The sequence below is a fragment of the Gordionus sp. m RMFG-2023 genome, chromosome 1 (genome assembly GCF_954871325.1).
Source record: "Gordionus sp. m RMFG-2023 chromosome 1, tfGorSpeb1-WG-v2, whole genome shotgun sequence".
Classification (NCBI taxonomy): domain Eukaryota; kingdom Metazoa; phylum Nematomorpha; class Gordioida; order Chordodea; family Parachordodidae; genus Gordionus; species Gordionus sp. m RMFG-2023.
The window spans coordinates 14,114,764-14,182,102 of NC_088775.1; the positions used below are offsets into that span (position 1 = coordinate 14,114,764).

A 67,339-nucleotide genomic window follows, 5' to 3' on the forward strand; every position below is an offset into this window, starting at 1 on the left:
TTTATTAGTAGAATTTTAAAATAAACTGTAATATATTATATAATTGTCAAATACGTCTGTAAAAGTGACATTTTACTTAATATTTTATAAATAATTATATATTATAGAGGATTATAAACTATATGTCTACTTTCTTTTTATAAACTAGTAGAAAGCCCGTCAAAAATGATGAAGAATGAGATTTTTATTCATTTTTTACGATAGATGTCATGCCAGGTTCAAGCTCACAATGTTAGGAAGCATCCAAGATCTTTTAATAAAAGATTATATTTATTTAATTAGAGTTATATAATAATTTAAACCTTAAAAGTCAATTAAGCTTCAACGGTTAATGCTAAATTAATATTTAGTGAGTGATATTGATATATTTTTATCACAGAATTTGATTGCAAGCTATCATAGGGAAAATTTAATTTATATGTATTAATCTAATAAAATAATTATAGTAGTATTCTTCTGATAAAAATTTAGATAGTCTTATTAATTTTTAAATAATAAAATTAAATCTATATATTACTCAATAGAATTATAAAGGAAATCGTTCAAGGGGCAATTAAAAAAATTTATTTAGTTCAAGGGGATATCAAGGAGCAATTAAAAAACATTTTTTTTGCTTCAACGGGCTATTCAAATTTTTCAGAAGGCTCGAGCCCCTGCGCCCCCCTTCCCTAGTGACGCTACTATTTGACGCTAATTATCTGGAGTTGAATTAATTTTGTCATCTTTTATCAGAGTAGATTTGGTAAATCTCAAAATATATACAAATTTATGGATATTATAAAGTGTCAGTCAGAAATAAACCTATTTGGCTGATAGAGAATATAAGCCCCAGGGCTCTCTAACAGGTGGTAAAGTGAGGCAATCTATTTTAATTTATTTGAAATAATGATGATTATTATTTCATCTGAACTTAATATTTTCACCATTAATTTTTATATTTCTTATATTTATTTTAGACTTATTTTGATTCATTATTCAATTAGAAATGTATTTATAATGTTATAATATTTGAATATGAACCATTTCAAAAAAGAAAGTAAAAAGATAATGTAATTTCAGATATATAATTTATTTTCAAATATTAAATATAATATTTCAGACATCATAATTTAAATAGGAATGACATATAAATTGAATGGTTGTTAGCATTAGAAAGAGTAATCTAAAAATTAAACCGAGCATGTATAAAATCAAATTGTGTTAAAATGGCATAGGTGAATAAAATTTTTTTAATTGATTCATCATTAATTCAATTTAGATGCAAACCCCTTCCCCCTCCCAATCCCCCATCCCGCAATTCAAAAAAATTGAATACACACCACTTATGTAGACAATGACCATCATGAAACTTGAACTTAGTGGGAGTTGACGAATCAGTCAAGTCCTAAGATAGATATTTTTTACTTCAAAGGGGTTAGAAATAACTTTATTAGAATAAAAAAAAGAGTTGATATTTTTATTGATTCAATCAATTAAATTCGTTAGGAATTCGAGAGGAAATGAAATAATGGAAACATATTAGGGATGTGCTTCTTTTAAATTGTATATTAATTTTATTAAAATATTAATTTTTAGCCTCTGGTAATGGTGTTGATGATGGAAAGTCAAATAATCCGTCCAATTTGGTTAATTAGTTGTTTATTTTATCATATCGTTCACTTTGAGGTCTTTCTTTTTTTTTCCAAAATGTATTAATTTTATAAAAATATTAATTAACTTTATCTATATATTACGTTTTATGCAAGGCTGAAAAAGTTTATTGAAGAAATGTGTAATATACTTAAAATTTTTTAAAAATATATAAATTGTTTGTCGCATCATTAAGACTCAGTGACGGGTTAGCTTCCCGAAAGGTTTTGGAAATCTATAAGGCCAGAGATAAACAAAAATTATTTCATTTCTTTAATATTTTCTAAATTTTGTTATGTATATGTCATAAAATTATTACCTATCACCTGCAACAAGACAAGAAAAGTTAAATAAGTGGCTGGTCAAAATTTAAAAAATTTAGTGTATTCTAAAAACCATAGAAATAACTTTTCAAGATTCGACGATAAAATTTAAATGTCTAGACGAGGAAGAGGTAGTAATATTAAACGAATAGTTGCTATATATAGTAAACAAGCCCCAAAATATAGTCATAAAGGCAAAGCAAGATGTTTTACTGCTCCAGAAGAAATGCAACGTCAATTACAGCAAGCCAGAGTTGTAATAATTATCTAATTTATATATAATAATTGTTATATATATCTTACTCTGGGTATAGGTTTAATAAATTTTATTTACAATTTAAAAAAAAAATTATATTTGGAATTAAATGTTTATTACTTATCCTAATAGCCAGTAAATGGGGGGGGGGGTTCACCCCATCATAAAGCCTTTTCTTGTACCCCCCCCCCCGCCTCCCATCAATTTTTAATAAATGTTTACAATATATCACTACAAGAAAGAATTTGAAAGAAAAATGAGCAAAAGTTAATAACTTTAAATAATGACTAAATTTTATAAAATAATGTGAAGCCTCAAAATTAATTTTTATAAAAATCAAATATAAGGACCTAAAGATCTCTAATAAAGTTTAAGGGAAAAATAGTAACCCCCCCCCCCTCCCATAAAAATCCTGTATGCCTTCTAAAGATAAATTTTTTTAGAATAAGTATTATATATATATTTAGCAAAGAGATGTAAGTCCATCAGCAGAAGAAGAAGTTGAAAAAATAAAATTATCTGATGCTAGTTCAAGTGAGGATGAAAATATTAAGGTTCTAAATTTTTACAATTATATTCATAAAAGTAAATTACCATAGGGTAAGGCTAAAGGGGTTCAAGGTCTTATAGAAATAGAAAATTTAAACAGAGTACCCATTAGAGCTACTAAAAAACCAGAAGAATTGGATCTCACAGCAAAAGTTCAATTATCACGAAAAGAAAGGTAAAACTTTAATATTAACTTTTTATCCACAATTGTTTGTTATTTTTTTATGTATTGGTATTTTTTTCTCATGAAAACAACCAAACTTTATTCTCTATATCAATATAAAAACAAAACGGATTAGGGAAATTTTGAAAGATAATTTTATTTAAAAAAAGGTATATTTTGAATATAAATACATGTCAATTGATAATATATTGAAATTTATACGAACATAACAATATAAATGCATTAAATATATTATTAAAAATATTTTAAAACAATATTATTATATACAATGTTTAGAATTGCCTGTGAGATGAATATTTCATTCTTTCTCCAAAAGTGTCTCATGTCCACAAGTTTATGATGATTGATGTGACAACAGGAACTAATTTAATAGTTTAACTCTGAATATTTGTCTATTTATTTTATTTCGGCCACTGAAATAAATTTTTATGGGTGTTAGATTTAGTGAATATGCCTGCACAAGTATATTCCCAAGATAGCGACCTTTGGAAAGTGGACAGAGTAATGGTTGGTGTCCATTTTCTTCAACTTTGATGTTTTGAAGAGAACTGGTTAAAGGAGGAACGATTACAACCAGAATGAATACATTTGATATTCTTAATTGTTCAGAAGATAGGTGTAGACCATGATTTTGGCTGGAGATAGCTTCAAGCCATTCATAGCCACTGTCAAGGTTGATGTAGGTTTGATAATAGAAATATGAAATTTTCTTCAAACATGAAGAAGGGCAAAGGTAGATTGAAGATTTATTGGCATCCCAGAAATCGATGGCAAAATTTAGGCATTATTGGGAAGAATAAATAGGTTAGATATTAAGCAGTCTGTAAAGATGAATACTGCTATTTTTATATTGTTATATTTATATAAATTTAAATATATGATCAATTGACATATTGTTACTAATAAATGTAAAATATCTATAAAATTTAATTCCATACTAAATATCTACATAAAAATTTTGAATAAAATATTTAAATACAAATACATTTATGAATACTCTTTGGAAATAGAATTTCTATAAGTGAGTATGAATACTTTTTAGTAAGGAAGTATTTTAAATAAAATAATAATAAATGGCTCAGTCATTACTCACAATACTTATTATAAAAATAATATTATTTTATTGAAAATTATGTAGTCATTTTATTACATCTGCAGTACAAACATTATATATACAGCAGTATTATAATTAATAAATTGCAAACATCACATATTGCACAAGTATATTAATATATTTCATACATATTTATTATACCAGATTCCCTTACTAATGACTTGTTAAGTATATGAAGGCATACTAATAATTTAAAATAAAATGAAATACATTTATAATACTACTAAGAGATAATTATTATCAGATGGAGTATAAAATTGGAGGATGAAAGTGTTTTTTTTAGTTAGCACAGTTTGGATTGTGCATTAACTTTATTATTTATTTTTGAAGAACTTTCTGTCTAATCTGGATAAATGACAGAGATTTGGTGCCTTTTCTAGTTAAAATATATTATAATAAGCAGCATAATATCTTATTAAAAAGATACTCAAAATTCACATCTTGTCTATCTTTTCTGTATCTATATCATATTTTACAAAAATAAAGGTTTTTCGTTCACTTTCGACTTCAGAATGCCAAACATTTTTATAAAATGTGATGAAACAAATAAGATATTGTTTGTTTCTCTAACTCACATTACAAAATTAATATTTAATTAAATAAATTGTGGGTTTTACAGTTACATTTCAATTTATTACGAAGCAATTATTAAATGTATCTTATATTTATTTAAAATCATGGCCAATACAAGAATTTTTTTTACTTTTCACAAATAATTACTAAATACAGATGCGAAAAAGTATTTGTGCCTACCCCTGACCACAAAATTTATAAAAATAATTAATAAAATTTCTATTTTATATTAATAACATAAACCTAAAATTTATGCCCTTAGGGAAGTTATTGAAAAACAAAAAGCTGCTGAAAGATACGAACAACTCCACATACAAGGTAAAACTGAAGAAGCTAGAAAAGATTTGGAGAGATTAGCCATTATACGCCAGAAAAGAGAAGAAATAGCTTCAAAGAGATTGGCTGAAAAACAAGGTATTTACAGAGTATTAAGTTTATTTTCCAATATAATTATCACACGCTTGTAGAGATACCAATTTACAGTCCAAGCCTAGGTATTAACCCTGAAATAATTGAACTGGGTTACGTTAATATTTTTATCAGCCGTGCCCGGGTTGGGCCTATATTTAAAAAATTAAAATATGACCAGGTAAGGGTACCTGGGCTGGTCCTGCAGGTCTCTTATTTTATCTTCATAAAATTTACAAATTAACATTAGAAGTAAGCAAAATTTTTTATCATATAACATTCTATCTTATAAAAATATAGCTAAAAATAATTTTATTTGTTATTAATGTAATAATTAGTAAGGTGACAAGCTAAAATTGCCTTGTTGCACTGATCTCACTAATTTATCGTAAGTAGTCCTGTTGAGAACAACATAGTCTCAAAATCGTTAAATATGTTTTACTAAGACTAAATCTTTCATCCTTGCTCTTCAAATTAAGAAAATTTTGGGTACTTTTTTTACAGGGATCTTTAAAATTGGCCTATTTTCCCCATATTTATAACCACAATCTAAAATAACCTAAATATTTATTACAAAATTTGCTTAGAAAGGGTTTTTCGAGTATGATGATTATGAATCGGTAAGATATATTATGCATTCTAAAAAAATGATGTTGAAAATTTCGTAACGTTTTATTCTAATTTCGTAAAAATCGAGACTAATCAATTTTAGACACATATTTAAAAGATAATACCCATATACCCGCTAATGCCGCAATTCACGAATTTGATTTAATAGATATGTTGGATTTACGAATGCTAAGTATTACAGGGTTAAATTAAAAATTCCCGGTCTATGAGAAAAAAAATAATTATTTTTCAGCCTGACTGAGTTTTTATAAATCTACTAATGGATTTACCAATGATAAATTTTCCAGGGTTAAATTAAAAATTTCCGGTTTATTTTTCAACGAGTTTTTATAATTTAATTATTTTAAATAATTTTGGCTCGATTTAATATTTATAGTTTCATTTCAAAAGGAAATCGAAAATATGAGACATTTATGAATGTTGAATGAGCATCAGTGCCGTAGTCTTAAAATTGTCGGATTAAGCACAGAAATTAGGGCTGTACCAATATTAAATATAGGATCGGCGTCGATATTTAGCGTTTATAAAAAATTTAAGTTTTGGCCGATATTTTTTAAAAGTCCGACCCGATATTTTTTATTGTTTTTGGTCATTTTATGATTGTATATATAATTTTTGTTTATTTTATAAATAATTTTATAATAATAAATAAATGAAAGGAACAAAAATACACTTTATTTGTTGTAATGTTTAAAAAAAATATAGTTAAAAATACACTGTTTTTGTTATATTATCCGCAACAAGAAAAGTATTTTAAAATATCTAACGAGTCACATTCAGCTAGTGTTGTTCAACGGCTATATTTAGCCAAGTTTTAAAAACCGTTAACTCTTAGCTAAAGTAAATTACTCAAGCTTAGTAATTTTTCCCGCAGGTAGCAGAAAGGTTTGAACTTTTATTGGCGAAATTTCGAGACTTAGGTTATAATATTTTGGCTAAAATCTTGATTTAGCATTTTTAAAAAAATCAAATGGCCAGCTGTTTAACAACATTACATTCACCCATAAACATTACAAATATTTTAAATATTAACGTGTGGATAATTTAAAAAAATATGGGTTTTTTTAAATAGAAAATATATATATTTTTTTTTATGACATTGGTTCATAAATAGTTGGTAAAAAAAATCAATATAAATAAGGCTATGCCTATTATAAATGTCGGATAGGATCGAGACCGATTTATAGCGTTTTTACATTTTTAAATACTGATCCGATCCGATATTTTGATCGGTTTGGTTATATTATGATTGTACATATAATTAAAATATTTTTATTTTATAATAATAAATTCGCAAAAGTAACCAGTTTAATTTATTAATGTTTAAATTTTTTTTATAAGATAGAATTTTGATTTTTTTTTGTTATATCTGCAACAAGAAAAAAGATTTTGAAATGTAACGAATTACATTAAGCTAGTTTTGTTGAATGGTTTGATTTAGCAGAATAAGGAACAAATCTAAATTTTATAATTTTTCAAGTTTGTTTTCTTTTAAATATATCTTAATTTTATTATTATTACCAATTTTTTAAAAAATAATTTTTGTACCAATATCTATTTTATTATATTTTTAAACAAACTTAATCAACTATAAGCTTTTACTTATTTTTTATAACGCTAATATTTTTTCAAAATTTTTGGGAAACTTTTAAAACTTAAATGAACCTACTTTGTAAAAATTTTAAAAACTCTAAGCGAACCGTAATATTTTTTCCCCTTATTTATACTCTTTATAAAAAAAGCTTAATTAATGTTTAAAATAATGGTTTACCGCCCAAAAAAGTTACAAATAGTTCACCATGCCCTTCATATATTATCGAAAATTTTCTCGAAAGAAAACTTTAAATTTTTACCACATTGACATGGTTTGCCCTACACAACTGCCTAGCATTCGCATAAACTACACATTCCTGCATATGCGTAGAAAAGCGAATAAAGCAATCATATTTTAAGTTTACGAATTTGATGTAGAAAATGTTAAAATAAGTTTTTAAAAATTCATTCTTTTTTTATGAATTGGAATTCACACAATATTCGATAAATAAAAATATGGAAATAAAAAATCGTTTAATTTAACAAATATTTCCATGGTTTTTAGGGCGGGAGGGGAAGGGGGGTAGAGTTTACATTTTACAATTATGTTATTTCTTTTGGGATTTTCAATCTTTGGACATTTTACCTGTGCAATTTAATTTTGTTTTTATTCTCATGGTCAGAGCTGATAAACCCATTTTATTTTTGGACATTTTACCTAGACAATTATCTTTTTATTTTTCTGGTCTTTAGCAGATAAATACATTTTATTTAAGAATATTGAGCAAATTGAAAAAAAATAATTCAGAGCTAGATTTTTTTTTACACACTTTTACAAATGCTTTTAAGCCTCACTTCCCTCTTTGTTCTAAATCATACCATTTTACCATGCCAATTTTTATTAAAAAATTTGATTGAGCTTGGTAGTGTTGTTAAACGACTCAATTTGAGCCCATTTTTAAAATTGGTTAACTCAATGTTTTATCCAGATAAGTATTACTTAAGCCTCGAAATTTCCCTAATAGATGTTCAAATCTTTATGCCATCTATGAGCAAAATCTTAAGACTTGAAATAATGGCTAAAATATTGAGTTAGCCATTTTTAAAAATAGGCTTAAAATAAGCTGTTTAACAACACTAGAGCTTGGTAATAAATAATTCTTAAAGGATGAGCAATTAATGATTTTTTAAAAATTTTATCTAACTGCGTTTAGATTATTTTTGCAAATAAAATTTTTGGGTTGGGCTAAGCTAGTCCAATGTAAATTAAATTTTCAAGGCTTTACAAGCAGGCTCTGAAAGTAATATATTAAATGCTTTTTTTATATATAAATAGGATTTTTTTAGTATCAGAGATATTAATTTTTTGAAAATAAATATTTTTTTTAAATTAGTGCTTGATAGTAGCCTTATTTTTTTTAGAGATTTTCACTGTTTTATTGGCATTTTACGTGATACGTGATAAAGCGCATTCGCCCTCTCAACGTTGTAGGAACAACAGAGCTACGCTAGGTTTTTCTCATTTCCATCTAATTGGATTAAGGTGGGGAAGAAAATATGAGAAACCTTTTACACGTTTGTGGGCAAGCCGTACGTACTTGTACGCACAATAGTCCAAGGATTATCGTTTAAACGTCTATGGGCTGATTGAGAAAGGTACAGGGCCAAATAAGACAGCCCACACCCATACCTATATCTAATTATGATTGGATAGGGGAAGGCTGGTTTAAGTTAATGTTTAAAGATTCGCATTTAATAAAAAAATATGTTATTTAAATAAAAGAAAACTTGTACTCTTGAGGTGGCTGAGGGAGAGGAAGGGTATATTTGTGGGTAAGGGTGAAGTAACGGATAGGGGATATCATCTCAGGTACCCAGATTTTACCTTAAGAAGCTTTTGATAGATTTTTTATTTTTGTTTAGTCTGGTGAACTGTTTCCAGTTTAAGTTCAGGCCAGCAACGTCTTTCAATACCCGGTGGAGCCTTAATGTTTTGTATCTGCTGTATGATTTACCTTTACAGGTAAAAAGCCAAGTTAAAGCATCATGAACCAAATTGCAGTTGGGGTGTCTCAGAATGTGCGCTAAGAAATTAATTCGTTTTTTCTTTAGTATGATATGGAAAGGAATATGTTTTGATTGTTTCCATAACCTTTCGTTCGATATTAGTCTGGGGTAGAAAATGCCGTTAATTATTCTTAAACACTTGTTGATAAACGTTTGACATTTCCTATTATCAGCTTTGCTTATTTCCCATGTTACACAGCCATATAATAGAATGGTAATCACAGTGGAATTAAAGATACGTAGTCGTGTGAAGGCAGGTATCTCCCTTGTCTTCCATAACTTAAAGTACTTGTAAAAAGCTACCTTAGCTTTTTGTATTCTTATCCTGAGTTCTTCTTTACAGCCCCCTCTATTATCTAGGGTAATTCCTAGATATTTTATTTGGGTAACCACCTTAATCACCTCAGACCCAACATCGATACTTTCTATGGGAGACGTGTGTCTTGCTAACATAATCATGGTTTTCTTGAAGTTTATTTCTAGCCCGACTTTCGAGCTCATCAATTTCAACAAATGAATAAGATTGGAGGTTTCCTCTAAATCCTTGGTGATGATTACCACATCATCGGCGTATGATATAATCCTGTTCTCTAGATTGTACTTATTCGGATATAAGTTTAGTTCCAGCAGGTTTGCAGCGTCTAAAGTATCTTTTAAAATCTTATTCATAACTAGGTTGAAGAGGATTGGCGAGAGAACACAGCCTTGTTTCACTCCTTTTTTTTATCCTAAACGGTGGAGAGATTTTATTGTTTATTCTGCATGAGGTAAGCAAATTGTTATAATGGTGCCGTAATATCTTGATTATGTTTGTGTCAACCCCAACTTCTGATAAAATCTTCCAAAGCGCATCATGATTAACATTATCAAACGCCTGTTTAAAATCGATAAAAGTGAAAAAGAAAGGTAGTCTATATCTATCACATTTTTGAATGATGATTTTAAGAGCAATAAAAGACTCCATAATGTTTTTGCCTGGGCGATAGGCGCAGATATACTTGGCGAAGAGGTTTTGCGATGTTTGTAAAATGCGAAACTTGTGGAGGATCATAAATATTTTAGAAGCAGTAGAGGTGAGTGCTATTGCCCTGTTATCTCCAAATTTAGTTGGATTTGAAATTTTAGGAAAGTTGCAGAGGGTGGATAGATTCCAGTCCTTCGGTGTCACCCCTGTGGACCAAATTTTATTAAAGATGATTTGCAGGAAACGTGGTACTGCCTCTGATGTTGCTTTAAGATGCTCACCAGTAATATTGTCTGGGCCAGGAGCTTTGTGATTCCTAAGTTTTTTAAGTGCAGAAGAAATTTCGGTTAGTGAGAACTGAGAGGTATATTGAGGTGTGGCTTGGAAATCAGATAGTACGCTTGTCGGTTTCCTGGATTCGAAGATCCTCATGTAGTGGTCCGTCCAGAGCGCCAATTGATCATCCTGGTCGATTATAACTTTGTTATTTTCCAATCGAATGGAAGGGAGTTTTTTGAAAATTTTGCATTTGCAAAAATATTTGAGTTTGCTGTAGGCATCAAAAAGCCTGTTTCCTCTCATATCTGCATCAATCTCGTGTGCTTTCCTGACCGTAAAAATTTTTCTGTCACTTCTAAGCAATCTCTATATAGATTTCCACAATTCTTTATCAAAGTGGCCTTTTAAACGGAGCTTTTCAATTTTTATCATAGTAGTGGTGGATATCCATTCATTCCTTCCGAGAGAGTTGTTTCTTGCTAATACCTTGCTTGCCTCATGAATGTCACATTTTAAGATCATCCAGCATTCTTCCACTGTTTTAGCCTTGGATATGCTTTCAAAAATTGTAGCCTTCTCACATAGTCTGCGCTCAAAAAGTTCTCTGATCTCTGGAATTTGTAAGTAATTAATATTTCGCCATCGGAGTGTAGCAGGCTGGTTGAGAATGTTATTTGATCTGATTGAGGTACCCCATAAATTCTTCACCAAAATCTTTACTTTGATCATTTTTTATCGGATAAGTTAACACTCGTCATGGCTATTACATCTTTGAACCAGCCGTGGACATTTGAGATAAAGAAGTCTATCTGCGAAATGTAATTTCCCCTTTTAAAGGTGAGTGTATTTATCTCCCTACGAGAGAAGAAAGTATTTTCGATTTTAAGATTGTTACTGCTACATAAATCAAGCAATCAAGCAATTTCCGACTGTCATCCCCATTGGGCTATGCGAGGGCTGCATTTCCAATAATGTTGTTCCTTTTATAGATCTTTTCCAAACCAATCCTGGTATTTAGATCACCTAACAAGATTATGTTATATCTTCTGGGTAAGGTATTGATTATGTTTTCCAGATCGTCAAGGAAGAATAACCTGTCTCTCCTATTTGGAGGTGCATAGATGTTTACCAGTATTGTTTGCCTATAGTTTGTGTTGATGTATAGTAGCCCGCATCTCTCTGAGATAGGTGTAAACTTATTTATATAATTGTGAATTTTCTTGTTTACCAGAAACCCGACGCCTGACCAGCTGTTTGAAGTGGTTCCAGAGCAGTATAGAATATAGTGATTAAATGTTGCCGTAACGTTACCTGTGGCATATGGCGATTTTATTCCATTGATATTTAGGGAAGAAATAAGTAGTGATCCCTTGAGTTTATGCATGAGCTTTGCTGTTTCAATCCGACTATGTTGGGTAGGCAACGAAATGGGGGAAATAAAATTTTAGCAGAAAATTTTTAAAATTTAAAAGATAATTACAGAAAGTTTCTTAACGTTAAAGAATTATGACGTGGCAAATTACAGAAAGTCTCTTGACGTTAAAATTATTATACTTAGGGAGGGAGGAAAGAGGGAGGAAATTCTAAAAGAAGGGAAATAGAATAGAAGTAAACTTTAGAAGGGGATTTGTAAGGATAATTATAATAATAAAAGATACTTCGGGTAAATCGGCCAGTAAAAGAATTACAGAAAGGAAATGTAAAACATCAAGGTTGAAAAATAATTATAGGAAAATTTAATAAACTTACTAATGTAAATAAACTTCAGTAAAAATCAAATTATGAAAGGAAAAGAAAAAATTTTTATTTATAATTCTGAGAAAATATTAAATAAAAAGAAAAAATTGTTATTCTAACATTGTAATTCAAAGAAAAGTATTTACAAATTCGTCATTCCTACATTTTCACAAGTTTTCCAGACTTGTTATTCCTACATTTTCTCTAGTTCTCCAGACGATTTTATAAATCTGAAAACACTATAAATCTAAAAAACACTATAAATCAAAAAATAAATAAGTAAAAACAATAATAAGGGGGAAAAATTCAGGGTGGGATAACCTAATCACTTTACAATAGCCAAAATTATAAATTATACTAAGCTCTAAATAAATAAATACAAATATTAATGACAAGTTGTATAAGACATTTCCAAAAAGCAAGAAAGAGAAAAATATTAATGTTAAGAAAAGATAGATCGATGGCGCCCAATATTAGAAAAACTTATTTTAAGAGAAACAAACGAATTAATATAACAGTGGAGCCTAGAAAGTTAAAAATATGAAATATTAAAAATAAATTTAGCCAAGATAAAATATTAAAAGAAAAACATAAATAAAATTAATAAATAGACAGAATACGTAATAGTAAAAAATATATACGATATTCAGGGTCCAAACAAATATATATATATATATAGTCTAATATACGTAATATAAAATAATATATACATAATATAATGTTAACGTTGTGTTTGGGATTTATATTTATATAAGATCTAATGGACAGTTAGAAACCAACCTAAAATATGCAAACTAAATAATATATACATAATATGAACTATGAATATATATACGTATATATATAAATAATAAAGTATAATGTAATATCAGTGGCGTAGCTACGGGGGTGGTTTTCCCCTCCCAGAGCAAAATTTTATTTCTAGATTATACGTTAAAAGACTTAAAGTGATTTTATATCAAATAAATATTTATATTTTTCTGGTTTTGATGTTTGTGGAAGGATATAATATTACTATTGAAATTATTCTGGATAGTATTATTATAAAGTCATTGAGAATAATCTACTAAATTATAATAACATATTATTGATGCATTTAAAAAATATAAGTTATGGTTATAATTTGTAAGATAAACCCGGCCGAAGGCCGGTCAAAAGGGCTGAAGGCCAGTTAAAGGGGGTCTGGGGGGTGAAGCCCCCAGGTTTTATATGTATGGACCCCCTCTAAGAAAGATTTCTAGCTACGCCACTGTGTAATATGTATTTCGTAAATCTAATAAATCTAAATTAAATATAAGATAATGGTACAATGTGCTAACATTAATATGTTTGTGTTATGTCAAGCTCAATTCGAGAAAATAAAGAGAAACGGTATCAATTAAAAGAAAAACCAGTAAAAAGCTAATACTTAATATAATAGATAAATATAAAATATATCAGTTATACTAAGTAAAAACCAACTAAAGGCTATTTAAAGCAATAAGATTAACAAATATATTTGTAATATGACAATTTAAAACTACTATAAAAATAACATGTATAAAATTTTAAATTTTTGAAAGTTTTTTGTTTTTCAAGAACTATAAAAAATATGTATAAAATATACTTGTGTAGTTTAGAACTACTTTAACTAATAAGGGTATAGATAATTTTTTGACCGCAGACTATGTGAGAAGGCTACAATTTTTGAAAGCATATCCCAGGCTAAAACAGTGGAAGAATGCTGGATGATCTCTAAATGTGACATTCATGAGGCAAGCAAGGTATTAGCAAGAAACAATTCTCTCGGAAGGAATGAATGGATATCCACCACTACTATGATAAAAATTGAAAAGCTCCGTTTAAAAGGCCACTTTGATAAAGAATTGTGGAAATCTATACAGAGATTGCTTAGAAGTGACAGAAGAATTTTTACGGTCAGGAAAGCACACGAGATTGATGCAGATATGAGAGGAAACAGGATTTTTGATGCCTACAGCAAACTCAAATATTTTTGCAAATGCAAAATTTTCAAAAAACTCCCTTCCATTCGATTGGAAAATAACAAAGTTATAATCGACCAGGATGATCAATTGGCGCTCTGGACGGACCACTACATGAGGATCTTCGAATCCAGGAAACCGACAAGCGTACTATCTGATTTCCAAGCCACACCTCAATATACCTCTCAGTTCTCACTAACCGAAATTTCTTCTGCACTTAAAAAACTTAGGAATCACAAAGCTCCTGGCCCAGACAATATTACTGGTGAGCATCTTAAAGCAACATCAGAGGCAGTACCACGTTTCCTGCAAATCATCTTTAATAAAATTTGGTCCACAGGGGTGACACCGAAGGACTGGAATCTATCCACCCTCTGCAACTTTCCTAAAATTTCAAATCCAACTAAATTTGGAGATAACAGGGCAATAGCACTCACCTCTACTGCTTCTAAAATATTTATGATCCTCCTCAAGTTTCGCATTTTACAAACATCGCAAAACATCTGCGCCTATCGCCCAGGCAAAAACATTATGGAGCCTTTTCTTGCTCTTAAAATCATCATTCAAAAATGTGATTGATATAAACTACCTTTCTTTTTCACTTTTATCGATTTTAAACAGGCGTTTGATAATGTTAATCATGATGCGATTTGGAAGATTTTATCAGAAGTTGGGGTTGACACAAACATAATCAAGATATTACGGCACCATTATAACAATTTGCTTACCTCATGCAGAATAAACAATAAAATCTCTCCACCGTTTAGGATAAAAAAAGGAGTGAAACAAGGCTGTGTTCTCTCGCCAATCCTCTTCAACATAGTTATGAATAAGATTTTAAAAGATACTTTAGACGCTGCAAACCTGCTGGAACTAAACTTATACCCGAATAAGTACAATCTAGAGAACAGGATTATATCATACGCCGATGATGTGGTAATCATCACCAATGATTTAGAGGAAACCTCCAATCTTATTCATTTGTTGAAATTGGTGAGCTCGAAAGTCGGGCTAGAAATAAACTTCAAGTAGCAAGACACACGTCTCCCATAGAAAGTATCGATGTTGGGTCTTATGTGATTAAGGTGGTTACCCAGAGGGGGCTGTAAAGAAGAACTCAGGATAAGAATACAAAAAGCTAGGGTAGCTTTTTACAAGTACTTCAAGTTATGGAAAACAAGGGAGATACCTGCCTCACACGACTACGTATCTTTAATTCCATTGTGATTCCCATTCTATTATATGGCTGTGAAACATGGGAAATAAGCAAAGCTGATAATAGGAAATGTCAAACGTTTATCAACAGGTGTTTAAGGATAATTAACGGCATTTTCTACCCCAGACTAATATCGAACGAAAGGTTATGGAAACAATCAAAACATATTCCTTTCCATATCATACTAAAGAAAAAACGAATTAATTTCTTAGCGCACATTCTGAGACACCCCAACTGCAATTTGGTTCATGATGCTTTAGCTTGGCTTTTTACCTGTAAAGGTGAATCATACAGCAGATACAAAACATTATGGCTCCACCGGGTATTGAAAGACGTTGCTGGCCTGAACTTAAACTGGAAACAGTTCACCAGACTAAACAAAAATAAAAAATCTATCAAAAAGCTTCTTAAGGTAAAATCTGGGTACCTGAGATGATATCCCCTATCCGTTACTTCACCCTTACCCACAAATATACCCTTCCTCTCCCTCAGCCACCTCAAGAGTACAAGTTTTCTTTTATTTAAATAACATATTTTTTTATTAAATGTGAATCTTTAAACATTAACTTAAACCAGCCTTCCCCTATCCAATCATAGTTAGATAAAATTAGGACAGTAGGTATGGGTGTAGGCTGTCTTATTTGGCCCTGTCCCTTTCTCAATCAGCCCATAGACGTTTAAACGATAATCCTTGGACTATTGTGCGTACAAGTACGTGCGGCTTGCCCACAAACGTGTAAAGGGTTTCTCATATTTTCTTCCCCACCTTAATAAATCCAATTAGATGGAAATGAGAAAATCCAATTAGATGGAAATGAGAAAAATCTAGCGTAGCTCTGTTGTTCCTACAACGTTGAGAGGGTGAATGTGCTTTGGCATTTTTATTCTTTAGTATATTTATCAAATTATATTCTAAGGCATTTATTTTATTTTGGGAACATTTTAACCCCACCCCCCTTCCTTCTCTATATAAAATTAGAATAAATTATATATATATAATTTATGCCTGTTTTAAAAATAAAATTGAGTATACTGGAACTCTCCAATATTACTTAAGTAAACTATAAAAGTTAATAATAATAATATAATCTGTTATAAATTAATAACATTATATTTACAAAACTATAACTACCAAAATATAGTAGATAAATATTTACAAAACTATAACTACCAAAATATAGTAGATAAAAAATCTATAATTATTTTGTTTGCCAAAAAATTAACATTCATATATCATTAATTTGATTTTGGTATGTGCTAGAAGTCTGCAATAGGTGGGACAGTTAGTATGATTTTTGAATACTTTGCTATAAATTTTATATATAGGGCTGGCAGGTTAGAAATATTAAAATAATGGAGACAGGTGAATTTGTATATTTTGGAACAAATGAGCAGAAATTTATTAATTATATTTATTTTTAAGCATGTTTATTGGAATTGAACTATAATAGGAATTGAATATATGCTGGAATAATTTAATTATATGTACAGAGAGCAATCTCTTAATTATTTAAATTGTTGAATAATAATCAACATAATATTTTTCCAAATAATTTATTTTTGCATTTAAAATCACTTATTCATTTTATATACTTGCAGATTCTTCCAAATCTACAACAGTATCATCTACATTTAAGTAAAGTTTATAAACACAGAAATATTGTAATATCTTAAATGGATCAACTTAGTACATTTGCCAATTCCATATGATAAATTTTTTACATTTTATTATATATGATCTATAAATACTATTTTTATTACAATATAATTGACTCTGTAATTCACACATAATATATAAATAAATATATAAAAAAAATAAGAAAATAATTTATATAAAAAATAGTTTACAATGCATATAATTTCATTTGATCTTTAAGTTCATTTTCTGAGAATGTTCCAAATTTTTCAGATTGTGTTTCCATTAAACTCATAATTGCCTTTAATTGTTCCCTTTCAATTCTAAAATTTTTATTAAATTATTAATTGTTTGTCATAGCCAATATACCTTTTTTCTTCTTCAAGTTCTTTTGAGGATAATTTATTAATAGCCTCATATAATTTATTTTTGGGGGTTATTTTTGGTACATCATCAAGATGAAATATGCAATTGGGAGGAAGATCAATAATTGGCATCTGCTTACCCTTTTAAAGAAACATTGAATATAGTTATTGAATGTTTATAAATATTTTTAGATTCAAATAATGTACATTTGGAGAGATTGTGAGCTAAATGAATGTATTAATAATTGCCCATGATAATTTTAATATCAAATTAATTCTTAATCATATTACTTTCGATTTTGATGATCTGTATACTATAAAAGTTATTAATGAAGTTATAATGATACTGAATATTACAAAATAAATCGATATCATATGGAATTCAAATCTGAAAAGGATAGAAGTTTAAACGTAGAATAATAAAATCCATAAGATGATTAAATCATAAAGGAAATTTTTTAATTGGACGAAATATTAAATTTAACTAGAATAGATATATTGCTACACAACTTTTCGGCATTTATAATACAAAAAATATTTTTATGGATACCGAGTTGAAAGCGTTCATTCAAGAGTATATATTTTTTAAAACACGGAGCTCAATGTTAATTTTTTTAATACTATTAATTATATTTTCATACGACAAATTACTTCAACTAGTTTAACACCAATAAAAATATTTTTTAATTTATAGATACCGAAAAGTTGTGTAGCTATATAACTTCAAAAAAATGAATTGATATAAGGAGTATGATTGGATGTTTCAGACAGATATATAAACTCAATTAAATAGTGTTTAATGGCTAACTCAATATTTTAGCCAGAATATTGCCAGCCTAGAGATTTCGACACATTTGTTCCATCTATGAACAAAATCTTTAGTGCGTAATATTTTTCTATATGATATATTGAGTTTGCCGTTTTTAAAAATCGGCTCAAAACGAACCGTTTAACAACACTACAATTAAACAAATGATTTAAATTTTAATAAAGTTTATTTATTTTTATATATTTCCAAGCAAGACCACTCCTGTAATTACTGTGAAACAATAAATATTTGAAAAAAATTTGATGTGGTAACGACAATTTCCTTGAGTTGATTTAAATTTTAGTTATCAGATTTCAAAATATAGATAATTTGTTAAGTTTTGGCTTTAAGCTATAAAATTCAAATGTCAAATTCTGCCCTATTGTAAACATTAAATTTTAATTTGAAAATATGTTGTTAAATTTTAACTCAACAAAATGTCAAATTCTGTCCCCTGGATTATAAACCTCTTCGCCATCTCTAAACAGAATCTTAATTATAGATACTACCTAATTCCTAAACCAACCTAAATTGCTAAATACCGACCAAAATTTATTAAAATGTAATAAGACCCCAGGCTTGTTAACCGATCTTTTTAAAACGATCGAATCCCAATCACGATCTTTTCAAAAAAAGAGGATCGAAATCCAGGATCGACTTTTTTTTAAAAAAAAGATCGCGATCACGATCTTCTCTATTTAAATTTCTGAATGAAATTTCTGACCGATGCAAAATTAACTAATATAAAAATAAATTAAATATGGTAGAAATTTATTGTAATTGAATATATAACAATTATAATATATTTATAATTAAAATTAGCTTTTAATAATAAAATTTTTTCTAAATTAACATCATTTAAACATCCGCGTCTTTCATTTAGAACATGTTTAGCTTTACTAAACAAGCGCTCCACAGGAGCGCTTGATGGCAAAGGTGTATTATATTCAATAAATATTTTTTTTAAATTAATATAAGTATTAAAAATATTCATGGAATCATCATTTGAATAAAAATTTTTTAACGGAACAAGCATTTTGTACATTATTTTTCCCAAAAAAAGCATTAATGTCATCCATACATTTATTTGAGGTATCCGCATATGGTTGTTCCTGCATATTTTCCAAATGGGCAACTAATTTTCTTTTACCATCATATTTTGTGGCAGATTAATATAAGGCCAATTAAGTTTAAATTTAGGGTGAATCATGGCTGCCAAAATGTTACTGTCTTCATACAGTGAAGGAAATCTATATTATGAAATGATAATTAATTTATTATTAAATAAGTGTTCATTTTATTCATATAAATCAAATCAAGTATCTGCAAAACTTAACCCTTTTAAATTTTACAGTCAAGTCTGGCACATCATCTGTATGGTATTTATTTATATTTGGGTCTTATCATAAATATTGATTAGATGTAAACTTAATACTTTATATTAATCAAAATATTAGCTTGAATTTCAAATAATCTAATAAATTTTTAATGTTTTCAAAGGCCCATTAATATTTTACTAGATATCAGAGGTTTAGTAGAACTGGCTTGTTAAAAATATTTTACTAAATTTGCCAGATCTTTGCAATTTTTTAATATATTTTGCAGATATCTGATAATATCAAATAATTGCATAAAAAATATTACCTTTTATCAATACCTCTAAGAACACTATCTACAAGGGGCTGACAATACCGCAGGCAGCTAAATTTCGTTAATTTATCTATCAATATCGATAGAAAGGGAGTTAGATATCCCTGTTCCATATTATCCTCCAGTTCCAAGATTTTTAAAGACATCGCCAAAGGTTCCATAACCTATAAAATTTAAATTTATTTAGAGAATACCATTGTATTACTGTTGCATACTCTTTAACAAAAAGACATTCCTCTTGCCTAAACATTGCAAATCCAATTTAATCAGATACTTGTTCTACTTCTGAAAATTTTTCAGTAAAGCATCTTACCGATTAATTTCATGGATTGGTAATAAGAATTCTATCTTGTATTGTTGGGAGCTAGATATCTTCCCAATTTCTCCAATAAAATATCCGCCATTCTTGACGACATATTTTGTTTATTAACTAAAGCAAAACATTTTGCAAGAGTGGATCTAGATATTCGTTTATAATTGAGATCACTATCTGCCATCTCCGCATCTGTCGTTGCAATAAGGTTAAGATTATGGTAACAACAACGTTGATGTTTTGGTAGGCTGATAGTAGGAATAATTGGGTCATTAACGGATAATATGTCATCCAAATTTATCAATTCCATATCCTGATACTATCTTCTTCATTTTCTCCAAAAACTCTAGAAAAAATAAATTTATTAAATATTTTTTGCTAAATATAAATATTACTTAAATGCCTTGACTTCGTTCCATTGTCAGTCACAATCTTCACCACCTTAATATGAATTTTATAGAACTTGTGGATACCCATGATTTCGTTGGCCAAAACATCATATGTTTGCCTCCCAATTATCCTCCTCAGTGCCAAAGCGGCTGACCTTCTCTTGAGGGTTAATGGATCCAGCCAATGTGCAGTAAGTCCTAATAAAATAAACATTATAAAATTCATATAAATATAATACCTTCGATGACCACTCCAACAATCAGCAGTGGTGCATACATAAGAAACTTCAGACAAATCTCTTATAAGATTTGTCGTCATATAAGAGAAGGAAGTAGATATTCTGTTGCCCAGTGTTTGGCGACAAATAATTTTTGTCGCAGGAGAAAAAGTTTTAATCATTTTTTCAAATGAAGGATCATCAACCAGAGACAATGGTTGGAAGGTGTCAATAATAAAATCCATGATAACCTTGTCTGCTGTTTTTTGCGATATAGCTGGAATGTTTAGATTGTTAAAATTTAATTTAGATTGTCTGCGTTTGCAACCAGAACCACTTTGGTTTTGCAGTGATATATTTTTTTTGTGTAGAGAATTCGTTGAGGTGTATGGTAATCTCATTTTTAAATTCACTGTGCTTTTTCTTTATAAAAGAAAAAAATAGTATGTATCAAAGTTGGATGAAAATAACTTCTCCTGAATCAAATTTCATTTTTAAAATTTTATATGGAAATTTAAAGTTAAAAAAAACAATGTACAGGCTGAATGTAAAACCTATATAAACAAAAAAATGATAAAGGGTTCAACACAAATTTTGTTAAACATATCAAAGTATATTATTTAATTTATATATGGTTAAAAAAGGTTCATATAGGTTATTTTAAATTTTAAGTTTACAATATTGTCTTTGTCTATCATTATTAAAAGTTGCCCAAGATGATATGGGCTAAAGATTTTGATAAAATATTTTCCTATATATGAATATAATTAGCCTTTTTGGCATTTAAGAAATATGGATTAAGGGTTCAACAAATTTTGTTAAACATATTAAAGTATATTTTATTAGTGGTTAAAAGGGGGTAGGTTATCTTAAAAATTTAAGTTTACAATATTGTCTATCATTATTAAAAGTTGCCCAAGATGATATGGGTCAAAGATTTTGATAGAGTATTTTCCTATTATGAATATAATGAGGCTTTTTGGCATTTAAGAACTTATGGATTGAGTCAAATGATACAAAAAATACTTTCAATTCAAAATATATTATTTAAAAAAGCCCTAAAAATGTTGTCAAGAGGATTATATAATCAAGCTCAAACTGAAACTCTAATACTAATTGATTAGATTTAACATATTATAATAAAGAAATATTAGAATAGATATTTATTTTTCTTTTGGTGAAACATTGCTAAGTTCAATACAAATAACATTGAACTGATTATATTAAGGAAGTCAAAATACATTATAAAGGCATAATTATTAGTTATTACACTTCCATTTATTATAAATACTCTTCTTTTGAAAATTAAACTAATATAATAGTAATATTAAAAAATAAATTCCTAATTATTATATATAAATAACAAAACCAAGATTAACTCTTCATCAAATATTTTATTAATTATACTGTATCTAATAATTCACTTTTATTATAAAGAATCTGTATCTAGATTCTATTTCTGTAGGACCTGCTCAATTCAGGAATGTAATAAATTAAATTTAAACATGTTGACGTTAAGATTATCAAATAAAAAAAATTTAAAATAATTACTTGTAAATGTCTCTTTAAGTTCGAGGATGATATTTTGGAAGATGATATTATCTTCTTACAGAGACGGCATTTGGTGCTGATCATATTATAAGAGTTGCTTTCATCCATTTCACATAAAGTAAAATACTTACTTAATTTCAAAATGGCAAAAGATTCTCATTCTCACTTATATCTGCTGATCAATAGTAGAAGCAATAGTATCTTCTAAATTTATAATGGACATTTACATTTAGCTATTATAATAAATATTAATATATTATTATAAATTTATATTAAATAACTTGTAATAGCTCTAAATCTCGTAAAATTTAGGAAATGAATAAATATATCTATAAAATAAATGGTGGAATGGAAGTTGATAAAATATGAAGATAGATATTTTTTTAAAAAATAATATTTTAATTTAATTTTCAAAATTTTTATTTTATTTATTGCTTTTTAAGTAAAAAATTAATTTTTAAAAAGATCGGGATAGAATTTTAAACAAAATGATCTCGATCTCGATCCTCAATTTAAGTCAGAATCATAAATCTCGTAAAATTGACAAATTTGCGATCGAATCCAGGATCGTCGATCTTTTGATTCGATCTTTTAACAACGCTGTAAGACTCCTTTAACATATATTATAACAGAATGTCCGACCTCCTATATATCATCCTCCAAGGACGGAACCATAAAATTGTAAGAAAAAACATTATCTTTGCTAGGATTCGAAGCCAAAACCATCGAATTGGTAAACGACGCTCTTGCCGATTAGGCTACAGATACTTTTCGAAATTCACGATTTAAATATTATAAATAAATTTGGTAGTACCTATCCAAATGAAAATTTGATAGGTACTACCATAAAGTAATACCTATCATTAACCGAAACAGAATGCATTACAATCGACTTACAAATAAACAAAACCAAAACAGAAATATGTTCCTCAACCCGGAGATACCCTCTGATTTTTTTTAAAGTATTGAAAAAGATATCCAACTCTTGGGCTCCCCATTACTAAATAATAATATATCCGAAAAATTATCGATAAAACAATTTCTTAAATGCAAAACTTGAAAAGTTTATTAACCATATTCCATCACACCAACTTTTTTATTTATTGAAAATAGTTTTTATCTATCTAAAATCTCGCATCTTTTTCAATCATCGTCCTCATTTACCGCCTCAAAATTTTTCAATCAACATAATATTCGATTAAAAACTTTATAGAAAGAATCCTCACTCTCATTATCGGACTTTAATTGGCACCTTGCCCATTTACCTGCTACACTAGGGGGTATCAACATGATATCTTTAGAACTATTGTCCCTATCTACATATCTCAAATCACCTATCCCTCAATTGAGCGATCTAATTATTTATAACACCTAATTATGATCTTTTAATCACAGCAATTGAAAGTTGGAATCAACTTACCACAAATGGTTTTACATTTCCAACCGAAATATCTAACAAATTTATCATTGAACCCCTAATTAAGAACCTACAAAATAGCCTTAATCCTACTGTTATTAACGCATACAATTATTACAATCCAACGATAAATACGGAGGACGAATGGCTCGAAGCACTACCAAGCCAAACCTTAGATAATCTCTTAATTAACCAAGAACTGAGAGTTACTATAGGATTTAAACTTGGATGCTCACTCACACAACCACACACATGCCACCAATGTAACTTATCTATACATCCTAACGCCCAGCACAGCCTTAACTGCACCCGTAGTCAAGGTCGCCATCTCCGTCATAAAGCAATCAACAAAATCATCCATAAAACATTTAATAAGGCAAAAATTCCCAAAATACTCGAACCAACTAAATTTTTATTACAGGATTGCCTTAGACCCGACCAGGGTTGATCAAAATTTTCAAATTGCTGGAGAAATTTGGTATTATGCTGGAAAAATATGAAAATTGCGGTAGAAATATAAAAATTGCTAAAAAAAAAATTTTTGCGGGCCTTCGGCAGGGATTTTGAATTGACTTAATTATCCGCCTATTATTTTTATAATTACTTTATATAAATACAAAGTCGGTAACTATTTTCCTTTTATAGTCAAAACAATAGATTCTTTATTATAAAATTGTTTCCTATATATAGTCTTTTATAATTATGTCATTTAACTACTACTAATATGCAATTACATTGACCTCCATAAGATAATATAAAATGTAAGAAATATATAATTCAAATAGCGTAATCTTTTATATATATAAACATTCAAATATAACATATCTTCTTTCCCACCAAGTTAAAATCTTCTATCAATCTTTTTATTACCAAGTTCAAGTTCATCTATTAATCTTTTTGTTGGCTTTCGTTCCCTTGTTGGATAACGCGGTTGCCTTCCTTTTTGACTTGGTTCAATTGGTATTATTGATTTGGTTTCGTCTGGTTCTTTCCTTATTTGTAGTTGATCTGCGTGTTTTCGTACTATTTTATCTTTTTCTTCTACGTTATACGAGAATTTTGCTTGTTGATTTATTATTTTTCCTTCATGCCATCCTTTTTCAAGTGAATTTTTTATCCAAACTAATTCGTTTTCTCCAAAATCTCTATGTATGCCTTTGTTTAACTGATCGTGTTTTACTACAGAGGTTTCTAATTTTTCAGTAATTGATAGTTTCACCCAGTCTAATAAAGTATTTAGTCTTCTTCCCATAAATAGTTTGGCAGGTATTCGGCCCGTTGAGGAATGTTTAGAATTTCTATATGTAACTAATACTTCATTAAGGCATTTTTCCCCATCATTTGTTTGTTCTCTGTTAGCAAAATACCGATTTTTTATAGTTTGTATGCATCTTTCAACTAATCCGTTACTTCTCGGATGGTATGGTGTAGTTTTTATGTGTTGTTTATTTTTATTTTTGCACCATTTGTAAAATTCATTTGAAATGAAATGTGGACCATTGTCTGTGACAATTTGACGTGGAACACCATATCGTGTAAGCCATTTTTCTAATCTATTTATTAAATTTTTACTTGTGGTATCTTTTATTCTATCGATCTCTACCCATTTTGAATATGCATCGATTCCTACCAGCCAATAAAATCCGTCTAGTGGTCCGGCAAAATCTAAATGTACCCTTTCCCAGGGTTGTACTGGCAGATTCCATGGGTATACGGCAACTTCTTGTATATCTCTGCGATGTTTTTGACACCCAATACAGCGGTTGACTAATTTTTTGACATCTTTATCTAATTTTTCCCACCATATATAATGTTTCGTAATGGATTTCATCGATGTAATACCGGGATGACCTGTATGTAATATCTGTAAAACTCGTTTTTGTAGTGAATATGGAATTATTAAGCGACCATTCCAAAATAGGATACCGTCATCATTTTCTATTTCATCTATTCTTGTTCTAAAAGCTTGTAATTCTGGTGCTTGATTTTGTATATTTGTACCATTTAATAATATTTTTACTCTTCTTAAAATTGGATCTTTCGCAGTTTCATCTCTAAGTTCTTTTCTTGATAGAGTTAATGTGTCATAAGTAAGATTTCGTATATATTTCACTGTTTTATTTTCACTTGTTATTTTATTATCATTTTTCTCTATTGGGTTTCGCGATAAAGCATCTGCAATTATATTTCTTGCGCCATTCTTATACATTATTTCATAATCATATGCTGATAGTTTATAAGCCCAACGTAACAATCTTTGGTTTGTTAAGGCGTTTAAATCTCTGTTATCCCCATATATTTTTATTAAAGGTTTATGGTCCGTTCGTATTTTAAATTTTCGTCCATACAAATAGTTATGAAATTTTTCTACACCGTTTACTATGGCTTTGGCTTCTTTGTCGATTGTTGAATAATTCTTTTCAGCATCTTGTAAAGTTCTCGAGGTGTAAGCTATTGGGTATTCGTTACCATTATCATATTTTTGCAAGAGTACAGCTCCAAATCCTTGGTTTGATGCATCTGTTTCTAGTATTAACTCAAGATCCGGTTTATAAAATTGTATAGTATTGTGTTCTGTTACTATTCCTTTTACTTTTTCAAATAATGCATCATCTTTTTTAGTCCAATTCCATTTAACATTTTTACTAGATTATGTAATTCGGCTATGATTCCATGTAAGTTTGGTATGAACCGTGTACAATAGTTTAATATACCTAAAAATGATTTTATGTTATGTCTATCTTTAGACGTTGGATATTTTTGTATTGCTATTATTTTATTTTTATCCGGGTGTATTCCATTTTGATCTATTATGTATCCTAAATATGATACTTTTTCTTTCATAAAATTTATTTTGCTTGTTTTGACTTTTAATCCCGCATTTTGTAATTTTTTAAGGACTTGTTTTATATTCTCGATATGTTCATTATCATTTTTTCCTGTAATTATAACATCATCTAAATAAACTGCTGTATCTTTACAATCAGCAACTAAATCGTCCATATATCGTTGAAATATTATTGGTGCTGTAGCTATACTAAAAGGTAATCGTAAATAGCGGTAGTATCCATTTGGTGTTACCATTGTTAATAATTCTTGCGATTCATCGTCAATGCTCATTTGTAGGTATGCATCTTTGAGATCTAATGTTGTATATTTATTTCCATTCGCTATTTTTGCTAATAATTTTTCAAACGTTGGTAGAATGTGATAGTCTTTTAGAATAAATTTATTTAACGTTACTTTAAAATCTCCACATAATCGTAGTTCGCCTGAAGTTTTACGTACCACTACCATTGGAGTACTCCAGGTTACTCTTGTTGTTGATGGATCTATTTTCTTGATTATATTATTTTCTTCCAAACGTTTCAGTTCATTTTCAATTTCTACTTTTAAAGGCAACGGTACTCTTCTAGCTGGCAGTGCAATTGGTTTTGTATTTTCTTCCAATTGTGGTTTTACTGGTTCGACATTTTTTATTAATCCTAATTTATTATCAAACACCGTAGCAAATTATTTATATAGTTTGTTAATATTTACGCTACCATTATCATTGTATTTATATCTATTGTTGATCATATTGATTTTTACATTTTTTGGTAACGATAAGTCAAATTTGATAATCCATGGAAATTCAAATAGAGCTGCATCATTTGTTTGTGTGACTAATAATGGAAGCCATTTTATGTTATTATTTAATTGTACCTTACATCAGCTTCACCCATAATTTTTATTCTATTATTTCCATATGTAGTTGGTGCTTTAGCCCTTCTAAGTTTTGGCTTTCCGATTTTATTCCATATTATTTCATTAATAATGGTTACTGCCGAGCCAGTATCATATTCCATTTTAATTTTTTGGTTGTTTATTAATACCTCAATTGTTGGATGTTGTCCATATTTGTATATTTTTCTTATTGAGACATCCGAATCGTCTTCTTTATTATTGTAATGTTCCGTAAATCTTTTCTTTAGCTCTACAACATACGGCGAAGTGGTTTGGTTTCCTACATTTACTGCACAATTTTCCGTAGGCGGGACAATTTCTAATAGCATGAAACCGATTACAGAAATAGCATGGTTTTCTCCAATTACTATTATTATTTATGGTGGTTATTATACCCGGGCACTAGTTCTCTTTTTACATATGCTTTATTATAATTTTGATAGTGCCGTTTATCATTATTATTATACTTATACTGCCGATTATTTTTAAGGCTCTTTTATTTTATATACCATTTTAGCAGTATTATTTATTTCTAAGTCGGCTCGTTCCATCGCTAAAGCTAATTCTACCACTTTGTTTAAGCTTAACGGTTGGTCTTCGTCTTTAGTATCTGGATATCTTAATCGTAGTTCTTTATCCAGTTGTGACATCTTTAGTCCGGTGATTAATTGATCTCGAATTCTCAGTTCTACATTGTCTTCAAATTCGCATCTTCGGACTAGCTCCTTTATATTTTTTAAATAGCTCATTACGGATTCAGTAGCCCCGCGACTTAATCTAATGAAATCAATTCTTGATGCCAAAATAGTTTTTTCATCTTTATATAGTTGTTTTGCTATTTTATATATGTAATTCCATCCTACCTCCTCTATATTCCTAGGATAGAGTAATTTTTTGATATCAGTAGTTATAATGTTTATTCCTCCATATGCTATAAATAATTTTTTTAAAGTGGCGTCAGTTTGAGGAATATTTTTCACATTTAGTATATATTTGATATAATCAACGTAGTCCTCGATAGAACAATCCTCCTTTTTAAAGTCCTGGAGAATAATTTTATCCATAATTTCTAAATATATATAATTTTTTTTTTATAAACAGAAATTTTTTTTATAATTCTATATATTATTAAACTTGACCGAAAACCGCGCGACTTAGATTTTTTTTTTTTATTTAGTCGCCATTTTTTATAGTCAAAACAATAGATTCTTTATTATAAAATTGTTTCCTATATATAGTCTTCTATTATTATGTCATTTAACTACTACTAATATGCAATTACATTGACCTCCATAAGATAATATAAAATGTAAGAAATATATAATTTAAATAGCGTAACCTTTTAATATATATATATAAACATTCAAATATAACATTTCCCAAAATAAAATACGCCTTGATTTATTAGAATATATTAATTTATAAAACAAACCAACGATCTTTTTTAAATGTAAAAGAATGTAAACAAGATAAAATTTTATTAAAAAAAACGATTTTAATTTTACAATTAAAAATATATTTTATGTGAATGTCCCGCAAAACGACCGCAATTGGAAATCTACCATGTGTGTGTATAACATTATAGGAATAGGCGCTTAATTATCACGTATCACGTTTAAATACATAATAAGGTACTCCAAAAATAAGAAATAATACAGATGTAACTACAGTTGCGCCAATTTTAATCACTTATCTTGTAGTGCAACATTCACAGAGATACTTATCATCACAATGTTGGTAGAATCTTTTTCCCATAATATTTAACGACTCTAATATAAATGAAAACTATACTTGTAGAACAAAAATAAGCAAGGCTATCATTAATGTTTTAGAATCTAAATCTAGGAGGTCAAATCTTGACGATTTGAAAGATGGGCATACATATGCAATTCTAACAGATGCATCTAATAAGGGAAGAAATATTATAATATTTGCCTTGATCCTTAGCTATTTCAACAAAATTAAGGTCGATTCAATAAAACTATTAAATTTTTTCCCCTCAAATAGTGAAAAATCCGAAGACATAGCTAACCATATAATGGCAAATATAGCAGATTCGAGATTATCAATAAATTGCATGTTAGCTTTATGATCTGAAATACATCAGTGAATTTGGTAAAAACAGTGTATTTACAGAATTGAGTTAGCACAATGTTGGTTGGGAATGTTCCTAATACCCGCCATCTATAGAATTTTAAAATTTTATAAACCTTTAAAAAAATATTTCTTAAATAAAGATTATAAAAGCTGTCCTAACATTTTGAAAATTTTTCATTAATGAATGGCAGAGGTATATTTAGCAATGATTTTACATGTAGAAAATCTACTAAATGCTGTTAATGTGTAGTTGCAATCAGAAGAATTTTAACAAAAATTCACAAAATTATTCTGCAGATGTGTTCATCTTTACAGTTAAAAATTGACAATAAATTTTATGGCGCCATTGCTAAAACTTAATTATATTTTATTTGAGATTTAAATAATAGAACTAAATGTTTACCGTCGTTATGATATTTATATAATTCCTGGCATGACATATTATATATTTGTTTAATCATTAGCTCGGCCTCTAATGTTGTTAAAGCAATCCGATTTCTCTCATTTTTCCAGGCAGTCCTCATCAGGCTAAAAATGCGATAGGATGAGGCATTAGAATGAGGTAAGGAGAAGACATACTCGGATATTTTTTCAAAGGATGGGGATTTATCGTTATTACGAAAAAAATTCTACCTATTTCTCCTCTGCTTTTATACCATCAAACTTTAAGTATTTAGGCGAATCATAAAAAATAAAGAGAATTACAATCTCCTCAAACAAGGCATCAATCTCTTTCAGTATTTTTAATATATTTATTAAATTATGAAAACCATCAATTGATGGTTTCTATTCCAAGGTCATAATATTTATACATTTGTAAATAGAATTATTAAAATCAAATTTTGATTGTAAATATTCTAAAATTGTCTTAATAAAAATATCTGCTTCATTTAAAAATGTATTAATTAGAGTATTATTTGAACATTTAATATAATATTTTGAGCAATAGCGCCATAAAATTTATTATTAATTTTTAATTGTATAGATGAACAAAGCTGTAGCATGATTTTGTGAATCTTTTTTAATAAAGGATATTCTGATTGCAACTGAATATTAACTGCATATAATAGATTTCCTACATGTGTAACTAATCTTAAATATGCTTCTGCCATTTCAAATTTGAAAAAATTTTTCAAAATTTTAGGACAGCTTTTAAATCTCTATTTAAAAAGTATCTTTTTAATTGTTTGTAAAATTTTAAAATTCTATCGATAGCAGGTATTAATGATAACCACCTGGTACATATCGCAACAACTCACACCATTCAGACCACTCCACCAACTCTTTCAATTCATTAACTCTTTTAGTTGATGAATTAAATTCGTTAAAACATTTCATCACGATTATTTCGATCTACAGATAGTACATTCATTGCCTTCTTGCAAGAATTATGCAGTATATGGCATGTACAGCCAATTTGTATTAATTCATTATTGTGCTGCCTCAATTCAGTCACTTTGGTTTTTGCCAAAATTGACAGAGGCATTATCAGCGCAGAAAGCTGACATGATAACCCTGAATCAGCTATATTTACCATTATGTGGCTAGCTACATCGTTGGATTTTTCACTATCCGAGAAAAGAATTTTAACAGTTTTATTGAAATGTTGTTATTCTTGTTGAAATAGCGAAGGATCGAGGGAAATGTTTTAATATTTCCCTTATTAGATGCATCTGTTAGAATTGCATATGGATGCCCATCTTTCAAATCGTCTAGAATTGACCTCTAGGATTCAGGTACTAAAACACTTGTTGTAACTTGCTCATTTTTGTTCTGCCACAAGTAAGGTTTGTACTTATATTGGAGTCGTTAAATATCATGAGAAAAAGATTCGACCCTCATTGTGATGATATAGTTCTGTGAATGTTGAACTACATGATAGATGTATACGATTTCCGCAAATGTAATTGCATCTGTATTATTTATTATTTTTGAGAATATTTTTGTATTGTTTTCGATGTTGATATACACCCCTGTACTGACTTATATGAATGAAATGATGTCGATTTATTATTGGATAAAAATAAAACAGGATAGAAAGAAATTTACAAACTAGACATGTTTTTCGAATAAATATTTAATACTTATTTTAAAAATATAAAAATAATCAATTAATGTCTCTCAAAATCATAATTTTTATATTAAAAAGGTTAAAATACTTTCAAAAAAAATTGCGGGAGAAATTAAAAAATTGCGGTAGATTTTTGCGGGAGATTTCCCATTGTGGTAGTTTTGCGGGAGAGAGAGGTCTGCGTGTAAACTAAAAAATTGCGGGAGTCTCCCGCTGATGGGGGGAGACATGGCAACCAAGGACCCGACGATTTAACATGTACGCCCTGGTCCAACGGCAAATCCCTTATTTGGGACGCAACCTGCGTCTCCTCCTTTCCTTCCTCAATTAATTCTAATCCTCTAACTACTATGGAAAATAAAAAATTAATAAATATTCAAATCTCAATGATTTTATATTTCAGCCAATAATTTCAACTTACAGCAATTTTTCCCAGTCAATATACCTTTTTTAAAAATTTTATAGCGGAAAATATTTAGAATAACAAACGAAACTTTAACTATACTTGTATTTTGGAACACACACTAAATTAAGCACTTTTTAGAGCCTTTGATACTTATATATATATTTTTATTTAGTAATTTTATATATTTTTGTAAATAGTTAGTTAATATAATTTTTATATAATTGGATATAACACTCTAATTTCTTTTCTCTCGAGCAATGAGAAAATAAATATTTTTGCCCTATAAAAACTCTTGTAGTTAACCCCAAAATTGCGGAAATATATATATACTCAGTGGCGTCACTAAAGTTCGTGCAGGGGCTCGAGCCCCCTTAAAAATTTGAATAGCCCCCTGAAGCAATTTTTCTTAATGGCTCCGTAATATCCCCTTGAACTAAAAATAAATTTTTTTTGATTGCCACTTGAATGATTTCTTTTATAATTCTACGTAATATATAGATTTTATTATTTATAAATTAATAAGACTATCTAAATTTTTATTAAATGAGTACTATTTTAATTATTAGATTAGATTAGTACATATAAATTATATTTTCACAATGTCAGCTTGCAATCAAATTCTATATTAAAATAGAATATCAATATCACTCACTAAATATTAATTTAGCATTAACAGTTGAAGCTTAATTGACTTTTATTATAAATTATTATACCATTTATTAATTGAAAATTAACATATTTAATATTGTAATTAGCCGAGTTCTAAATCACTAATTAACTATATTATTCATTTTTAAATTTACTAACCATACCTCTTCTTAAAAATATTTTCAAGGTTCAAATAAATATAAGAGATTTCTCTATAAAAAGTAAACATAAAGTTTATAATCCTCTATTATATATAATTGGTTTTAAAATATTCGGCAAAATCAATTTTACAGACGCATTTGACAGTTATATAATATATTACAGTTAATACTTTAATAAATTTTACTAATAATGCTTATGATAATAAATATAAGTAACAATTTGTATTTAATTCTTTTACGCCATCTATTTAATTAAAAATATTATTATAAATTAAACATCTTATTATTCATTCCACAATGGATGTAATAAGTTAGATATCTTATCTTCTCTATTTTAACGTGTTTTTAGGAAAGCAATCTTAATTGCTTTCATAATATCACTCTGGTTCTTATTTTATTGATACAAAATGTTTAATTTCTAATACGGCATCCTTGCCCTAAATAACTTAAGGCTTCATATATTTGCATAATTTCTTCTAAAGATTTTTAATGTTTTTGTTTTATCAATTTATCTAACATTCTGATATGAGTTAACATTGTGAGTTTCATGGCTGTGACTGCCAATTAACCAGCATCTATTATTTGTGTGGCTATGTAAGTTAAGATTATTATACAGCTGCTGAGAGCATATGATTGTATATTTTAGATAAGTAATAATGGTCAACTGTGTGGTCGTTTATATATCATTAAAAATGAAAGATAATCTTATAGTTAATATCTCACAATAATTTTCTCGATTACCTATCTAGCTTCTATCATGTCATTTAAGAGGAAGCTCTAACCACCATATTCATATAGTTTTATGATTTGGATTGGTCGTTTATATTCTCTTCTTCAAGAATTATTCATTTGGTTAGGCCTATAAATTTTTCCTTATTAGTCCATTCTAAACATTATCTAAAATGGCAACAGAGAGTTATATTAGTTTCATGACCTTTTGTCAATGTAAGTTGCTAAGAATTATATTATATTATGTGGTTTTCAAAAATTATTATCAATTGAGGCATATGTATGAATTAATTAACCTTTTTTATCACTTGTAATTCTTTAGACGTAAAATTTTTTTATATCAACAATCGAAAATATTTTAAACTATAATAAATAGATTTTGCATTAAAAAATATTAGATTTAGAAATGTCTTCTATTATTTTAATTATTTATATACTAGTTTATTTTGTATGCATAATATAATAAATGACAAAATATGAAATTCAGAAGAATTGTTCAGAGATAGCAAATTTTAAAAAAGTATAATATATTAATATAAAACCCGGCCGAAGGCCCGCATATTAGGGTGTATGGGGGCGAAGCCCTCCTTAAAGTTTTTTTTAGTTGAGCCTCCTGAGATTGTAAAGGCTAGCGACGCCCATGTATATACTACATTTCCTTTCGATCATGAAGGCACCTTCTTCCCACTCTTTTAAGAGCTTACGTGAGTATGTACTTGACAGAATTTTACTGGATGCAAATTCCCCTTAAAAGCCTATATCTACCCCCTAACAATTATCTCCCTTAAATTTAAAAAAGTATAACTTAAATTATTAATACTCTACTACCAACTACCAAAATAATGTGAATGTTAAAGAGTTATTTAGAACATGGATTCAACTATTTACCCATCATTTACAATGAATGCTAAATTGTAATATATTGTTTGGCATGAATATGAGTTTGCTGAGAATGTCTAACCCTTTTAAATTACATTTAAAAGCATAACATAAGTTTTATTTGGAAAATAATGTATGAATGTATGCAATATATAAATTTAATCGATGTTTAGCAATATCATTGTATTATAATAGGTCTATAATAAAAGTAATAATTTTAACAGCAATATATTTTGTCCAATTTCATCAAAAATTTAATGGATAAGCCCCCAATATATTTATCCTGCTACTATCCTACCCCCCCCCCCCGAAAATAATCGGAAACAAACTGTTTCTACCCCCTCCCCCGCTCATGTAGACTCTCGCTTAATCTAATGCTTCTGCATGGCTTTTGGCATAATTTAGACATATTAAAAATATTATACTAGGCTTATCAAAAATATCCTCATATTTTTTAATTTTAAAATTAATTGAACCCACAATTTTCCAAGTAGTATAAAATAATAAAATATTTTTTAAATATTAGTCAATTATAATATTATTAAAATTGCTTACTTATTTTGCTTTTATTTTTTTTATTGTTAAAAAATGAATTTAAAGTAAAGGTCTTTTAAAAAACTATTAACGATTATGTTACCGCATGTATAATTTATAAAACAAAGAACTAAATATAAAAAAATGGTTATCAATTGTTAGCCATTGAAGATACACTCTTAATGATTACAAAATAGTGTATATGCCTATTTTTAAGCAATGAAAATAGTAAACTGCGCTTATATTACTGGAGAAAAGATAGCATAAATATAGAAACCAGATATTTGAATAATAGTAAGACATGTCTATTCTTCAAAATTAATTTATCTATGTTGTAGAGTCAATAAATAGTTAGATGCTTTTTGTATATTTGATAAATATAATTATATTTATTAAATTGTTTAATTAGAATAAAGTTTATTGTCTATTCTTTTAATGATATCGGCGATGGCCGGTATAAAAAAAGGATCAGATGGCGGCAACAAAGCAGATTTTGCACTGTCATGGAAATTGGTGTAGGCACTGAGTAGGATTTGTATTTCTAGCATTAACTACTCAAATCATAATTTCAATTATAAGATTTTAATAGGTTAATTATTATCTATAAATATTATTTGATATGAAGGACTTAATAAAGATCTATCAAAGTGAGCTTAGCTTTGGTTAGCTGGGTGTGCCTGTAGCAAGAACCCACAGGATTTTTCTTCAAATGTTTGGGAGGTCTAATTTCTAAATGGGATTAAACTTTTTCCTTGAGGCATTCGTTGAGAATATAGATTAACAATTTTTTTTAATAGGCATGTCTTGCCTAAGAAATACAATTACATAACAAAATAATTTTACTGTATTTTTGATTGCTGTAAGAGAATTTAAAGGTTCTTCTATCAGAGTCAAATTATTTTAGACCTGTTTCTCCATTCTATTTAATAATATCTTAAGAACATCTTTTAGTATTCAAATATCTTCCAATATATATATATAAATATTATACCAACGTATAATATTTGTTGTTAAAAGATACATTTCAACCATGGCATCTTTGTTTATCCTTAAGCACATTTTTTACAATATTAAAATCTTTAAACTGAGCTAGTAGGTAGTGTAGTGTGCAGAGTTGTTAAAAGATCGACGATCCTGGATTAGATTGCAAATTTGTCAATTTTACTAGATTTTTGATTCTGACTTAAATTGAGGATCGAGATCATTTTGTTTAAAATTCGATCCCGATCTTTTTAAAAATTAATTTTTTACTTAAAAAGCAATAAATAAAATAAAAATTTTGAAAATTAAATTAAAATATAATTTTAAAAAAAATATCTATCTTCATATTTTATCAACTTCCATTCCACCATTTATTTTATAGATATATTTATTCATTTCCTAAATTTTACGAGATTTAGAACTCTTACAAGTTATTTAATATAAATTTATAATAATATATTAATATTTATTTTAATAGGTAAATGTAAATGTCCATTATAGATTTAGAAGATTCGATTGCTTCTACTATTGATGTAACAGCAGATATAAGTGAGAATGAGAATCTTTTACCATTTTTGAAATTACATAAGTATTTTACTTTATGTGAAATGGATGAAAGCAACTCTTATAATATGATCAGCACCAAATGCTGTCTCTGTAAGAAGATAATATCATCTTCCAAAATATCATCCTCGAACTTAAAGAGACATTTACAAATAATTCTTTTAAATTTTTTTTTTGATAATCTTAATGTCAACATGTTTAAATTTAATTTATTACATTCCTGAGTTGAGCAGGTCCTACAGAAATAGAATCTAGATACAGATTCTTTATAAAAAAATATTTTTTTATGCAATTATTTTATATTATCAGATATCTGCAAAATATATTAAAAAATTGCAAAGATCTGGCAAATTTAGTAAAATATTTTTAACAGGCCAGTTCTACTAAACCTCTGATATCTAGTAAAATATTAATGGGCCTTTGAAGACATTAAAAATTTATTAGATTATTTGAATTTTAAGCTAATATTTTGATTAATATTCGTAAATAAATTACAATGTTAATTTCTTTGTATATTAAGTATTAAGTTTACATTATGATATGACCCAAATATAAATAAATACCATACAGATGATGTGCCAGACTTTGTAAAATTTAAAAGGGTTAAGTTGTGCAGATACTTGATTTGGTTTATATGAATAAAATGAATACTTATTTAATAATAAATTAATTATCATTTCATAATATAGATTTCCTTCACTGTATGAAGACAGTAACATTTTGGCAGCCATGATTCACCCTAAATTTAAACTTAATTGGCCTTATATTAATCTGCCACAAAATATGATGGTAAAAATTAGTTGCCCATTTGGAAAATATGCAGTAACAACCATATGCGGATACCTCAAATGAATGTATAGATGACATTGATCCTTTTTTTGGGAAAAATACTGTACAAAATGCTTGTTCCGTAAAAAAAAATTTATTCAAATGATGATTCCATGAATATTTTTAATACTTATATTAATTTAAAAAAAATATTTATTGAATATAATACACCTTTGCCAGGAGCGCTTGTTTAGTAAAGCTAAACATGTTCTAAGTGGACGCGGATGTTTAAATGATGATAATTTTGAAAAAATTTTATTATTAAAAGCTAATTTTAATTATAAATAAATATATTATAACTGTTATATTTATTATTCAATTACAATAAATTTCTACCATATTTAATTTATTTTTATATTAGTTAATTTTGCATCGGTTATATTATATTATTATTCAATTGCAATAAATTTATAACATATATTAGTTAATTTTGCATCGGTTAGAAATTTCCTTCAGAAATTTAAATAGAAAAAAAGGTCGATCCTGGATTTCGATCCTCTTTTTTTGAAAAGATCGTGATCGGGATTCAATCGTTTTAAAAAGATCGGTTAACAAGCCTGGTAGTGTGTTATACTTAGAGTAGAGGCCTGCACCGGCTGTCCGAACTCTCTGGTTCAGACATTGTAGAATTTTTATTCGAGCTCAGGTCGGGTTGTAGTGTCCGACCCGAAGCCCGGCCTTATAAATAATTATTTAAAAAGGGGACTTGTTTGCCTAACAAACTGGGCTCTATTTATATATCAGAAATATTCACTATGTTATTCTATTGATAATGATATTGATATGACTTTTTAATTTCATTATTATATTTTTTTGAAATTAGTTATCTATAATATTTTAATATAATTACAATGATTTTTAAATTCGATTGTATTTTTACGTTATCATGTAAAATATTTTAATATAGTTACAATGATTTTTAAATTCGATTGTATTTTAACGTTACTTTTTATATTTAAACGGAATAAAATTTATATGTATACAAATTAAATAAAATACAACTTTATATGAATATTGTATAGTTTAAGGTGGTTACATATTTATATTTATATTTTAATTTTTAATTGTTTATTAGATATTATAATATTTAAATTCAAATTATAAATTTTTTTTAGCCTGACGCGAGTTAAGGTTGGGTTGGGCCTAAAAATCTCGGGCTTGGACAAATTTTTTTAAATTAGAAAACCAAAACCTTTATATTAGGATAATCAAATATAATAGAATTACGACACTTATAAAATAATTATTCAAAGTTTGATGGATGTCAAATTTATTATCCATATCCTCCTGGGAGTGTTTAAAATTTAACAACACTTACGCTTAGGGCATAATTTATTTTAAGTTTTTTTATCATAATCTTTCATCTACTACAGATATAATCAGACGTTGATTCCTCCCCAAAGTTTCTTCCTCAATAACTTTCAAAACTCTTATATTTTGAGCCGAGTTAAAGATTAATGGTATTAGAAAGAAAATCTAAAAAATTTAAATGTAGTATATTTAGGTTTATCTCGGCTATTAGCAGCTAATTTTCTAGATATTTTGAATAAACGTAAGATGTTTTTTATATTAATTATTAAATCTATAAATATGTAATTTAACTTAAATATTATTTATTTGGTATTTTACATTATTATCAGTATTGGATCTTACTATATATTTTGATTGTTCCTAATTTATTTTAAAAAGATCCTAGTACTGTTTCTTAGATGCAACTTCAAGGGTTTCAGGCTCTCGTTCCGGTTTCAAACATTACAAATAAGTAATGATTTTTTTTTTAAATAATACAATATCACAACAGTTTATTAAATAAATTTTAAATGGTATCACTTTTATTAAAACCGGTTTAAATTCCTAGGACTTTTAAAATGATTCCGGTTGATATAAATTTTAAGATATAATTTCCGGGGTTTGTGGGTTCTTAGAATTTCTTCGACCGATTGTCTCGGGTGCCGGTTTCAAATTCTGGTTATTAATATTAAAAATTACCAAAATATCAAGTTTATTGCTAAAATTATATTAGTGTCAAGCAGCTGATATTAAAGAAATTAATTCGATTTTATCGTAACGTTTAAAAAGATCAGGGAATTTACTGTCTATTTTTAATATTCAAATTTTTTTTTCAAGTTCCATAAAAGAAGTGGTTTATGATAATCTCTAATATCTTGCTCACAGGGAAAAAGAAAACGAAAATGTTTAAACATTTTCCACCACTCTATTTTGAGCTTAGTTAAAGATTCTGATATTAGAATGAGGTTCTAAGAATCTGAGGAATAATTTTTTATACAAAAATATATAATGATATAATGACTGTGGCTGATTTATTTTTAGGAAATTTATAATTTTTCGAAAGTAATTTAAGGATTTTTGCAACCCAAAATATCTTATATAAAAAAACACCCTCTTTTTATAGATATCTTCCAGAATAAAGCTATTATAAATGCTTTAAATTATTTTAAATAAGAGTGTGGGTTTGGGGCCGTATGAGGTTTAAACTGGCTATTTCTAAGCCATTTTAAAAATATTTATAGTAAAAAGTTATTATTTAATTATTATAAAAAAAAATTTAAAATTTTGAACCCCGCACAGAGATTAGCATTTTATTACTAATCTACACTGGCGATTATACATTAAAAAGTGTTTACACAACGAAGCCCACCATTGAAAGGCAACGAAACGTAAATGGCATTTTGAGGCATGGAAATGCCTATCAATGATTTCTAACATGAATATGCTCACTATTCCCAGGGTATGGCCCACTCATTCTCAAAATAAGTTTCTGAAAAATTAAAATTTTGAACATAGTTGTAAAGTATATTTAATAAAAATTTAAATCTATTATATAACTAATAAAAAGGAACATTATGAGATATTATTTATTACAAATTGCAAAGTACTTTTAATTTTATTAAAGCTTATTTGTTAAGATTCAGCAAAGCTCAATCTCCCGTACTCTAGTTTGATCCAAGTTACGACGCTTATCTGATTTACTACATGATCCTACTCGATGGATTTACCTGTCAGTAACTTTTATTTGAAGCTTTTATCTCTTAATTACTGTTTTCTCATAAATTTTATCTTAAAATATCATAAATCATTTTTATAATTATATTCATCATAATTTTATAATAAAAAGTATTATCAAAAAATGTATATAGACATTATATTGTTTTAAATCGTAGAACTCAAATTATTTGAAAATAACTGATGCATTTATATTTAATACCTTTTTCTATCATATAATAGTCGTGATTGATTTTTTAGTGACTGATGTAAATGTCATTGTCAATCATAGTAATATCAAGAGATAGTTATGAATTTATTCTATTGTTCACGGAATCAAGTTTATCATCACAAAATTATAGGGATAATTATGATTGGCTATGACATTTAGATTAGTCACTAAAACATCAATCGTGATAATAATAATAAAAGAAACATAATTTCATATTAATTTAAAAATTATACCATATCCCCCCCCCCCCCAATAATACTTCCTATTATATTAGAGCGTAATGTTGACGCTGAGGTGTCCTTCATTAGGTATTCTAATCGAAACATTTCTAATGGGGTGATCGTTAGCTTTTATCTATTTTTTTGGGAAAAAATAAAATACAAGATTTATATAATGTTATAGGTGGCTTTTAGCAAATTCTTAAAATTCAAATCATTCAATAGCGCGCTTTTTTAAAATCCTGAAAGCATCTAATTTGCCGAAATCGTTTTCAAGGTGGCCAGAGTATGATAGTGTTCTATATCCTCCATTTTTGCAAAATACAAGTTTTTTTCCGAAATAAATAATTCAGTACTGTATTATATCTCCATATCATAAATATAAATGTTAAAATAATTTGGAATATTCCCAACAACTTCTGAAAGTAGATTGAAAGGTTTGGATTTTTTGAATATTCATAGGCATTTCACGACAAACAAGGATGAGATAATTGAAAAATTAGCTCAATCCCAACGAAGATTGGATTTTACATTGTAAATATATAAAATACAAAATACAATTATTCCTAAAAAACTTTTTGTGTATTAATTTATATTCCCAACATTTAAATTTTTTACACTATATATAAATTTTAAAGGCTCAAAAATTTTAAATTTATATTTTGGGTCATTAAGTGATTCATATAGTGGTTATATCCACTTTATATTTTATAATTCACATTTATTTTATAGTTTATCATATACAGCCAGTTATATCCGTTTATTATTCTTTAATTCACATTGATTTTATAGTTTTTTATATGCCGGTTTATACATATAATTTTTTTATAATCCACATTAATTTAAAATTGTGTATTAGAAATAGTTATTAGTCCTAATAAATTTATGATTGATATTTTTAAAAAACAATAATATTTTTAAAAAAAATTTATTATCCCCCCCCCCCCCTCAAACAAAATCCTGCGTATGCGCCTGAATTTAACCCGTTCAAAATTATCCTAATTGTAAAAGTTATATCGTTTAAAATCATAGATAGGCTTATAATATCATAATTTACCCTGCATTCACAGTTAGCGCTAATTCGCAGCTAATATACAAAAATGAACGTAAAAATATTATATTTATATCATATTTTGTATAATTCTCCGCGAATTCACTCTAACACGCAGGGTTAAGAAGCAGAAATAAATCATTGCCCTGAAAATCAACCACTATTTTTTAAAAAAATGCTCCTAAATATGTGGAAAATATGAATCTAATAATATCTTCCTAACATATAAAGTGTAGTTTCCTGGTAATAAGAGTCTCCAAAATTCTCCAAATAAACTGCTGTAAGTTGCGTGCTTTCTATTTTCCAAGGTGATAGTCGCGTTTGAGACGGGAAGATTTTGGGAATTTAAAATAAACCCCGAAACACCTTTGTTATCATTTTATTTATTTATGATAAAAATTATGAAAAAATACCTTTAAGTCGTGTCCTGGTTTGACTTATTTAAACTAGGACACACCTTATTTTGGTTTGTACTAAATTTTTGGTGGCCTTGTTATTTTTCGTATTTTTTTCTCCTTTCTTTTGTTTTGTTTTTTTCCTCTTTTTGTTATTTTTCTATTCTTCCCCTTCTTACCTTATAGGCTCTTTAATAGAATCGAAGCCGGTTAAACAGCAGGCTGCTTAGTCATAAGTCGAACCAGGGCAACACCCTTATAACTGTTGAATTATTTTAATAAAGTAATCAATCATCATTATACCCTAATAGTTATATTTTATTTCAGAGACCTGCAGGTCCGGCCGAGCCGTATATTTTAAAACCGAATATTTTAAATCGTCATTATTAGCTATAAAAATTAAGAATTAATGTAATATATTTTTAAAAAAATATCTGGGCCAAAAAAAATATATCTCGGGTCGTGTGCAAATGGTACCTTTGCAGGTCTCTGTTTTATATAAAGAAAAAAATTAATAATATCTATAGTTGTTTTATTATAGGAAGACCAAAGTATTTGAGATAGAAATAACAACGATCCCCATAAAGAGTAAAATAAATACCCTTCAGTATTGATCATATAAGAAATTAACTGTTTGAAATGATCTTATGAATTATTTAGATAGGCTGAGAAACAATCTGAAAATTGTGACTTTGTTGAGATGGTAAACTAAAAAAATTTTAAATAATTTTCTACAAATGCTTTAAAAAAATATGCTTGATAATTTTCTTCAATTATTAAAAACCAATTGCATTATTTATTTACAACCTATCAAAATCTTTTTGAGAGAATTTAATAGTAGGAGAATTTAAAAAAAAAGAAAATTATGTTAAAGAAATAATGAAATCTAATTACTATCACAATTATCTGTACTATCACTCCACCTCTCAACATATTTTATTAACCTTTAAGGGAGGAATACAAAAATTCTATGAGTGATGGCTTATTTTGATCCCAGAAGGTTTGCAAAAGGGTGGAAGGCGGAAAATGCAAACAAGATATTTCGACCGTCAATTCAAATACACCTTTGAATATGTAATTGTAATCCTGCATCCCTCCTAAAAAATAAACATTTATTATATAAAGCGATTTTCAATGAAATCAAATTGTTTCTCAAACAAAAACACTATGACTTATAATGTTAATTTATATTTAATTGAGAAATAAACAAATTATACCTAGCATTTTTTAAAACTCTTTAATGATTTACTAGGACATGACAACACACCAGAGATTTTTAAATTGTTACGTCAAAAAAATAACTTGTTAAAATTTTGTCATGATTTTTTTTTCTTAGCCTCCTATTTTAATCAATATATGTTTCTGCGAGGTATTGTTGTCAAACGGCTCGATTTCACCCATTTTAAACGATTAAATCAAGATTTTAGCTAAAAATGTTTATATTTAAGATTCTCAATATCAATAGATGTACAGACCTTTCTGTCATATGTGAGCAAAATTCCAAACTTGGGTATAATTTGCTCTTAGCTAAAATATTTAGCTATATGATTTTAAAAATCGGCAAAATCGAGCCATTTAACAACACATGCAAAGTTTCATTCATTTTTATTAAATAACTAGAATATTGGTATAATGAATATCATTGGAAAAATATTGATATAAAGAATACCATTGGATGAATATTCCTAAAAAGAATACTATTTGAGAAATATGATTTTTGACGATTATATATGTGTATATTAGTGGCAATGTGTTTTTTCCGAAAATGTGTTATACTTTTAACTATCATTTATTGAGCGCGTTTTTTTTTAAATTTAAGAATCTGATTTTGCCGAAAATGTTTTCCATCATGTTTGGAATACCTACCCTATAAATCTCAAATAATTTTTCCATGAACCTAATATAATTTATGTTAGTTTTTTTTTCTAAGATTTTTTATATAAATTTTAAATGGCTCAAAGGTTAACGGCATTGTCTATAATTCACAGGATAGGTGTTCTAGACATGCTGGAATACATTTCCAGTAAAATGAGATTTTTAAATTTAAAAAAACGTGCTCAAAATGATTTAAAGTTGAAAAAAATAACACATTGTCTGAAAAAACACATTGCCGCTAACGAAGGCAAAAACTTGCATTTTAACCCTTATAAATTTTAAAAAAAATTTATGTTAATATTTATTTTATTTATCAAATAATATTAGTTAACACAAAATTTATATACGAAAAAATAAATTCCAAATTAAATAATATAAAGGCGAAATATAGTGTAAATAATAAGAATAAGGAAGAAAGAGTGAATCTAGAGAAGGTCTGTAGAGAGATGACTGCTATTGAAACTATAATAATTTGCTTAAAGGATAGCCATCAGTCTCTGCCTGAGGAAAAAATCTTCTCGCGGATCGCCAGTATACTTGCGGATGTGAGATCCTAAATCCTTGAAGAAGGATAATGCAAGCTTACCAAAGCATAAGGTAGTGGATATTATTGGGATAACAATGAGATTCACTTATATTTCCGAATATTTGGAAATTTTATGCTGTTCTTTTTGCTCAAGTAGGTTTAGAGTTTGGTTAGCTAAAGCTAATGAATTTATACAAGTATAGTCACAAACCAGAAATTGGCCCCGTTTCCATGAGATCAGGGTGATTCCGTTAGGCCGCTTTTCATAGAATCTAAAAAGGCCAGGTGGTTCAAATATAGTGGGTATTTGGGCGGATTTTAATACTTGCTAGATCAAGGTGCATTAGGTATGCCTGAGGATATGTCCTTTGCACAATCTGCAATGTAAGCTGTGTATTCCTTTGCACTCTCTGGGAGTGGGAAATTCATATTCTGTGGGTTAGTTCATTGTTAGTTAGTTGGAGTTATTTTTGAAAGGAATAACTTTCAAAAATTTATGCCCAGATCCATTAAGTAAAGAAGTTATAAGGTCTGTTGGAAGCATACTAGATAATAGGGATTAAACGCAGCATGCTACAACTGACATGTCCTAATCCTTCTGTCTATTGGAATGGGGTGATGGGACATCATCAACACGCATTATCCATAGCAGGATAGCATCATCTAAGAAAAGTCATTTTATGAGGTGTGGGACGTGATTGTGGGTTTCGTAAATAGACTGCTCGAAATAAAGGCAGTGTGAGCAAGATCTGTGGGAGATCTAATCCCTAAATCACCACTTTTGGTGGGCAATTAAACTTGAGCCCATGCTGTTTCATTGAATTTTAGATTCAAAATATTTTCGGTTAGACTTATTATTCCTTTTCATAAATATTGAGAGGGATAGGGTATTTAAAAATAGGCGAAAATATGGGCTGAATGTTAAAGAAATTTTTAAGGAGGAAGACTGATGCGAGATAGCAGGTCAAGGAGGTCACCAAGCTTGAGAAGGATATCAAGAGTATGGAGGAAGGCACTGATTGCTGTGAATCCGCCTAATGGGGAACCTAGACGTGTTAGCTCCTCCTTGGAGGTAATTTTGAAACTGTGGGGATTTAGATCGGGGGAGTTTACTTGCACAAATTCGAATTTGCTGGGGTTGAGAATGAGACCAACAGCGCATCCCATTTCTATGACAATGTGCACGACCTTATTGGCTTTCAATTAAGGTCCACTAATGATTCCGTTGACTATATACCAGAGATGAGTGGAAGTGAGCAATCTGAATTAATGGTTTGAATTATTATTGATTGCAAGACAAAATAAAAAAAGGATCCTAGTGGATCAACTTGTTGGATGCCTTCAGCAGAATATTTTTTGAGAGTTGAATCAAAGATGGAAATTGGTAACAAGAATAGAGAATGTAATATGGGAATGATGTGCTTGCTTATTGCAAGAATGAGTTACGGGAAAGGGTGTTGTACACATTAGCAAAATCAATTCTGATAAGTGTTTCATTTGTGGAATCGCCCTCCAAATAAAGAGTAGTAAGATGTACAGCGGCCTCACATCCGCCAATGACTCCTATCCCTTATAAAATTTTCGCGTATTCTACATATTTTAAATAAATTTATTGTAAAAAAAATAGGCAATAGAGTAAGCCCTCCATATACTGACCACTAAATGTTATCACCTTTTTGTGAATAAAAAGTATCTAAATGGCCCGAAGTAAAATGGTCATTATAAGGAGATGATCAAAATGAAGAGGTGGTCACATTTTGAAGGTTTTACACTGTATAGTATTTTAAATAAATTTTACTCTATTTTCGACATTCTAAAGAAAATTAGCACAAATTTTTTTATTTTAACAATATATCTCCAACTATTTATGTAATTACACTTAATTTAAGTTTAACTTAATAATTGTCTAAAATATCAAAGATTAAAATAAAAATTTTCAGGCGATATATAACATTTTTTAAATAGGAGGAGGATATCCATCACTTAACCACTTGCGTTATTCCCGGGCCCATCTTACCATAAGATTAATTAGCCTTGCTGAGTCGAAGTCCTGCCATTTAGAAAATATAATGGCAAAAGTCTACCTCGATTTACTTGAACTTGCTAAAATAAAATTCATTATTCGAAATTGATTATTCCTATTTTGATACGCCCCGATCTATTAAAATTTGATACGAATTTCCTCACCGAATTTAGGTGTTAATGTTATCAAATTTACGCGTCTAGGATACATGTTGAAAATTAGTAGCCGATTGGCGTTAAATGACATCTAATGCACTTCGGGTGACTAATTTCAATGAGGTTCCTGACCATTAAAAATATATTTCCTCAAATGAGTTTGGCTGCTATTATTCGAATATGGTAATTAACAACACTGTTGATACCAATGACAATGAGAGATTCCCTACCTAATTTACTGTGTTAATTATATTTTTAAATTTGGCAAAAAAAATAGTCTTTCTTTTTTCTTGATTATATAAATATTTTTTGAATTACAAAGGTAATATATCGTTTTAGGTCACTTATTAAACTCAATAATTTTGTTAGTTATTTTATTGGATTTATTTTTACATTGTGATTAGTCAATCTGACCGGTAAAATACTTTATAAATATCAGAGTTTGAAAACAAATTTTCGAGCAAAAATCTTCCAAGGTTCTTCATTGAAGAACAGAGATTTTTGATAAGATTTTAAAAAATGCCAAAATCAAATAAAAAAATCTATTTGTAATAAAAGATATTTCAAGCTGAAATCAATTTTTTTAAAAAAAACTCTGAAATATAATGTTATTTTTGGATAAATATGCCAATTATATATATCTTTTTTTTTCAAAAAGAAGCTAACATCTAAATTTTTACAAATTTAGTACATTATAATTTTAAAAAATTAAGATTAAATAACATGTACCTGGCCAAATACTAAACGAATATATATACTAATTCTATGAATAATAAATAATGATATCACTATGATGCTCACAATTCTTCGGATATTTTGTTTATCATTCGATTTTTTTAAAATAAAAAAAGTTCCCAATAAAATTTACAACTGAGGTTGTCTGGCTTTTAATATTTCAAACTATAAGAGTAAAATGTTTCAAACGATTTTTTTCTAAAAAAAGTGTAAATATCATAGACGTCATCAAATTTCATCATTTAGACTGAATTCATAGTGGGATCCAATCCGACCCGCTTTAACAGCTGATCGATTTTTAAAAAATCTGCTTATGAGATCAAATTTTCATGTTAATTATATTTTTAATCTTATTCATGATATTATAAGAATTATTGATTTTAATAAAGAAAAGTTTATCTCATTAAAAGATTTTAAAAATCGCTCAGCTGCAAAATCTTGTCGCAAGAGTTAATTTAAAATAAATATTTACTCGTGTAGTAAAATGCCTGCACAAGTCACGCTGGGAACGCCTTCTCTTTTCTTCGAAGAGACCATTGGAATATATATATTAATAATATAATAATTTCCCATTTAAGATCACCAGAAAATATCGAATGTTGATTTGAATTTTATCAAAAGCCCTACTTTCTTTTTTTATTGATTTTTTAATTATCTATTAATGTTTTGACAAAAAAAAATGAAGAAAAGTCTTTGACTTCTTTTCTAATTTAGTGTCGTATTTTTCCTTCGTGTCAAACTTATAAATATTAATGTTGACAAAAATAAAAGTTTTTTGTTCAATATGAACAAAAAATATATTATAAATTGATATATAGTCGACAAAACTAAAAAAATTAATGCAATTTATTACCACAAAATGAAAATTAGTTTAGATGATAGTTCTGCTTTTTTTTAAGATATATACAATTAAAGGTCTATTTATTATTTTATAATGTACATAAATGTTTTTTAAATGTTTAATTTAAGTAATATATATACTTCAATTATAATTTATAGGAGAATAAATAACGAATATTATACTATAAAAATTAAGTCAAAGCAATAAAGTTGGACAAGAATTGATATAGACATGTCTCAAACCCGCTTGCTATGGAGGAATGAAAGAAAAGAATCAGGAAACAAAATGGTACCAACATTTTGTCCGTTACTTAATTATTTTATTTTTAATGTAGGCTAAGCCAATTATATATTATTATTTCATTACTATTAAATACTTTATTTTCGTTAAAAATGGTGATTTGCCGATTATTTTGTGGCAATGATGGAAAAGAATTGGAGCGGCAACATGAAAAGTTTACGAAGGGGGTGAATATAAATTTAGGATAAGGTAAGTAGAAAGAAAACAGTCTAAATCTTCTCCGTTATGAGGAGGAGGAAAATGTCACCCACTGATGGGTGTGGTTACTCAAAAATTTAGGATTGACTTTACAAAGTGTGTTGAAAAAACTAAATTGCCTGGAAAAAGTGGAGAGTGATGGCTAGATTCTTTAAGGGCAAGATATATTCGTCAATGAGCTGACTTTATTGTATTGAATTGAATGATGGGCTACTAAAAAGGAAGAGAAATGGTAATAGAAATGGAAATGCTCAGATGGATGCTAGGCAAATCTGAGAAGGAGCATGTTAGGAATGAAGTCATTAAGGAAATGATGAGGATCGCTCCAATCCAGACGAAGCTGAAGAAAAATAAGTTACGTTCGCTTTATGAAGATGCGAGACGAGTCATAATGGAAAAAAGTAGCGAGACTAGTCTTTGGAGGTAAACGTAGAAGAATACGTTCCATATATAAAATGGATAAAAATTTACCTATTTAAACCTAATGAAGGACATGGTGAATGGCTAGAAAAGCGTGAAGAATTTAACTCGTTTATTATGTGTAAAAAATTTAAGGATTTTGCCGTGCTGTATTCCAGTATAAGTTAAATATCTACCCTATAAATTTTATAAAATTATATAAGAATTGCATAGCCTGATTGCGCACAATTGCCAATAAATGTTTAAAGGGTGTTTGCCTATCAAAGATTGGATAATTAATTAAGTTATATATATACCTCTGACAGGGTACCAATCGACGCCATTGGTGATTCCATCGGTAAAGTTTTTAGAATCATCACATAGATTGTTAAAAATATCTGGGTTATTCAACGAATAAACTTTAGATATATTGCGAAAAATATCGTCATCGGGAGCAGCGAAGTATCCAATATCTTGTTCAATTATTTTTTGATGATTTAGCAAAATGAAATAAGATAAATATGTAAAAATAACAACTTTAATTCTATCAGCATTTTTCGTGTAAAGTGTATTCTAATGGTATTAAAAGCATTATAATGCCTCCTTAATTATTTTATAATTCTAACTCTATTTAGATTTAACTTAGAGCATGGCCATTTTTAAAGCACACATAACGTCATTTGGAAATAACATGTTTTGTGGCTTTATCAATATATGAATATGTTAACGTGGCTGATTTTTTGAAAAAATAATATTTTTTTTAACATTTAAAAAATCTAACGCAAATTGATTTATGACTATTTCAAAATAATAAAAATAAAATATTTTTAACAATATAATATGGTTTTGGAATTTTGTTAATGATCTATAAGGTTGGTATATTTTTTGATGCTGCTGTCAAAGTATACTCTTTATTTTCGATGATAATCGTATGTTTTAAGCAGAGACCTACAGAGATACATTTGCACGGTTTACCCGGATTTGAAAAAAAAAATATCAGCCCGGCCCTATATTTTAAAAAAATTCTGTCAGGGTAAATTTTTTATATCTACAGCCTTGATCTTATAAAAAAAAATTAAAAATTAAAATATATCTATTTGGCATGCATTTTATGGATCATTTTGTAGAGAATATGAAATCCATATATAACTTTTCAAAATATATTTTTGTCGTTAAAATGAGTGATTTTAAACCACCATACTTTCAATTTGACTGGTTTGAATATAGTCTTTTATATAAGATCAGTCATTTGCGCTACCTCCCTGGAAACATACGTAATTGCATAAATTTAAGACAGAGAACAAAAGAGATAAAATGATTAAAATAAATTATTCCCTTAAAAAGTGTTGTATATTTAAAATATTGAGTTTATCTTTGTTTTTTTAATTTTATTGAATATCGCCTAAATGATTAGTCAATAATTGATTTGAATAATATTTTATTATCAATATTTTCTAAGAATCAAAAAATGGAAATAGGAAATATGATAAGTTGAATGTGATTTCTTCTATGATACACAATTTTCAAATATATTTTATTTATTTTTAATTTTTATAGATAATAATGGCGATTTAAAATATTCGGGCCCGGTCCGGGTATTTATTAATTTTAGTTTAGGGCTTAGGGCCAGGCCTAAGGGTCTCTTATTTTAAGTGTCTAATAACCGATACAGTTATTATCATTCTTTCTCAAGTTTTTTTTATATTAGAAAATTTTATTTTGCCATGTGAAGACATAAAGATGATAAATAATAGAACTGCAGGCTCGGTCAAGAATCTATTCGGTTCATAACCTGAGCTGAAATTATTTTAAAATAGAAAAATATGCACACCCTGACTGATTAAAAAAATATATAAATTAGATCAATTATTTAGTTGGAAAATGCTAAAAAATAATCTAGCCGATTGTTTAAGATTCATTTGTTGTTCATATTTTTCCATTTTCTATTTAATTTCTTTCAGAGATCTGCAGGCTCAGCCCTAAACCCGGACCAGTTATACTGGCAAGGCCGTATTTTTTTATATCTAAAATATCCAGAGGAACAAAAAATATGGGAATTATCATCGACCAGTCGAATAAAGTGTAGTGATTCAAACTCACTGGTTTTACGACAAATCCAGAAATAATCTAAATAATTATTATATATAGATTTTATATTTGCTGGAAAATCCGTATCGGGCAAAAAAAATTTGAAAAAATTGTACCTCTGCATTTCTCTGAGAAGATATTTAAAATTATCGGGGAAGATGGTATAAAAATTAAAAAATCTAAGCCGGATTTGAAAATGGGAAATTATCATGATTCCACTCCTGCCTCAAAATTTTGACATTTACAGCTCTCTGGTATAAATCGATAATATTATTTGATAATTAATTATATTTATAGGGAAGGATGGGTTAGGGCAGTATGGTAAAATATTACTAATGAAGGCCTTCTTTCGAAACTTTCCAAACGAAAGAGTATTAATCTTTTATTATGATTACCTTATTAAGGTAAGTAAACTATAAAATTATTTCATATATTAGCCTGGCTATTATAATTTAAAATGAAAAGAGCTGACTCTTTCAAAAAAAAACTAAGACTGTGTTTCTTAATTTTTGTTCTTAACTCTGAGTAGATCCAATATAATCCCTGAAAGCAGAAATATAGATTATGACATTAAGAAAAAAGTTATAACTCTAGAATAAAATAAGTCTAAATGTTTATTTCTTCCTATTTTTTTTTAGTCTAAAAATCACATTCTACTCAGACATATTTAGAATTCTAAAAGGTTAAAAAACATTCGAGGCAGCATAATATCTTTAAAAAAGTTGATTTTTTTAAGCCTATTTTGTTCACAAATTTTAAAAAAAAATTTTAAACAAGTAATCAATATAAAATCTTTATCAATCGTAAACATACCTACATCCTCAGGCTTGTTATCATACGGATAATTGACAACCAACGCGCCTCCATGAAAAGAAAGAGAAGAAACGAAGGGCCATTCATTTAACCAGTTTATTACAGCTAAGGTCTCCGGTTGCATTGGATATGAATTCGATTGAAAATAATCGGGAAAGTTTCTATTTAGATCATAACCGTTTGCGTTTTCCCTTTTTTTTAAATTAGACGATAATTACAATTGATATATATGTCGTAATGGAATTTAAGATCCATGGAGATTCTCAAATTCTCGATTTTAAATCATGTACGATTTTTATATTTTCAAAATTCGATTCAACCGAAAATGGAGTTCAGTATGTGTGGAGCAACTACTCCTATGAATTTCAGACAATTTTACGCCGCAAACTTTTGTGAATTTTTAATTTATATGAAAAATCCACATAAAAATTAAGATATATATATTGAGTGTAGTTCTAAAAGTTTAGGGCAGAATTGTTTGATATTCACAGTGAGTGTGCTCTATACATGCTGTGGTACATATACGGTCAGATTTTTAAAATTTAAAAATTGCCATCAATAAATGATTTAAAATTGAGGTCCCGAATCACCATATATTCCATATGTTACATCTGAATATTTATTATTGTAAAGGTTAAGATATATTTTAAAATGTCACGTTATATATTTTAAAAGGACGTTATTTGTATAATATATTATAACTTTCCGACATGTAATATTATATTATCGAGGTTAATCAAATTGCATATTATTAGAAGTTAAATTGGATAATTATATAAATGTATATATACCAAAAGAATTACAAATAAAATTCATTATCATTTTTTAAATTAATCGATTTAATATTTGGCGACGAGGTAAAAGGTCGCGCGGTTTTCGGTCTTCGGTCAAGTTAAATATTATATAGAATTATAATTTTTTTTTTTGTTAAAAAAAAATAAATAAATAGATTTAGCAATTATGGATAAAAGATGAATGAGATATATGGGCTACTGACGACTATAGACACATAAAATATCCTCAAAATTTTAATTTTCTATTGATAGAGGAGCAATTGATTTCATTAGATTAAGTCGCGGCCCTACTGAATCCGTAATGAGATATATATAAAAAAATATATATATAAAGGAGCTAGCTTGAAGATGCGAATTTGGAGATAACGTAGAACTAAGAATTCGCGATCAGTTAATCGCCGGAGAACTATGTTTACGATACCCAGATACTAAAGAAGAAGACCAACCGTTAAACTTAAACAAAATTATAGAATTTAAGATATAAAGGGCACTATCAAAAGGATAGATGCAGCCTATTTAGATTCCATGGATTATAGAATTTATGATAATAATAAAGAGCACTATCAAAAGGACAGATGCAGCCTATTTAGATTCCATGGATTATAGAATTTATATGATAAAGGGCACAATCAAAATGATTGATGCAGCCTATTTAGATTTCCATGGATTATAGAATTTATAATAATGATATAGGGCACCTCTCAAAATGATTGATGCAGCCTATTTAGATTTCCATGGATTATAGAATTTATGATAATGATAAAGGGCACTATCAAAATGATTGATGCAGCCTATTTAGATTTCCATGGATTATAGAATTTATGATAAAGGCACGATGCAGCCTATTTATGGATTATAGAATTTATGATAATGATAAAGGGCACTATCAAAATAATTGATGCAGCCTATTTAGATTTCCATGGATTATAGAATTTATGATAATGATAAAGGGCACTATCAAAATGATTGATACAGCTTATTTGGATTTCCGTGGATTATAAAATTTGGCACAGCCTATTTAAATTTCCAGGGATTATAGAATTTGACATATCGTTACCAACATATGTAGAAATTAACATGATCAACAATATATTGATAATGGTAACGTCAATATTGACAAACTATATAGAGTAACCTGGAGTACTCCAATGGTAGTGGTACTTAAAACTTCAGGTGAACTAAGATTATGTGGAGAATAATTCTACCAACGAATCGCAAAAATCGCTATAGATCTACAGATAAATGATGATAAAATAACAAGCGAAAATAAAACAGTGATGGTGGGAACAATTGGTCGAAAAACTAGAATCGCCATCACAATCCTGAAAAAGGGGAAAAAAATAAACGTACAAAACCGTATTAAAACATCCCGACCAACTACGAATAAGGGAAGAACCAGACGAAATAAAATCAATAAAAACAATTGACCAAGTCAAAAAGGAAGGCAAACGGGTTATCCAACAAAGGAACAAGCCAATAAAAAAATTAATAGATGAACTTGAACTTGGTAAATAAAAAGATTGGTAGACGATCTTAACTTGGTGGGAAAGAAGATATGTTACATCTGAATATTTATTATTGTAAAGGTTAAGATATATTTTAAAAGGTCACGTTATATATTTTAAAAGGACGTTATTTGTATATTATATTATAACTTTCCGATGTAATATTATATTATCGAGGTTAATCAAATTGCATATTATTAGAAGTTAAATTGGATAATTATATAAATGTATATATACCAAAAGAATTACAAATAAAATTCATTATCGTTTTTTAAACTTTAATCGATTTAATACCATACCCAATGCGACATATATTTTTTTTTAACAGATCTATTTAAAATGCGAAAGTCACATTTAATAAGCTAAAATTTTTTTGTGGCCTCAAAAGATAAAGTAAAAAATATAAGCAACAACTAAATTTAATTTGATAATGCCTAAACTATTCTAATTATTTGGAAAATGTTTTTTTGTCTGTTTGACAACACCCAACTGTTAATCTATTATTTAATTTAGCATAAAATTATATATATAAATATACCTTCCTATGTTATCAATATTTCGAGATCTTAGGAAGCCATCAGGATTTAGAGACGGGAGAAAGTGTAGAATTACTTTAGAAAAAACATCGTCCAAAGCCTTCAATCCGTTAGAATGGAACAGATAATCGATGAATCTCAGTAAAAGTTCTTTTCCAACTGGCTGTAATAATAAATTATGTTTTTGTTATTAATCAATCAAATGAACGAATTCCGATTCTAAAAGATTATGCATATATTATACGAATCAAGGAAGATATACCCCAAAAATTTCATAAAAAAATTATCAAAAATAACTCTCCTCTTCTCTTCTCTCTTCTCTTCTCCTCTTCCCCTACCCTTTCCTCAGCAAAGGTTTTTTTCCATGGAATTATCTTCCGCTTAAAAGATATTTAACAGAGTTGTGTAGCGCGCTACTTAGCGCGCTATCTTTTTTGGTAGCTATAGCTAATAGCCGCTACTTTTTTTAAATTATTTAATTTTATAGCGCGCTACTTTTTTTAAAAGTAGCTAAGTAGCGCGCTACTTCGCTACTTTTAAAAAATATAATGAATGTAAGTATAAACATGAAAATTTAAATATAATATCATAATTAATTATAATTTTTATAATTTATTATTTAATTTTGAAATTTAAATATATTTTCAATTTTTAATTTATATTTTCAATCTGTGTTAATAATCTAAAATGGCATCGTCCATGGATATCCAAATCCTTGAAAGTGATTCAGATATGGAAGATTCAATGGAAGAAAATGTACTTAATAGCTCTAATAACGTTTTTCCATTCCCTAAATTTGAAAAATTTTTTAAAATAAATATTAAACAAAATCTGGATTCAAATTCATGTGCTTAAAATGTAAAAAAAATATATCATCAAATCAATCGAGTAGCTATAATCTGAAGAAACACCTAAAGGTAAATTGTTATTTTTACATTATAATATTATTTATTTTATTAGACTGTTCACGCCAATTGCTATAAGGAAATAGAGAAACATATAAAAAAATTTGGTATAGGAGAATCTTCATTCAAAAAGACATACTATCCAAACCAAATTAACTGATAATAAACATGCCAATATTTCACAAAAATTGGTTGATAAAGTTATTGTTGATTTTATTATTGACACAGTTCAGCCAGTGTCTTTGGTTGATAATCCATCATTTACTCTGATGATTAAAACTTTATCCCCTGGCACAACAGTTTTATGTCGCCAGACACTTATGAATAAAATAGCCGACAACTTCAAAGTGATGAAAGATGCTCTAATAGTAGAGTTATCATATATATCTTATGTATGTACCACGGCAGATAGTTGGACACATAACAGAAGATAAAAACTTATTTATATTTATAAATTGATCTGATTAAATATTTTTAGAGCTTATTTGGGAATCACAGGCCATTGGTTAGACCCTAGGACTTTAAAAAGAAGATCTGTAGCCTTAGCCCTTAAAAGGATTATAGGATGCCAGACATATGACGTACTTGCAAATAAAATTATTGACATCCACAAGTCTTTTAGGATTCATAATAAAGTTTGCAAGATGGTTACTGATAATGGGTCTAACTACCTGAAGGCATTTAGGTTATATCACAAATTTATTTATAATATTTATTTTAAGTTATGATTTTTATCAGAATGGAATGGTTATTATTTAATCTATAAAATTAGTATTTTAATATTTCACATTATTTATAGAATTTTTATTAACTAAATACACACATATTTTAGTAATATTATGATTATCATAATTTATATCAAATTATAAATAAGATAGGCTAATGGCGAAGCTGAATAATCTTACTTCAACAAACAGAGATTGCCGAGTATCTAGCACGAAGACATCCTCAAATAATTTTTTTGAAATTAAAGATGATTTAATAGAAAATCCAATTGATCTTTTTTTTCAATCAAAATATATTGAGATGAATATTTTTGATAATTTTTCATATATTAAAAATTTATATATGAAATTTAATACCCCCTTGCCCTCAAGTGCTAGTGTCGAGAGTTATTTAGTAAAGCAAAGCTTATACTTTCTGATCGTCGCTCTAGACTTGGGGATGATAATATTGAAATGATATTATTATTAAAATGCAACAAATTAAAATAAATATTTATTTATATTGCTTATTTTTTTATAATCTAAACTAACTATTAAATGTTGATTTTTATATATTATTTATTATACATTTACATTATAAGCAAAAAAAAAATAAAAAAAATTTTTTTCATTTGTTTCTAAATTTTTTTTTATAAAAGTAGCTTAAAAGTAGCTAAAGCTACTTTTGAAAAAAAGTAGCTAATAGCGCGCTACTTTTTTTGACAAATAGCGAAAGCGGTAGCGCGCTACTTTTTTTGACAAATAGCTATTACGGTAGCGCGCTACTTTTAGAAATAGCGTTTAACAACTCTGATATTTAAGTTAATTGATTCCTTAAATTATTTTTAAAATGATATTTATATTAATCATAATTTTATTTACCTCATTTCCATGAATATTCGCTACAAACTTTATGTGTCTATAACCTTTACCAAGTGAAGATAGCGGATGATTTTTGGATATAGCCAAAACCCATAATTCTCGACCTATATAAAAAAAGGAATTTTTGGTTAAAAAATGTATAAAATGAAACCAAAAATCTTTAAATAAAGTAGCCATGCGTGCAATAGGAAAATAACAACTGGTGGGTGGTTTAGTCTGAAATATTTTAATGAGACAATGAAATATATTAAAATAAAATAACCAATATAAATAAAGAACGAAACAAAATATTTCGTAAACAGGATAGGGGAGGAATACAACATTTCTGAACCAATTTATGGTGGGTGGAAGATGTCCGAACATGCACTGGTGAGTTTATTTTTTTGAACAATTACAGATTTGTGGGCTAAAATTCGAGATTACAGATCTATATGAGAAAAAGTTTGTTCCAACCTAGTGGAGCTCTGATTTTAACTTGACATATTAAACTATTTCAATTTCCATCTAAAAATAGGAAATTTATTCATAATTTTTACCTTGTACACTTTTGCCAATGGAATATAAATGAGTTTGGTTGGAAAAATTAGCATTAATTTCGTGCAGGTATTTTGTCATGGATTCATAATTGTGATAATTTAAATTTAGACATGACTTATATGTTAAATAAAATATGTTTAAAAACAGTGCTCTGAGGGGTAAATTCATGATTTTGTTTTTTAAAAATTTATAAAAAATTCAAACGAAAAAAACATTAACAAAATGTATTTTAAAAATAACGTAAAAACAAACAAAATATTTAAGGTTTTTCCTGGAACAAAATTTAAAAAAATAAAATTAATTGATTTACCAATGAGTTTGCAATAATAAGTTAAAATTTCAAATTATCAGATATGAAATTTATTATCTTAAAAAGCTTGAATAATATGTTTTATTGATTTTGATTTGAATATATTTAAAATATTTACATATTCATTTATAACTATTTTCTCCTTTTCTTTTCTATATTAAAGCATGCATATGTTACCATAATATTGTAACATAAGTAAAATACATAATATATTAAAATCTAATATATAAATGTATTATATAATGTTCATGAATATACTATTCATCATTATATTAGGAAATATTTATGAAAAAGATAAAAAAAAGAAAATGATACATGAAATCACTCATTTGGAACATAAATAAATTTATTGTAATGCTTTAGGATATTTAAAAGAAAAACTTTTTTATAGATAATAAAAGTGATTATATCTCAAAGTTTTATTAAAGATCTTATCATCTTAGTTTTGGATAAGAATCATGCCTAAATTCCAACTTGAAAATTGAGAAAACAGGATATGTTATACTAAATATTTATTTGTATCTTATGTGTGTTTATTCGTCAATGTCTTATTTCTAACTTTAAATAAAATTTTTTAGAACTATTTTTTTAATAATTACTTTAACGGAAATTCATTCCAACATGTTTAGAATTCCTATTATGAATTCCAGACTATTTTGATGTTAACAAGTCATTTATAATTTATATAAAATAATCTATAGAAAAACGATTATCTATATATATAATCACCGTAATCAAGAAATGAACGTTTTCGTATATCCTTAATGTTAATTTTTATTTTTCTTGTCAACTTTCCTAATCTTCTTAATGTTAATTTTTATTTTTCCTATCAACTTTCCTATCTTCTTAATGTTAAATAAATAGATGGAGACTATATCTCTCTAATGTTAAATTTTAAGAAAATTTTTTGTACATAACGGGATTCGAACCCATGACTTAACGTTTTAAAGGCAAACGATTAAACAGATGTTTAATTATTTTCTTTATTAACTAAGCAAACTTTATTTATTTATTTGAGATTCTTAAGATACAGAATATTTAAAAATGTAGGTAGATATTAAATTGGTATTGTATGTCATTTCCACAAATATTGTTAAGATAAAATTTTTATACTGGCATATTTTGGGGTGGTAATATGAGATTAATGTTTATTTTTCAATTGGCTAAATATAATTTAAATTTATTTGTTAAATCTAATTTATAATAAGTACTTAGGATTAGTGAGGAAGGTTAATTTTCTGGCATGGGAAGATATTGATAAATAGGTATTTTAAACTATTTGCAAAGTTCCCATATTGTGGTTGAAATAAAAAAAATATTTTACTACCATATTTTGCGATGGTGAACGTATATTTTTCATAAAATCTTTATGTAAGGAGTTAATGTTTTACAGCGACATGCTTTTGATTAGGTTATCCAGGCTATTGCCGATACCTCAATTACTACCAAGATCTCCTGGTGGATCAGGTAAGACGACATATCTTTATAATACTCTACTACACTATCTTAAAGGACAACAAAAAAATGTCTTACCCTTTGCTACCACAGGAATATCCTCTATACTTCTAACCTGTGTAGATTGTCCTGGGTTCAATTGCAACGATTTTAATCTTCCATCTCCTGACCCTATCACTCAATCTAATTTATATGACCCAATAATAGAAGCAGATATCGCAATGATAATGTTAGCCAATCTAAATGTTTTACAGCTACATGCGTTTGATCAGGTAATCCAGGCTATTAACGATACCTCAATTACTACCAGCTAATAGATAATGGAAAAGAGAAATACTTTCAATCTCCTTATTTAATGGAATTTACCTCCAAATTTTAGAAAATTCACTGAATGTTCTCAAAAAAAATTTCCCTGTAATAGTTCATGATTTTTTTATTCCCGTCATTCTTGATGGGTTATCAACTAGTAATATATATTATTTTAGGTTCGTTCATGGTAAAATTATCCAAGAATAACACAGAGTAGGTTTTCTTAATATAAGAATTGGTAAAATCAGTTTCTAAATTTAAAAAACGTGCTCAGAATAACACTTAAAATAGAAAAAATAACACATTGACGCTATCATTTATACGTTGATGCATCAAAGACTCAAAAAAATTAATTATAAAAAGTGATTAAATAGAGGTGCATGCTAATGTTGTTAAATGTACCGATTTGGGTGGATTCTTAAAAACGTCTCGACATGATCTCAGACAAATAAAATTATGCGTCTATAGATTTTGCTCATAGATGGCAGAAAGGTTTGGACTTCTATTTGCTAAATCTCGAGGCTTACATAATATTATTTTGCCTAAAATCTTAATCGGGCCGTTTTTAAAAATCGAGCCTTTAACAACACTAGTTCATGCTCTAGAAAATCGAGTGACAGATCAACGAGATTATTTGACAAATGTAACACCCATCATTAAAATCTCTTAAATAATAAATTTTTCCACAAAATATTTTATTAATTGGAAGGTCCCGTCCCTGAAGATTTCCAAAGAGAAAATGTGAGGATGGGGGAAAAATATGGCATTATTGATCAGCCACATCAACTATTAAATATAATGAAAAATATTATTTTAGGTTTCTTATACATATGCTATATCATTAATAATAAGTTTAAATCACATTATATCCTATTTTTTGACAAATTTGTCTTCCGATCCTCAATTCTTCCTTCATAAAACCTTCATTAAGAGAAAAAATATATTCCTTTCCTCCAGAATTCAAATAGAAATAGCATAGAGTATTATTCTTTCATTTTTATTTAGCAATTAATCCTAGCTATAAATAATCTCGTTTTTCTATATGAATTTTATTTATTAAAATTATATTATATTAATATTTTAACAATTATACATCATCAATATTCTTTAAAGAGGTGGGCATGGGCCGTGAAACTACGCATGACCCATCGTGTCACGGTGGGTCACAGCGTGAGAGCGAAAAATTTTTAAATCATTAGGCGTGACTGGGGACGGGCCTTCCTAAAAATTTTCTTGGGCGTGATTGGGCGTGAACATAAATTTTCCGTGAATCATGGAAATTTTAATTTTTAAAATTGTTTTTTTGTAAATATAGAATTTGCAATTTTATAATTACAATATATATTTTCTAATTTAATTTTCTTTTTTAAAAAAGAATAATTTTGAAAATAAAAAATCTCCCACATTTTAAGAACAACCTGTATTATGCTGCTAGTTCTACTTTCTTTTTATGTTTAGGTGTTTTGTCACGAGATTTTTTACTAAATTTTGTTAAACTTTAAAATTGATATGTTCAAATCAAATTTCTCAAGCTTATTTACCATGTGTATATTAATCTTCTTACAAGTTATTGCCAACTATCATTTATAACTTTCCTAATTCTCCTACACTCTATAAAAACCTATTCTAAATGAAACATTTAGAGAATATCTAGATGATTCTGATGAAGCATCAACATAGACCGATGAAAGCTGTGAGGATGAACTTAAAAGATTCATCGCTCATAAGACAAATAACAATGACAATATTTTGAAGTTTTGGAAGCAGGAAAATTTATTTCCTTTTTTGAGAAAATTAACGAGTAACATTTTGTCAGCCCCGTCAAGTTCGGCTTCTAATGAAAAGTTTTTTCTTAAGCCAATCGCTTATTAATAGGAAAGGCGTACACAATTGAAATAAACAACATGGACATTCTTCCTTTTCTAATTCGACTTTTAAATTGTATTTATTTTTTGTTAATATGGATTATGGAATTAGAAAATAAATAGAATAAATTCAAAAAAGTGTAAAATTATGGCAAAAGTTTTGAAAAATTTAAAAACACCGTGAATTTTTGGGCGTGACGGGCGTGAATCAAAATATTGCCTTTCGTGAGTGGGTGGGTGGATTTTAGTGTTAAGCTTGAATGGGCGTGAATTTTTTTTATTGCCACCGTGAGCGGGAACGCCGTGAATAAAAAATTAGTCCCGCGATACCTCTAATTGTTTCTATATATTTTTTTATTATCATATTGTGGCATTTTAAAATAATTTGCCAGTTTTTTTACTCTCTTTGCAAAAGCTGTCATAGAATTTTAAAATAACTATAAAATCTTAAAATAATATATATTAAAATCACTAATTTAGAGTTTATTTAATATATGCAAAATAATAGTTTAATTAACTAAATTAGATTATGCATAAAATATAAAAGATACAAAATACTAATATTTATAAAAGTGCGTACAGATTGGGTTCAGAAAACCCCATTTAGTCTTTCATGTGATTCACTGCTATGATGAATTAAAACTACTAGTTGAAAATGATAATTTTACTCATAAAATCATGAATTAATTTAATTAATGAGAATTTTTATTAATAAAATTTTCATTTCAAATCTTCCATTTTATTGTTTTGACATTTGTACCCTTAGTAATTCTGAAAATTTAAGAAATATGAGAAATGCTATAAAATTCCTATCTATAAAGAACAAAATATTTTATATGGTCACCTTAATATAACGTGCCAATGTATAATCATTAAGTTTTTAATTTCTAGATCTCCATATTGCTTTTAATATAAAATTGTTTACTTTATCAATAATCCCAGTTGTCTTTCCTTATACTTTTATTATAGTTTAAATGTTTTCGAATCGAAAAAAAAAATTTATATAATTTTATGGACAAAGCCACTAAAACTTAATCCTTTTGTATTATATAATAATAATTGAAAAGAAAAAGCTTATATCAATAAATTGAAAATTTTAAGTTTTTTTAAAGAATTTTAAGAAATCTTTTAAAATTTATATAATTTTTCATTGTTTTTTAAAAAATTATATTCTAAGATAATACAATACCGTATAATGTAATATAATAACTAGATAATTTATATTGTTAATATTTAGAAATTGAATTTGATTATATCGTTCATTGTTAGATTCCACTAATTCTAAAATTTATTAGCGATGCGAAAGCCAAAAAAAAATTTGAAAAGCTTTAAAGTATATTCCGGACAAAAAATACTCCAAAAATTTTATATTTTTAAATTTATATAGAAATAAAATTGGGGATACATATTTAAAAAAAATTGACCTTCTTTTCAAAATTAGCCAATAAAAAATGATTATACGCCATTATACGCCATTATATTAATGAATTTAATTATGATAGATCACCGAAAGCAAGTATACATTTAAAAAAAAAATCTTTTCACAAATAATTAAGATACATTGCTTCCCTATATCATATGAGAACACAAAACTTCACTTTAAAAAATAGGTAGAGCAACCTAGATCGTCAAGGACATAAAATCGAAATGATCAAAATGGTAAAAAAAAATTTAAGATAGTAAAATTGAATCATTCCGTTTGGAAGATTTTTATTAAAATAACTAGAATTATTTTTCAAATTTTATATATAATTCCAATTTAATTGGGATATTATGATACATTTGAACAATAAAACAATCATATTATTCCACAAATATATATACATACATCATTATTAATAAGTTAAAAAAAAAATTTTTTTTCAAATTCATTATTACAAGTAAGTTAATTTTGTAAGCTTCAAGAAGTGGTTAGCCTCGATATTGTTGAGCAAAATTCCTACTTTTATTATACTAATTATATTTTTTATAAAAAAGAAGTTTTACAAAGCACCTTTATAGTTATATAGGTATCGAATCATATATTGCTCTTCCCAATATCAAAAAAAAGTTAAGAAGTTACAGCAGATTTTGGACGATTGGTTCGACAATCCCCGACCTCCCCATAAGATATATTCCCAGATTTTCGTTTCTTTGCATTTCAAATTTTCAACTTCTTACAAAATATTATAAGGGTAATAAAAAATAGAATTGACTAGAATAATTATGTAATTGTAGGATCGGAAGTTAAAATGTGATTAAATAATTTGACATGTCACAGGGCTTACCTAGCCCTGGTCTCCCTATTCTTGAAAAAAGAATACAGTTTTCCGTTTTATATATTATCGATAATCTAATGAAATGTCATATCTTTATGAGAATCTTCGCTACAATTAGCAGATTGAATAAAAAAATATTTTTAATGAATCTAGAAGACATGCGTAAATATAAATTATATTAATATAAGATATGTTGGGTAATGACTCTCCGTGTCCGACGTTTAGTTTATATGTATTTTTTATAAACTATCTAAACATGTCGTTTTTTATTTATCATTATATATAAAAAATTACCGTTTTAGAGTAAGTGCGTGATTTATTATACGATGATCTATATCACCAACCACATAGTCCAGGGTTCGAATTCAGGAAATTTTAATTTGTTTCTAAATCAAAATAGGTGGTTGGTTGCGTGCTATGGGATAGGATATGTGTTGGTCGGAAGCTACAGCATGATTCCACCTATAATATTTGAAAAATGGGTTTTACTTAATGCATTTAATAAAATTTGGTCTTTGCTTAGCATGGTTTCTTAAAATTGGTAGTTGCTTAGCAAATGGTTTTAGGGCCGATGCGGCGACTCTGTAAATTTTATAAAGAAAATCTGATGTTAATTTGATGTTTATAAGATAAGAATCCATAACATTATAGGACAAATTAATACTTTTTTAGAAGTTAGGGTTCAAAAAAAAATTTAAAAAATAAAATATAAAATTAGTTTCTATTCTTTAATTAGAACTGGACCATTACGCCATGTTACCCGGTTTTTTAGAGGAATTTTTTGTTTTAAAAATATAGCTTGTGGAAAGCTGAAAAAATTTAACTAGTATTTTATTAGCGGTTTTATGGCACACGCCTGTAGTGTGAGCCGAATTTACAGATTATGTTGGCATATCTTCAATGTATAATTTTCTTTAAAAAATAAGCATGTTGGAGTACATCTCTCTTGATAACTTATATGGTTGTTAGATGTTTTCTTACTTCAAATTGTATACAATCTGAACGGAAATTTTTAATGATTTTTTTTTGCCCCTACTTTGCCAAAGTTAGGCCACCATTAACACAATATATCCCGTATAATAAAAATAAACAAAATGGACTTGCAGTATATATAATGAATGTTTCGAGAGTTTAAAAATAAAACAATCTATAAAAAAAAATATAATATTTGAATCAATATAATTTTATTTTATGTATATATATATAATACAGAATATATAAATATTTTTGAGGCACAATATTAAAAAACCAATAAATGATACTAAAAAAAATGACATAATTTTCCAATATTAAGTTATTTATACAAACTTCTTGATTATATCGAAACAAAATAACCTATCAAAAGTAAAAAAATCTTTAGAGAAACTATAGTTTTATTTATGCTCTTATCAATCGAAGATCAATGTATGATCCATCCTTAATGTATCATGGAAGATTTTGACAACTATATTTATTCCATCTCCGAAAATATACCTACGTATGAAGGAAAAGCGGGAAACGATTACAATGCACCCAACGCTCTAACATACAAATCCAAAATTTCTATCGCATCCGATGCTATACGTACTTACTTTGAAAACCATTATTCGCAAAGTGTGAACGAACATTTTGTAGATTTGATGGTAGGCTTGACTATCATAACACTTATAATCAGTACATCTACTACAGCTTGGTTCAAAATAATAGAAAGTATCGATGAGGGTATAGGTATCCAATCTGGGTTAGAAGATTATCATACCACATTAAATAATAACTCCTCAAACAAAGGAATACCATTAAAGCCATTTTTTTCATTTTTGAATCAGACTTCGCTTAAAGACTATAAATGCGTGTTATGTTCACCATCCGCCCTTAAAAACTTTTCTTTAAATCATCTACTAATGCCATTTTATGATTTAAATATTACCCTTATGGATAATACGGTATTAAAAGAAGACATTCAAGCAGAGATTCCATCCAATTCAAATACTAAAATATTTGTTGTTAATTCTTATGGATTGTGGCGCTGGTGCATATATAAATTTAAAATGGACCTAGATAAGGGCAATGGTAATTAATTTTTTAAATATTATTCTCATATAGCTAAATTACGACCTAGATAATATTGTTATTAATAACTAATTCTTCTGAACCCTGGGATAATTTTACTAATAAATAGTCTATCGACTTATTAATAAAATGAAATTATAGTCATCCGAGTTTTGAATGAGTCTAAGTGCCATTTTATGATTATGAATATAAAATCGATAATAATAAATGATAATTTATCTTATATTATGTAATATGTATTCAGTTTGAATCAAAATAAAAAGGAATAAATTATTCCACATAATGCCCTATTCAACTTCGTTCTTGGATAGTCTAATATCTGCATTCTACTATAAAAAATTTATAAATATATACTATTGTATTGTCTGATTGCCAACATAGAAATTTCCGGCGTTGCCAAGATATTGCTACACTAGTCTGAATTCGCTGTCTTTTTCTGGGATTGAACTTGTATCGGCGATATTAGAGTTTTTTCATCATTCATTTTTTTTTACATATCGATATGGAAAAATAGCTTCATTTATATATCAATTCTTTTTTCTCACAAATTTTCTTCTTCTTATTTTCACTAATAATTTTTTTTACAAATTCTATTCAATTTTAGAATATTTCAATATATTTTTTCGTAATTACAGCAATTTACGATGATAAAATATAACGGCCACCATGCTTAGCACATATTTTGAGATTAAATGGGAATTAAATCTAACTCTCCATTTATAGTAGGCACGATTTGTCTATGCGATGCGAAATCAATTGCTAGCGAAATCACAGGCTAATTCGTCACAGCTATGATATATTTTTATACGTAAACAGCCGTCCCGATTTAATTGTATATTTATAAATTCAATCTTATTATTGACTTTCTAGGGTAAATTACGCAGCGATTAATTTATTATTGCTTGAGCTAATCGATCGCGTTTACTATAAACGAAACGCGAAACCCAGAGAATGAAGAAAAGA

The 67,339-nt window shown here is 27.8% G+C and overlaps 2 protein-coding genes and 1 long non-coding RNA gene across 4 annotated transcripts; 1 reads left to right on the forward strand and 2 right to left on the reverse strand.

The window, feature by feature from the left end:
* The first annotated feature begins 1,991 nt into the window (after positions 1-1,991).
* On the forward strand, positions 1,992-17,224 carry LOC135931971 (28 kDa heat- and acid-stable phosphoprotein-like). Of its 2 annotated transcripts, none has more exons than XM_065469294.1 (6): positions 1,992-2,083; positions 2,126-2,205; positions 2,676-2,762; positions 2,808-2,932; positions 4,891-5,042; positions 17,044-17,224. In XM_065469294.1, exons 1-6 carry the CDS (start codon positions 2,065-2,067, stop codon positions 17,082-17,084), a joined length of 504 nt encoding a protein of 167 aa, XP_065325366.1. In that variant the 5' UTR covers positions 1,992-2,064; the 3' UTR covers positions 17,085-17,224. The 2 variants fall into 2 exon arrangements, with proteins under 2 accessions (XP_065325366.1, XP_065325365.1); XM_065469293.1 differs by having other exon boundaries at positions 2,126-2,208; positions 17,044-17,217.
* Positions 17,221-17,865, reverse strand: LOC135931972 (uncharacterized). The gene is made up of 3 exons (XR_010573232.1): positions 17,737-17,865; positions 17,450-17,586; positions 17,221-17,403 (listed from the first exon to the last, which is right to left on the reverse strand). It is a non-coding gene; the product is annotated as an uncharacterized LOC135931972 (long non-coding RNA).
* A 22,931-nt stretch (positions 17,866-40,796) lies between these two features.
* LOC135931816 (carboxypeptidase M-like) lies at positions 40,797-58,291 on the reverse strand. The gene is made up of 8 exons (XM_065469122.1): positions 58,130-58,291; positions 57,594-57,697; positions 55,105-55,265; positions 52,268-52,458; positions 49,684-49,839; positions 43,259-43,411; positions 42,143-42,285; positions 40,797-41,004 (listed from the first exon to the last, which is right to left on the reverse strand). Exons 1-8 carry the CDS (start codon positions 58,206-58,208, stop codon positions 40,921-40,923), a joined length of 1,071 nt encoding a protein of 356 aa, XP_065325194.1. The 5' UTR covers positions 58,209-58,291; the 3' UTR covers positions 40,797-40,920.
* Between the last annotated feature and the right edge of the window lie 9,048 nt (positions 58,292-67,339).

Excerpts from the sequence above, each read along its gene's own strand:
- LOC135931816 (XM_065469122.1), bottom strand. The coding sequence starts at position 58,208 with ATGACAAAATACCTGCACGAAATTAATGCTAATTTTTCCAACCAAACT. Across the intron at positions 42,286-43,258 it reads TTTGTATTCCTCCCTTAAAG|GTGTTTCGGGGTTTATTTTA; the intron begins GTTAATAAAATA and ends ATGATAACAAAG. Across the intron at positions 41,005-42,142 it reads CAGGAAACTACACTTTATAT|ATAAAAGCTAACGATCACCC; the intron begins GTTAGGAAGATA and ends CCAAAAAAATAG.
- LOC135931971 (XM_065469293.1), top strand. Across the intron at positions 2,209-2,675 it reads AATTACAGCAAGCCAGAGTT|CAAAGAGATGTAAGTCCATC; the intron begins GTAATAATTATC and ends ATATATATTTAG. Across the intron at positions 2,763-2,807 it reads GTGAGGATGAAAATATTAAG|GGTAAGGCTAAAGGGGTTCA; the intron begins GTTCTAAATTTT and ends AAATTACCATAG.